This window comes from Pezoporus occidentalis, unplaced genomic scaffold, assembly GCF_034315485.1.
Source record: "Pezoporus occidentalis ecotype Australia unplaced genomic scaffold, CSIRO_AGI_Poc_V1 ctg197, whole genome shotgun sequence".
NCBI classification, from domain to species: domain Eukaryota; kingdom Metazoa; phylum Chordata; class Aves; order Psittaciformes; family Psittacidae; genus Pezoporus; species Pezoporus occidentalis.
Window position 1 is genome coordinate 1,111,825 of NW_026913822.1, and position 67,695 is coordinate 1,179,519.

The 67,695-nt window shown below is 41.0% G+C and overlaps 1 long non-coding RNA gene across 3 annotated transcripts; it reads left to right on the forward strand.

Moving 5' to 3' along the window:
- Nucleotides 1–6,739: 6,739 nt before the first annotated feature.
- On the forward strand, nt 6,740–57,483 carry LOC134163009 (uncharacterized). 3 transcript variants are annotated; one of them, XR_009964524.1, is made up of 5 exons: nt 6,740–6,851; nt 46,803–46,881; nt 49,386–49,509; nt 55,612–55,786; nt 56,510–57,483. It is a non-coding gene; the product is annotated as an uncharacterized LOC134163009 (long non-coding RNA). The 3 variants fall into 3 exon arrangements; XR_009964523.1 differs by having other exon boundaries at nt 6,742–6,851; nt 54,601–55,786; XR_009964522.1 differs by lacking the exons at nt 6,740–6,851; nt 46,803–46,881; nt 49,386–49,509 and having other exon boundaries at nt 52,422–55,786.
- The last annotated feature ends 10,212 nt before the right edge of the window (nt 57,484–67,695 follow it).

Here is a 67,695-nt window from a genome sequence, read left to right on the forward strand (position 1 = left end):
TCTGTGGAAGAAAACCTCACATTCAGCTGTTACATCGGGTGGTCACTCCATTTGTGTATTCATTATAAACATTAAACAGTCAAATATATTACTTCCAGTAAATATGAATAGTTTAATTTGTTCTGCTGAGAGAGAGACAACTATCAGAAATTGCAATAAAAGTCACGTAATGAAATAAGAATACTAGAAAATCTGAGGATTTTAGTATGGTCCATTATTCATTCAATTCCTGGCAGCCTTTATGATTACAAATCACTTGATTGACTTACTAGACATTCTCAAAGTGAATTATGAATCAGGTTCATTTTTCCTGGTTGAGAGTTGGTATATGTTGTAACTCTTCCACTTTGTGATATATCAAGTTCTTGTAACAGTAATAAGAGATATAATCAACTCTTTATTTCAGGACAAATAAATTGCCTTTTCAAAAATGAAATGTGGTTGCTAACATTTTAACAGTGTGCATTGTAATTCCTTTCTGCTATTCTCAAAGTGCAATCTGCTGTGATGACTTACCTTCTGAGTATTTGACTTTGCTGAAATGCTATTAAGAGGCTCGCACCCTTAGTCTGTGCATGCTGACCTCAGTGAGAATTTGGTGCTGTGGCTGAGAGCAGTGAGGGGTCCCTTTCCATGCTGAAAAAGAGCCTCAGACACCTAAACCCTGGGCCACAATTTGCCCTTTTGTGCCTGGCTCTGATCTCAGCTTGGGAACGCCAAACAGTTTAAAAGCTGTTTAAGTTTACTTTGAAAAAAAAAAAAAAAAAAGAGAAGAATCTCTTCTAGTGTGCTTGACCCTCGAGTCCTCTTGCATGAAAAACTCCTTTAGGCTTTTGTGGAAATTATGCAAAAAGAATGACTGGTAGGCTGGGGTGGAATTTATTTGTAGAACAAATGCACAATCAGATCCCAAATACTCCTAGCATAGGTTTAGTGTGAGGTGCATTTCACCTTCAAACGGTCTATCGGGAAACAAAATATACAATAAAGAAAATAAAAAAGAGCAGGCTGAGGCTGCTTGAAATCTCTGCTAGTGTCCAAGCTGAAAACTACCATGAACAACATTTACGCTTTGCATCTGCATGTCAGATGTGGCCAGGACTGCTGGTTTGGCTTCCTTGAGTGGCTTTGGGTCCCAGTCAGCTGAGCCAGCTTCTGTACAGGGTGACACGGGATGTGAGTACCCAACATACCATTGGGTGTGAAGTACAGGGCACCCCAAGTCCTCTGGCACGTGTGCCAGAGCACTGCATCTTCCCACATGAAGTTCTCTGCAACAGCCTCAATGCAGTTCCCAATTTTGCAGGGAGGAGAGGATTTTTCTTCTAGCTAGGGAGTCAGTCCTGGTGTTTGAGTGCTTATTTTAGCTCTGTTGAAGGGACAGGCTGATACTCAGTAGGTTCACTTTATTTATAGAACAATTTCAAAGACTTTAATCGCCTCCCAAGCACAAAAGCATGTTTCTGAAGCAGGATCTTGTGGGAGAAAAGACGTATTACCATTTTGGTTTTCGGAAAACCTTAATATGGTCATTCATTTTAGAAACAATGGTTATAGACTTCAGATTTATTCCTTATTCTTCTATCTCATTTCTAATCTTCTAATAACCCTAATTAAACGCTGAGTAGCTTAGAATATTATTAAATAGTTTTCATAGGATTTTTTTTAAATTTTATTTCTGATTACATCATGAATACAGATTATTGAATATTCCATTCATTTAAAAATTATAATTAAGAGGATAATCCCCCCCAAAAGATGTTTGCAACAATTTCACTAAGCTGTGTTAATTGAGTTAGGGGATAAGAAATGAGATTTAAAGGGTGTGCAAGGGGTAAAATCAGGTTTATAAATCAAGTGGATTATGAAATTGGTCAGAATGGAGGAGGTGGTGGGTCAAAAACTGAATGCATGGTCTGAATAGAAAATTCACTTACCTTTAGGCCACGTGCCTGTCTTTCACAGAAATGGTGTTGCAGTGGCACCCAATGTAATGCGGTTAAACACTAAAGGTAAAAAACACTAGTTAAGATCGCATGTTGCTCATCATCAGGCAAATGTGTGCAACAGGAAATGACATGGAAAAGACTGCTTTTTTTTTTACTGCATTTTGTCCCCTGATGTGCTGAAGTGCGCCAGAACAGCTTCCAGCATACATGTGTCCCAGGGGTTGGGATCATTGTCCAAAGCAATGCATTGAGCAGCGCTCAGACAGTAATGTTTTTGATGCATTTGGTTCAAGGTGTTGAGCGCGGACCTTTCCAGCATTGTTCCCCTGTACTTACACTTGTTTATAACTCACTAGTTGCCACCATAGCATGAATTTTGTTAGGTTATGTTCAGTAATTCTCTGAAATGTTGATTGGGAGTTGATTATTGCAGCTTTTCTGGTGACCACTTTTTTTCTTCGTGGCTATCTACCTCTTCCTCACCATAAAATTACAGACCAGTTCGGGTTGGAAGGGACCTTAAAGCTCATCCAGTTCCAACCCCCTGCCACAGGCAGGGACACCTTCCACTAGAGCAGGTTGCTCCAAGCCCCACCCAACCCGGCCTTGAACACTGCCAGGGATGGGGCAGCCACAGCTTCTATGGGCACCCTGTGCCAGGGCCTCAGCACCCTCACGGGGAAGAACTTCTGCCTAAGAGCTCATCTCAATCTCTCCTCTGTCAGGTTAAAGCCATTCCCCCTTGTTCTTGTGCTACAGGCCCTTGTCCAAAGCCCCTCTTCAGTTTTCTTGTAACCCCTTTAGGCATTGGCAGCTGCTGTAAGGTCTTCTTGGAACCTTCTCTTCTCCAGGCTGAACAAGAACAAACCATGCTCACCAGCTCTTGTAGCAAAACCTTAGCACTAACATGTCTGGAATCCAACTAAGATATTTTTAATTGTGTTCCTTAAACTCTGCATGAGTAACTGGAGACACTGGCATACTAATGGAATTTCTGGAGTCATCATTACATGGAAATTACAGCACCCTTTGCTGTTCCCTACTGGGGCCATGAGAGGAAACCAGTGCCAGTGAAATTGAGACCGGGAAGAAAAAAGACAGGAAAGCAAATGAAGAACTTAAGCTACTGGGAAGGGATGATGAAGGCTGGATGCCTTTGTTTAAAGCACAGACAAAGGCAGCCTAGTAAAAGAGGCTAATCCACACAAGCAACATCAGAGAGGTTATCACATGCATATCACTGGCACATGAGTTTCTTACACTTACACTAGCGTCACTTGGGAATTAAAGGAATCTTTGGAAGAGCAGGATAAATCCCTGCATATGAACTACGGACACTGGAAGGATGGTACATGCTGCCTCTTTCTATTGTATGTCTACTAGTTTCACAAGGTTTGTACTGATTCAGGGCAGAAGGGATGATCTAAAACCATCATACCTCCCCATGAAGCTAGGGAGAGGTTGACAGCGAAGAAAGAGCTCTTAAACCCCAGAAATAAAAGTACAAAATTAATCTGAATTTGATCAAGAAGAATCAAATACTGTAATGGCTGATGGAAACATTAGTTTTATAGTCTCAGATATGTAGGTTGGGATTTAATCTGTTTAGATTTTTTTCTTCCAATCTTAAGAGCTTTAATTATTTTTACAAAGAGAAAAAAAATCAATACATTGTTACATACTATTAATAAAAAAAATCCAGTATCATTGATATTTGAAAACAGAAATCATAAAGAACATATTGCATTCACACCAACTACATACCAAGTAGAATGTTAATAACATTAACCTTTATCAGATATTTTCAAGAAATACCACTATATTTTTTTGCAACGGCTTATATCTGTCATTTAACTGACATGATCTTTGCTAAGTTTGCCAAATCACTGAGGCCTGAATACCATTCAGCAATGTTAATTTTGTTTTCCTATTCCAGCCTTTACACAATTATTCTCATGGCAATCATTCTAGCCTTGAGTATAAATAATACTTCAAGTGGTTTGTTGATATCCAGAAAATGATGTGTATCTACATTAAAAGATTCTGGAATCTAATGGGAGAACCATGCATATTATTAAGCTGAAATGCCTATTTCTTTCCTCCCAGATGGGAAGTAGTACAGGGTAGTGCCATGGCATATGCATTAATTTTATTCCTTCCGCAAATTTTAGAACATATTATTTTTGCAGATTTTGAATCTTTGCCTCCTATCAAATATCCAGGAGATTTAAATAGGATTTTGCTGCAGTGTAGACCTCAATCTTAACACTTAGGACCCTGGATAATTCCCACGTGAGCTGAGGAAGAAGAGCATAGGAGCAGGAGAAGAGTAAAAGGAGAAATGATAGTTTGGTAGGAGAAATCCTTGAGGATTAACAGGGGCAAAAAGAGAGACAGAGAGTAATTTGCCTGGCTCCCATATTTCAGTAGTACTGATTGAATATGCTGGCTTTGAAGGTTCTAACAATAAATAAAGAACACATTTAGAATGAGGGGCATTACAACCAAAGAATAACGAAAAACATAAATCACAGTACCTGCCCATCAGTCTTGTTACCCGATTAATACACACAAATAGTCTTCTATTAAAAAATTAGTCTGTACCAGATTTCTTCTTAACCCTGTGGAATTTTTTAGGACATTATCCTCCACAATTTTTATTTCATATTACTTGTTTTTTTTCTAATTCCAGGCCTCTTCTTCCTTTTTCTTTCCTTTCGGTCCAGTGGGGATTTTTTTTTTCCTCAGGACCTGAAAAAGAGGAAGGAGCACACTGCATCACACACTGAATGTTTATGTTGGAGTGAGCTGTGTGGGAGCATTTCCTCTGTCATTTTATATATACTCTAAAGGCCAAGTTTAAAATCAGTATTGTTGATGTTTGCAGATGTACAAGCCCAGCGGAACCTCAGCTGGAAAGGCTGGTAGTTCAAGGAGGCACAAGATAGTACGAAATGAGGGTTGGACTTACATGATCACAGTTTGTCTCTGTATTGCTTTACATTCTGGGTTCCTGTTACTTGGTCTTTGTATACATTTGGACTTCACAGGCTGTGTCCATTACTTGTAAGGAGTTTTAAGTCAACATCGTTTAACAGCTGTGTCCTTGAAGACCGGAGTCTGGAGTTGTTGTTGAGTCTTGAAGAGAGCCCTAGGAGAAACTGGCTCTGGGAACAGCTGCAGGTTCAAAATCTGATTGTCATTTCATCCTGGCTCAGCCAAAGGCTGCAATGAAATATTCCCCGTGGTTCTGTAAAAGCAAAGTTGCTCATTGAGCTCCGAAGTGGAAAAGCGGTATCCACAGGTGAAGATGTGGACAAGGTATATGGTGTTCTCCACAATGCACTGCCCAAGGCAGCTCGCTGGAGAAGTGCTGCCCATCACACATGCATGATGCCTACAGCCATGCCTCTCCCTTCTAGAAAGCAGAAGCTCTGGAGGACTTTGCTGGGGGCTGTGGTCCTTCCCGCTGCCTGAAGGCTTTCTGAACAGAGAAATACATCTGTCTCCAGAGCAAAAAAAAACATTATGGCATACAGACACACACGGCTTGACTTGAGCAGGATGAACCTGAGCCAGGTCAGGTCCAGCTATGTAATGCATTTCAAAAGCACATGTTGGATGGACAAACACAACATGTTTGAATATGCAACAGTGCATATTCAGCTGCGGACCTACATATAAACTGATGTTTTTATTATCTACCCAATCTATCTTGGTTTTAATTCAACCCACCTACCCTTAAGAAATACCTCTAGATCTGCTGTCTCCCCACTTAGTAGCTATGGTCAAAATATCCTTAGTTTAGACATCACAAGCACCCCAAGCTTAGGCATCTCAGCTAAGTACTTTAGCCAGCCTTTATTTCAGCAGCTCTTTTTCTGCTTTTTCTTTTTTTTTTTTTTCTGTCAAGATAAATTCTGTTGTGTCTGAATCCCTCTTTGTGCTCTTCCCAGCATATCAGGCAGTGATGCACTGCAGTATCACACCCCTCTCTGGAATGCTATTCCCTCAAAGACTCCCATGGCACAGAGAGATTGGTAATGTTTTCTGAGCTTCTTCCACTATTACCACATTTTCTGTAGAGGATCAAAATGGATTATTTTCATCTTGACATGCAAATGCTTCGGCTGTGCCCTTGGCTGAGATCTTAGCATTGACTACAGAAGTAAAAGATACAGGGGTAGTAGCTTTCTAATATCACATATGGAAGTGGCAATCTTATTTCTTAAGGAAAAAAAGGAAGAAAAAAAAAAGGAAAAGCAACTGTAATCTGTTGTGCCTAGCAAAAAACCAGCCTAATAAAAATATTGCCTCATGCACATACTGATTACTGTATTCACATGCAGTCACTGGTCTGTGCAGGGGCAGATGAACATTGTGTGTAACTCAGGTTCTTACTGCTGTACTCTGATCTGCCCGTTTGCCTTACCAAAGTATCAATGGGAAGAAAAGGCACATGAATAATTTTATCAGGTCAGATTACAAACCCAAATATGAACACTTAATGAGCACTGGAATTAGAACAGAAGTAGCAAGGATTTCCAAGTCTCCTTATGAAATGCTTAAAGAGCTAAAAAGGTCAAATTCCTCATGAATTTTCACTCTGCACAACAGCAGTCGAGTAAATGAAATAACACGACCTGCAGAGTGGTGCAGGACATGACCAGCAGAGTACGTCAATATACCATGAACATATGACATAAAAGTCATTGTGTTGTATTAACAGGAAAGAAATGATATCTGACCGTGAGAAGACTCCCACTGACTCACTGTTTCTAATTATTATTATATTCTTTTTCTGAAGAAACAACAGTGACAAAACACCATCAAGCAATTGCCTCTTGGCTAGCATCCTCAGCAAACCCTCATGACTGTTGACTCAAAGGAGCAGCCCAGCAAGTAAGTTGTTAGCTCGAATGAAAATTAAAGCAGAGACAAAAATGTCAGCCTGGGAACTGAACTAATGAGGGAAAGAATGTGCATGAAGCTGCCAGTGCAGTTTTAAATCTCAGAAAGAATAAAGGAAAGGAGAGCTACCAAAATTAACATGTGAGGCTGAGGTAAACAGGAAAAATCCACATCCATCGTTACATTGCACAAAGCCGATGAGTGTACAGCTCCCACCAGCAGTGGTTTAAGTACTCCTTTCCAGGCTAGAACTCCAGATAGGGCTTATGGTAGATGGTGAATTAAGTGTGGGCTGACAGGTCAGCAACTCAGTGCCACTGCCAGCCCGTACGATGTTCCTGCTTTCTGGCTTGCAATCAGGAAAAGTGACAAGACAGGGTTAAGCAACCTGAGTGTGTCCTTTGAAGCAGCTCCTGAGGAATAAAATCTCTGTTGTAAGTCAGGGGGAGTGCTTTGGCACAAGATCTCAAGTGGACTGAGTGGGGCAAGGAGTTGGAGGGGAAAGGTGATAAAGTCACACTGGGTTTGCTCTGCAGAGCCCCTGGCTGCCGCTTAGGCTGAGGTCTTGGATACCGTCCACCCACAGGCCTCTTGCCAGGGGATTTGCTACTGTAAGAGCTTGGCTTAGGCAGGATTTTATTATCAAAATTGTCTCAATTCTTCTGTTTTATTAAAATCTATCCCAGCCTTCCCTTCTACCCCAGGAGAAGGAATATTTTATATATATCTGGATGAAACACACAAACAAATTCATTTCCCATGGATAATATATTCAGAGTAATTTGCTTTTCAGAGTCAGGAACTCAAAATGATGAATTTATTATGCAAAGTAATAATTGCAAATTATATTGGCAAACTCCATTCCAGAAAAAAAATGGAGTACTGATGTAACTAAAAAAATTAAAAAATGCTGGCTGCTAAATTGGGGCCACTGCAGATATTTTAGGGGGTTATATATCTCTGTTCCACCTAAACTACCAGAGGCAGTAGCTTTCATTTTAAAGGTCTAGTGAGATACTGTAATTAATGGGCCCACCTAACATCATATGTCACACTTGTATTGAGTAGTAGGACATGGTGCACATTATGAATGAAAGTGAAGGAAATGGTTAGCATCATAAAAAATTTGCATCTCTTTCTTGTTCATTTGTTTAGTGCAAAGAAATACAGTTGGATTATGAGAGAATTTGACTCCAGCTTTTGGGTCAAGCTAGCTTGTGCCTTTAGTGAATGGCAAATTTTGACTTTATGGGTCCCTACAGCATCTAAAATGCCTCATTAGTAATTCCTTGGAGATATATAGCATGGTACAAGGATAACTGGAGCCCACCTCCTCCAGGTGAAGCCAAGGCTTGTGGCTATTCCTCCTTCCTGTTGACCACTGGTTCCTTGCCTGACTTGGTCCTTCATGGTCATCAGCAGAAAGCTAACATTTGTCATTGGATTAGGTTGAGGTCTCTAATGCAGGGCTTGTCAGCTACCTGAGATTTATTTGCTTTGCTGGATCTCTATATTGTGCTAGGGGTACTCAAAGGATTAATTTGTAACCAAGGTGTTCTTCACAGGAAAGTACAGCTCTCTGATGCTACAGAAGCATTTTCCTCTATGGCACACATGTCCCATTAGGAAGTACTCCGCAGTAGGTTATGTTCTGCAATATAGTTGAGATTTGTGGGTAATTATAAGAAAAATAAAGATAATGGACTTGTAAACAGAACAAGTAGTAGGTGCAGTAGTAATGCTGTAAGACAGAAATAGACATGCCACATTAGAAAGCGATGAAGCTTGTTAAATAAAAATGCTAGTGATATCTTTAACATGCTTTTCCTGAACACATTACTATCTGAGTGTAAAGATGGGATGCATATGCTCCACAAGTTACACTTCTGGCTCTGGCACATGTGCTGGTTGCTCTCTTGAGATGGTCCATAGCACTTCAATCCCCATGAGGGAGATGCTTGAGAATCACCCTCTCCAGAGCTTGTGCTGTGACTGCCTTAGCACAGCTGGGCTTCCAGACCATGCCATCAGGCATTTAAACCATGCCTACTTGTAGATAAAGCCTTAAGTGGTGTGTCTTCATGAGGTGGGGATAAGGGTGATAGTTATTTAGCATTTTCACGGGACTTTCAAGACATGGGAGCTGTGGGAGTTTACACATCACTGCAAGCCGAGAAGAAACTGTCTAACACTTATTTCCTCACATCTCTTCTTGTAACGTGCCTTATTGACAGTCACTGCTATGGAAGTAGTTCGACCTTGTGGAAAAAAGTAACTGGAAAAAAAGAGGGGCCACTGAGACGTTTAGGGTATGAACACTGAATTTACCATCAACAACTTCACTGAACACCAAACCTCTATTTTGCTTTTCAAGCAGAGCAACAGAGACTACAATTCACAGATTTTTACACAGATCCCAAGACCAACATGCCTTAGGACTGACAAAAAGGAGAAGTCTGCACCCTCCAGTGGTGCCCACTTGCCCAGCCTGCAGCATCAATATCAGCCATAAAGGTAAACCTACTTCCCAAGTCTCATAAGGCAGTTCCTTCAGCTGAACATCAAACTGTGCTTTGCTTTTCCCAGTTAGGTGAGGTCACAGACCAGTTAAATCCTCTAAACACACACTAAATCCAACTAAAAGCATAAATACAATCAGAAAAGGGATATGGAATTAGGTAAAACTCAACAAAGCTGAATACTCAGCTAAAGCAATTTCCTTGGTATACATAGGATTATGCTTGTGAGGAGGATGTTTTGGAAACAGCTTTGGGTCATCCAAAACACTGGTTGATAGCCACTGTCAGAGATGTGTTACCTTGCTTGATGTGGCAGTGTTTTGATATAGTTTGAGAACTTCCTGTTGCTTTTGTTGTATGTTCTCAGTGAAACTGCTATCATGGCTGATATCATCAGGAGCACAGAATGAGGTAATAGGACCTCTATCACTGAGAAGCTCCAACAAAACATATGTCATAATATTTAGCTTTAAAGTATTTTGAATAATTACACCTGGACTGTGCACGCCAAATAAATGAAACAAGAATGTCTTATTTCTTGCTAAAGTGCAATACGGTCAAGCAAAGCTAATTGAAGAGGGTCTACTGTGAGCAGAAAATGCTCAGATTGAAAGCATGTTGGTAGCACCCAAACTGCATTAAAACAATTGTATAAAAATGGAAAGTCAGGTCTATTTCCTTGCTAAGATCTCAAATGTGATTTTGAGGCTTTGGTTACCTCTACTGTCTTGAAACCTGCAGAACTGTGGGATTTTACTTAATTTCATCCTTTTATAAGTTTGGCAGTTTAAACTGGTGAAGGATGTCCAGGAGTCAGTTCAGTCCATCAGGTGTGTAAAAGAGGCAAGGTCTGGGTCAGAGGCTTCTGAAGATACCAAGGTGATCCTGCACTGAAGTGCCTCCAAGGCTGATATTGCTGGAGGTGGCTCCCAGCATGCAACCCAAAATGCCTGTATTTATTACCTGGCACCTCATAGGTTCAAACCAGCTGACAGAAGCATCTATTCAATTAGTAGCCAAACAACCTCATGAGTGCAGGTCTTAGATTCCTTTTCTCTTTTGTTTCTTAGTGTGCTGAGAAGGGAATCACTCTTTTCTGTTAAAATGCTCTGGGAAGAGGAGGTAGAAAGCAATGGTGCCTGCCCCCTTCTCATCATGCAATAGCCTCATTGTCAGAGCAGTTGCAAAGGAAGAGGGACATGTGGGTCCCATTTCCCCTTCTACCTTGGGTGGCTCAAACCCACGTTTTCCACCCCTTAGGGAAATGGCTGTGGTCAACAGGTGGATTCAGAGGAATCCTGTGGAGGGCCAGTGAGCAAAGATGAAAGGGAGCATCTTCTGAGCATCCTTTTGGTTCCACTCTCTGCTCCCAGGATCATATCTGCTCTTATTTAAAGACTGTTTCATATAAGCATGCACAGTCCTGGGACTAGGGTGGCACAGTGTCATGGTTTTGCTGTTTTCTGCTGACCCACAAAATGTAGACCGTGCCTTGCAAAAGAGTATGAAATGCATGCAGTTTTGTATGGTTTGAAACTGGAGAGACTGTGACTAGTCAGTTGACAAAAATGAGTAAAAAGGAATGTAATAGCACTATCTGAGATAATGAAGTGTACCAAAAAGGTAAACCAGGTTCTTCTGTTTATCCATTCAGGAAACAAAGTTTAATGAAGCAAAAAGGGGGATAAAATGTTATCAAAGAAAGCTTTTTTTTTTTCTTTTTTTCTTTTTTTTTAACAAAAGCTGTAATTAAGCAGTTGAACTCATTGCTACTAGGTATAACTTAGGCCAAGAGATCAGTAGGATTCAAGAAGGATTAGACATCTATATACAAAATGAAAATATCCATAAGCTACGGTAGGTAGAATATTATCTCAAACTCTTTTATAGAATAGCTTGCCTCTTAAAAGCCAGTGAATCCTGTGTTCTTCTGTTTAGTCAAGGACCTTGTGAAGCACCTTTCTTTTTATCTGGAATCTTTAGTCAGCATCTCTAGAGACATCATAATAATAATAATAATAAAAGAGACAGCTAAAATATAATACATTCTTCTACATTACTGCTGTTTCAGGGAAGAAGCTATTATTTTGCTTATGTGGAATAGTGATTTTACAAACTTATGATATTTGTATAATTCTTAAATTGGCATTTTTACACTGCAATTAAAATTTTTCCCTGGTAAATAAAGAGAGTGAGAAGCACAATCTGACCACCCAGCTAGGAACGAAATGTTGTAGCCGTTTCCATAAGAGGCAATCCACAACAGTCAGGGTCTGATTTCTCACTGTCAGTGTACTTCTACCTGCAATAGAAGTGAGCTGACAGAAATGGTCTTTACAGAATAGATGTACACCAAGAACACACAGAAAGAAAAGGATGGCTACCAAATTCTCTGTGTGTGCATTTTATGCAGGCTGAGGTTAAACCTTTTCCCACCTAGTGAGTACAGGTGCACACTGATGTCTGGAAAATCAGAAGCTGGGCTCTGCTTCTTCTTTTCCTTAGACTCAGTTTTTAAGAAATAGATAAGGACATGCAGGTCTTAAAATGTCAAGCTTGTATAATTAGTTTTAGCCTCTGGGATGGCATGGAAGTTAAGAGGAAACTAACTCTTAGATTACATCAAGTCAAACATTATTTACTCTCTGTAGTAAATGTATAATCAGAACTGCATTTGAATTGGCATAGTCTTTTCTCTTCTGATCTTGTATTTGGTACCTCTGGTGACCTACACCTTCCCATTTCTAAGGAAGGCTGTCCTTCTAACCCCTTAATTTGACCCTAGGAGTGAGGAAACCACCTGGTTTTCTGGTTTGTGCTGAATATACTGTTTTACTGCTGTGAAAGTGTAGAAAGGTCTCACCTTGCTGCCAGAACCACTCAAATTCAGAGAAAAAATTCCACCACCTTTATACCCATGAGTTAAACATCGACTAGGCTCCTGAATATCCTTGTGCCCTCAGGTACCACTAAAGTTTTAGCAATCCAAAGATGTGACCAGGACTAGATAAAGTATTTCCTAGTTAAAGCTCTTTCTACCAGTACCAAGTTACCAGCTAAATGTAGTTGTGAATGACATCTAATAACTCCAGAGTCCCTTTGCTCTTGATTTGTAATTTGTCAGCATTACTTTATTATTGTTTGCAAAAGTAACAAAAGGTTTTGCAATGGGGATTCATTTGGGCAAATTAAACCTGCAGTGGGATTTCAAATACAAGCATTTATCCTCTGGGATTAGACATCAGCAGCCTGTGGAATTATTTCTGACACATCATCCATCATACACTCAGAATAACTAAACAAACTGGTGCTGCTCTCTCCCTGCTCAAAGAACAATTTTCACAGGTCCTTCCCACAGAAATTTCTTCACCTGTTAGCGTCAGGAAATTGTGCTTGGAAAGTTAAGAGAGAAAAGAAAAATCTTCAGCAGGTGAAAGGCAGAGATGTTATAGCATGTCAATAAAGCGCATTGGGAGGTCTGCCTGTAAACAGTTCTTAGGCTGGTGTTAATGGGAATGACATAACCAGCGTAGGTATATTGATTTTGTTCAGTCCAGGAATTTTCACCATAGGAGTACCTAGATCTATAGTCACGAGAATCTGGGCTTACTCTTCTTATAGGAAGCTGCCAAATTGGTATTAGGTGAAATGGGAGGAGGGCTGGACCCTGCAAAGACTTCTTCTTTCCCTCTTTGTTTGAAAAAGTAAATTTTAAGTCACAGAAGTTTTCAACCTAGCCTCTTAAACCCTTGATTTTTCAGCCTTTTCTTGAAATGCTGAGTGCACACTTTGGTGGCCAGAGTGTTTATTTCAACCAGTTCAGACCTGGCTAAATATGATCAAAGATTAGCTGTAATATTTAAATATCATAGCATCAGTGAATAAAAGCTGTGGACTAGCTCATTATTGGAGGATAATACCTTTTTAATCTATATATGTAAAAAAATAGAAGTTGTCTAATAGACCACAAATTGGTTTCCCATTCTGGAGAGACCTCCAAGGACATATTGCAATTACAGAAGGTTTTCCTCCCCACCCTCTGTAATAACTGATATAATGTGCTTTGAGGTGATGTAGTCTGACACTGAAATCTACAATCAAACACCTAAACTAACAGAAAAGGTAAAACTACCACAAGGGAGAATTTAGCAACTGAAGTGCATAATCAGATAAATGAGAAGAAAGTTTTGAAAAGGATTGCAGAGGAGTAAGAGGAGATATTGCTCATGTGCTCCTTACTTCATTGTTGTTTTCCTTCAGTAAAAGTTCTACCAGCTGGGGAGGGTTGCTCACTTCTTTGAAGTTGGGTCTTGTTTCTCTGAAATCAGATTCCTTATTCCCAGGGCTCCACTCTGCAATGCCAGCACAAACATACATCAGCAGCTGCACAGCACTTTAAAGAGTTAGCAAGAAGCTATCAAGCAATTACTTATTCCATTTTAGATCTTCATCTATTATTTTCACTGAGCAAGTTTGAAATTGGGGGAATAAAACTCAGAAAAAGCAAATAAACATTTTGGAATTCTGAGCATCTCACCTAAGGAGTGAAGCTCACCAACTGCTACCTAAAGAGATGAGGCGGGAAGTGCCGACAGGAAAAATAATCCCATTTCCATGAACAAAGTGTTAGAAAGTACTTGGGTCTTCACGCTGATGAATGCAGTGAATTTTGCTACACTGAGCTGGTGTCAGTCTTACTTCTGTCAGGGGCAGGTGAAGTTCTAGCTATTACTATGCTTGGGCAGCATGCTGTGTGGGCTGGTTTCACCTATGGCAGAGTTAACTTGGAGTTAAGTAGGGCTGTGCTGCAGATGAGTTGGGTAGAATGAAGCAAATGAAAAAACTAAGCTTGAAAATCTTGGCTTAGTTCCAAAACTAGCTTTCTTTTTTTTTAAAATTGTTTTGGTGGTGCTGGTGTTACTGAGCCTAGATCTGTGCTGTTTTATGTGTGACTATGTGTCTCTCTCTGTGTGAAATATAAACTATTGCAGACAGAGATTGACTTTTCTTACAAACAAGTGCACATTTATCCTGTGGCCTGAAGTACAGGATGAATAAAAACATTAACAAGCTTTTCATAAAATAAGCAGTAGTGGAATCACTCTGCCTTTGGTTTAGAAATGTCTGTTTGACTAGGGGTCATTAATAATACTCCAGGATCCTTCACTGGACATCAACAACGCCAAAAGCCATCCCAACAAGAAGGCAGCAAAATCTCAAGAAGTCCCATGCTAGCTTATGGTAAAAGATAGGCTTTGCTGCTTACCCTGCACCTTCTCTATTGACTCACACAGCATTTTGTTAATTTTGTCTAAGAAAGTGCTACACTGAATAATCTGAGCAAAAGGAAAAATGTACAAATATGACTTACCGTGGTGAGGAAGACAGAAAGATTCAAGTCTCCCTGATAAGCTCCTAATGCTTTACAGTTTTCTGTATCTTTGACTACTTAAATCCCACTCTCCCTTTCATTTTCCTCACATTTCCACCCTCCCCTTTCCATTTTCCATGAAGGGAGGGAGGGAAAACTTCTCACATGTACAGTTAGACATGCCTGGCTGCTGTGGATGTAGGACTTGGGTATTTTAACAGGACATTTTTGAAAGTTTCCCAGAGTTGCCTCCCCAGACAAAGCTGTGGGACTATGGAGAAAGGACCTTTCCTTTCTGCTTTCCTCTTTTCATCCCAAAGCAGTGAGATTTACTTCTAGATGAGCACTGAGGGCAAATCTCCCTGCTTGCATCCCACTGGCAAAGGGTGGCCAATTTTCCTGTGAGAAAGGTTACTCAAACTCTGCCATTGGTTTACAGCCTAGCTCTTAATTTATCCTCCTTTACTCACCTATGTACAAGTGCATGCAACTGATTAAATGTTTCCAATACTAGAATTTCAGAAAATTGTGTTGTAGATAGAGCAAATCCTCACTCACTGAGGAAATCTGCTGCAAGAGTAAGGGGTGCGAGCAGGTCCTGCAGTCCTGGGAGTCAAGCTTGCAATCATCTTTCTGGGTGGCTTTTCCATCTTTGTCCCACACTGGTTTAATTTCTCTGAGAGTATATTTTTATGAGGCAGGACAGAAAATGAGAGGGAAGGAGGCAGGGTGGGATGGCTTGGGAATACAGCCAGGCTTTTCATAAACCTGTTCAGTCATTCACCCAAAACATCAGAGGATCTGTCCTAATCCCCGAGTCAGTTATGAAACAGCATCAGCATGGAAGACAGCACTGCACATTTTTTGAGACACGGGGTTGGATGTCAGCTTCAGGGAGATATGTACAGATCTGAGTTGCAGCAGAGCAGAGACAGGCATCAACTCAGAGCTAAGGGTTTCCCCAGACACTGTAAAATTAGGTTACTTTATATATTTTTTATCCCCTAGACTTTTTTGAAAATCTGGTTCTGCTTCTAAAACCTTTGCAAGTAAAGGAAGATATTGTGGATGATATCTGTATCTAAGAAACGTGTAGCAGATAACTTCTTTTAATGAATGATGTATTTTTTCTTTTTCCCATCCAGAAAGAGTAAAATTATTTTTTCAGCCTAGACGTTGAGAATGGAGGATACAATTTAGGTGCAGTCCCTGTCTGGTGGCAACAACTTTTTTGTCTGCACAAACAGATATGAATGGTTTGGGATAAATAGCTCTCAAATGTCAGACTAGATGAAACTTGAACACTTTGGTTTCCAAAGTGGTCCTGAAGATGCTGAGGGGTTAAAGCAAAAGTTGTCCTTATTTCACTCTCCTATATTGATCAGTTAGATGTGAACCTGTATGCCAGACTTAATCGTTCCTTCTCACACAAGAGTGAAAGTCCAAAGAGGATCTGCGCTCCACGATGACCCTCGGTGCCTCCATCCCCTTCTTGAAGCAAAACGCAGTGTAGAAGTTAGATCATCCTTTGTCTTATATTCCCCAAACTGCTCTCTAAGTTTTCTGCACCTGAAACCTTTGAAAAATATTAGCAATTCAGAATGGCAATGAGAGAAGGTGAGACATCTATAATACATTGTGATAGTCCTGCCCAGCTGGAGAAAACTTTTTCAGACAAAGAGGAGTTGGTTGGGTACCCAACCTGAAATCAAGACATCAGCTCTACTGTATTGCTCTTTGTTTCCTGCCCTTTTAGATCTGTGTAAGAAAATAAATACTTCTAGATAGGAGGAACTTCATTTTAGACAGTTAAAGGTGAGTGAGTCCCACACATTTTTTTTAGCTTGATATTTCTATAAGCAGTATAAAACAAAGTCCCTGTCAAATAAAGATAGATTTTGTAACATTTTATGGTAGTACCTATGCATCTCCCAAAAGACATGAAAAAGTTTCAAAAGGTTTTGGTATCATTTCATTTATGACAGTAGCTGAGAGAGACAGCACAAGGCCCTAGGCTGCAGACAACAGCTTGATCTTGTATTCTTGAAAATCCTTAGAAATTCTGTCAAAGGACTGGACTAGATGTACCAAGAATGCTAAGGTTAGATACTAGGCTGGGCTTGGTGTACTAAAATTAGGTTCAGGAGAGATGCTAGACTAGCTGGGATCCTTTCTAACTTCATTTAGGTTCCAGGCTTGTGCTTGAATGTTAATAAATGCATGTAAGTAACGTTCAAACTGTGTTTTGCCTTGTGCACATGCATTCTGGGGAGAAATCCCGACTTTAACTGCTTCTACACTTCAAGGTTATACAACACTGTATGGGGGTCAATAAAGACAATTCCATGGAAAATGTTGGTGCTAAGTGCAAATTTTGCTTTGGCGCAAGTAGGGGGAAGCTTTCCAAGTAAAATATACAGATTTCTCCATTGAACATCATGTCATTTGTCTGCAGCAGCTAAGGTCACAAATGCCTCAAATCAATATGGCCACAAGAGGTATATAAAAGGAAAGTGCTCAACCATTGTTGCTAAAGCTATGGTTTCCTTACAGGAAAGGTTAGCCTTGACTAGAAAATCTGTTGTGTGACAACATCACAAAAATCAACTGATCACTCAAACAAGCAACACCATACAGGGAACTTGGAGTAAAATGCTTATTTATGGAGCTTACTTATTGGAGTAAAATGCTTATTTATGACATGCCCTGTGGATCCCCTGGTGGTTTGCAGTTACTTTATACATCTGTTGACATCAACAAGGTTGACAAAAAGGTATGTGTCAGGGTGACCCTAACTTCTGCTTTGATTAATTGACTTTAGAATTTGTCACTTTGGAGGGGGAAAAAAGGGAATATGCTATTAACCTCTTTTGAAAGAACTGTACCTCAATTAAGTTTAATTATTTTTCTAGATTAAACTGTTATGACCTCTTCCTATGGTATCAGATATTATCGTAGCTCAAATCTGTAAAAAGCTACTTAATATATTGACCTAAAATAAATTGTGCTAAGGCTTTTTTGTGTGTGGTACCTCTGGAAAAGTCTGTGCCTCCTCTGTATGAATAACTTTCAACAAAGGCTGTACACTATGAAGAACTGAGTAAGAGTGAATTGGTTTTGTAAGAGTCAATTTACTGTAAATTATGAGTAATAAGTCACTGAAAATTTAGAATGAGTCCTGAGCAATTTACAAATATATATATTTTAAAATTTAACTTTTTTAAACGAACAAACAAAAAGAGAACAGGAAAATTTTAAGAAGATGTATAACCTTAAGCTATGTGAAGTGTTAGAATACATTTTATACATGTCAGCTCAGTGGTTTTGCTTTATTCTTATCTGGGGATCTTTTTATCCAATCAGAACTGTAATGTTCTTTTCTTATTCTGGGTGTAAGACCACGCTATTCACACTGGTTTCCAAGTATGACAAATTCCAGCCCAATCTGACACCGCAGTGACTGTTCATTTCCCACTGGTTATCACCCCCTCATCTTATGGCTGCAAAGAGAAACACAGAGAAGGATTACAAGACTTTCTGTAATAATAATGTACAGTTCACATGCATCCATATTTTAACACTGAAGTTCAAACATTGTGCTCTTCTGCCTCCTTACTTTGCCATTTTGTTTGGTGCAAATCTTAAAAAAATTAATTGGAGATCTCTATTATTTCTTGAGCTTGTTTCCCTTCTTTTATTATTTTTTTTTGGTATCTTTCTTGCCAAGATAATTTATGCAGATCATTCCATGCCAAATAACAGGTACATAAAATAAATAGAGATATTTGTAGACAACACATTGGCAAAGGGTTGAAAATGCTATTCAAAACCCTGAGTACTTTCGTCAGGTACAATTAGGACTGTAGTAATTCAATTCCCCTTGCATGTACATTGTATATAGGCTTTTAGGACATTTTCATTTCTTAGGCTATAGCTCTGTTGCTGTACATTTCTGTCTGCCACTTTTCACTACTCTTTAAAAGATTTTGGCTCTAGTTCTGGTTGCAATGCACGAGTTTAATTAAAATCTGCAGATATTTTCCATACACTACATAGAGTTGGATTTACTTTTCTTCAATGAATGCACATTGGCTCTCGTTCGAATATATTCATGTACCCTTCACATACAAGGGCAATGAATAGATCCTTTATCAAGAAAAAAACCCAAAACATTCAAGTGTGTACTCTCTACAGCAGTGTGAAACAAGACTTTGACACCTGGGCTACCCCAGGTCAGGGAGCGGTCATTTGTGCAATATGTGCAGAGGTAAGAAGAAAGTTCTAATATAAATACAGAGAAAAGACTTGGTTTTCATTCCAGTTTAATTTGCCAGAGTATGATCTTTCGCCCACATGGATGCATCCTCTCTCAACCTACAAACCTGCTAGCTGACAGATTGGCAGCTGCCAGCAGAAAAGGCACACTTGCACTTCATCCCAGGCAGGTGATGTTTTAATAACAGCCTCTGTGATGAAAGGGCTGGGAAGGCTCACTTTTCACGCACCAACCTAAGCAAACACAACAGAGCACCTCTGCTTGCAACCCAAGCCAGACCCTGCTTTGGCATTCCCAACACACACTCGGCTCACTGCGAGCTCACAAACATGACTCGTCTACACGCTCCTGTGTCATTTTACATAGCTGAGCCTGACCTTTTAGAAACCACAGGATAATGCTTCCTCACCATCCCTGCAAACTGAAAATTTATGTTTACTGAAAAACAAGAAAAGGAATGCGATGAATTTCAAAACCGCTCTTAATTATTGATAAGTATAAAAATTGTCCTCTTGTGTTCTGAAAACTCATGTAAAATGTCATAGCTAGAGAGTTTCTTTCCAGTAAGTTATTCTCAGTAAATTTGGTCTGCTTGTTGCGTGCATACACATATAGATATCTCAGATCTGTCTTTATATATGCTTTCTTCTCATGAAAAGTATTCTGACTACTTAACAGGCATGTGGTATCCTGCATAAATTATGCTGATTCTATATGATTCAAACTATAAAATTACATTTCATTTTCAATAAGCATATACACAAACCATGTGAAACCTGAAAGGTCAGACTGGGAATTCCTCATTATCATTTGTGAGCACCCTTTTTTTTCCCATCCAGCAGCCCCACTGATTTCAAGTGGGCTGAGTAAGAGATCTCATGTAAGACTATCATCTGGCCTTGTTTTAAGAGCACTTCAGGGCTCCAGTCTTGCAATCTGATCTCTGCATAGGCAGACATACTTAACTGACATCAGTGGGCTGCTTTTTTGTCTTGGGAAGGCATTTCATGAATCAAGACCATAATAGTTAACTACCCAAACAAGAACATGCTAAAGCTCAACTGCAATGTTTAATCCTATGTCTTTGTGATTATATTAACTTTTAGCTTCCAAGATGTGTGGTGTTTTTCCACCATAAAAGTATAATGTTAGAATCACAGAATAGTTAGGATAGGAAAGGACCTTAAGATATCTAGTTTCAAGTGCCCTGCCATGGGCAGGGACACCTTGCACTAAACCATGTCACCCAAGGTTCTGTCCAACCTGGCCTTGAACACAGCTGGGGATGGAGCATTCACAGCTTCCGCAGGCAACCCCTTCCAGTGCCTTACCATCTTCACAGTAAAGAACTTCTTTCTTATATTCAATCTAACCTTCCCCTGTTTAAGTTTTAACCTGTGGTCACTTGTCCTGTCACTAGAGTCCCTAATGAAGAGTCCCTCTCCAGCATCCCTATAGGGCCCCTTCAGATACTGGAAGGCTACTATGAGGTCTCCACGCAACCTTCTCTTCTCCAGGCTGAACAGCCCCAACTTTCTCACCCTATCTTCATACGGGAGGTGCTCCAGTCCCTGATCATCCTCGTGGCCCTTCTCTGGACTTGTTCCAACAGTTCCATGTCCTTTTCATGTTGAGGACACCAGAATTACACACAATACGCCAGGTGAGGCCTCACAAGAGCAGAGTAGAGGGGCAGGATCGCCTCCTTTGACCTGCTTGTCACGCTCCTTTTGATACAGCCCAGGATACAGTTGGCTTTCTGGGCTGCAAGCGCACACTGCCGGCTCATGTTCATTTTCTCATCAACCAACACCCCCAAGTCCTTCTCTGCAGGGCTGCTCCGAATCTCTTCTCTGCCCAACCCGTAGCTGTGCCTGGGATTGCTCCCACCCAGGTGTAGGACCTTGCACTTGGCATGGTTAAACTTCATTGAATTGCTAAGGTGAGCAGCTCGAGAGAGGACGCCTCCAACACCGGAGCGGGGGGGGGAGATCAGCGTCCAGGAGCCTCAACTCAGAGCGACCACAGCCACCGAGGGAGCCTCAAGTCCTCGACAGGACCCGAGCAGGAGCCGGCAGCTCAGCTGACGCCAGCAGCTGACTCACAGGGGGCGGAGCCAGGAGGAGCGGCACCAGCCCTGACTGGGTAAAAAAATGCCCCAGGGAGCGGGAGCGGCCCGCAGAGTAGGTGGAGCCAGTTTGTGTGGACAAGCGAGCGGGATGGTGAGCACTTGCTGTAGGAGCAGGGCCCAGTCTGGGAGCTCTGCTCTGGCAGCTCCGGCGGTGGCCAGCGTAGGCACCCAGACAGAGTTGATGAGGAGGGAGGCTGCAGTGCAGAGCTCAGGGTGTAGAGAGTGCCTGCACTGGTCTGGTGAGGGGAGGGTGCACAATAGGCAGGGCTGCACTCGGTGCTCCCTGGTGGAGGTCCTCCTGCAGCAGGTGGCTGAGCTGTGGGGTGCCGTTAATAGGCTGCAAGATGTCAGGGAAGCTGAGAGGAAGCAGGAATGCTTGCTCCTGGCACAAACTGTGCAGAGGCCTCGAGCTTCACCTCTACCTCATGAAGGAAAGAAGGAGGCCGTTAACCCGGGAACCTGGGAATTAGAGACAAAAAAAAAACAAATAGAGGAAAAGGACAATTAAAAGCAAGGGGCTTCCCCCTAAATCCCCTGTCTCCACGCAGAACCGCTTTGCTGTCCTGCAGGGGGCTAATGAGGAAGCCCACTCGAACCAGAAACAGCTGGCTGATGCACTGCTAAAGATCTCTACTGGTGCTGCCAGGAAAAAGCAGCGGGTTGTAGTAGTAGGGGACTCTACACTGAAAGGGACAGAAGCACTTGTCTGCCGGCCAGACCCTGTCTCAAGGGAGGTGTGTTGCCTAACAGGGGCATGGATCAGGGATGTGGCAGAGAGGCTGCCTGCTCTAGTAAGTCCCACAGACTATTACCCACTCCTGGTGATACATGTGGGTGCTAGGGATATAGATAGTAGTAGCCTGGGGAACATAAAGGAGGACTACAGGGCCCTGGGGGAGGTGGTTAGGGGCTTGGGAGTTCAGATAGTCTTTTCGTCAGTTCTCCAGGGTACAGGGGAGGACATAAAAAGAGCTAGGAGGATTAGCCAGGTTAATAACTGGTTAAAAGGGTGGTGTCATAGTCAGGGGTTTGGGTGTCTTGAACATGGACCCAAGTTTGTAGGCCAGGTCTAGTGGGGGCTGGTGGAGCTGGTCTGATAAAGAAGGAAAGAGCAGTTTTGGTAGGAGGCTTGCCAGACTGGTCAAGGAGGCTTTAAACTTGATGTGTTGGGGGAGGGGGCATCATTCCATTCCAACACACCCAGTCAGTTCCCAGAACCTATAATAAATGCTTGGAGCAATGTAGAGATATTCCAGCTGCTCCAGCCAATGAGCCGGCGTCAGTTGGAGCTCGGCTCAGATGCCTCTATACAAATGCCCGTAGCATGGGGAACAAACAAGAGGAATTAGAGATGTGTGCACGTCTACGGGAGTATGATATAATAAGCATTGCAGAAACATGGTGGGATGGCTCCTATGACTGGAGTGTTGGAATGGAAGGTTACAGGCTCTTTAGAAAAGACAGGTCTGGCAGGCGGGGAGGGGGAGTTGACCTTTATGTGAGGGATAGGCTGGAGAGTATGGAACTCTGTCTGGGGACAGGTGAGCAGTCCACAGAGAGTTTGTGGGTCAGGGTTAAAGGGAATATAGCTATGGGAGACATTACTGTGGGGATCTGTTACAGACCACCTGATTAAGGAGAACCTGCGGATGAAGCACTCCATAGACAGATAGGAAAAGCCTCACGCTCGCAGGCCCTTGGTCTCATGGGTGACTTCAACCACCCTGACATCTGTTGGAAGGACGGTACGGCCCAGCACAAGCAGTCCAGGAGGTTCCTTGATTGTGTGGAAGACAACTTCCTTCTGCAAGTAATAGAGGAGCCAACAAGGAGAGGTGCCATGCTTGACCTCGTGCTCACCAACAGGGAAGGGCTGGTTGGAAATGTGACTCTCCAGGGCAGCCTTGGATGCAGCAATCACAAGATGGTCGAATTTGAGATCCTCAGGACAGTGTGAAGAGCATGTAGCAAGCTCACTGCCCTGGACTTCAAAAGAGCAGACTTTGGCCTCTTCAGGAACCTGCTTTGTAAGGTTCCATGGGATACAGCCCTAGAGGGCAGAGGGGCCCAAGACTGTTGGTTGATATTCAAGTATCACCTGCTGCAAGCTCAGGAGTGTTGCATCCCAACCAGAAGGAAGTGCAGCAGGAGGGCCAGGAGACCTCCTTGGATGGATAAGGAGCTCCTGAGGAAAATTCAGTTGGAAAAAGAGGTTTATAATAAGTAGAAGCAAGGACAGGTGGCATGGGAAGAGTACAGGGATGTTGTCTGAGAAGCTAGGGACCAGGTTAGGAAAGCTAAGCTCAATTAGAATTAAACTTAGCTAGAGGTATTAAAGATAACAGGAAGGGATTCTACAAGTACATAGCAAATAAAAAACAGACTAGGGAGAATGTAGGCCCCCTCAGGAAGCTCTCAGGAGAACTGGCTACACAGGATTTGGAGAAGGCTGAGGTTCTGAATGACTTCTTTGCCTCGGTCTTCACTGCCAAAGGCTCTGACCACGCCACCCAAGTCTTGGAAGGCAGATGCAGGGACTGTGAGAACGAAGACCTTGCGACCACTGTAGGAGAGGAATTGGTTCGAGACCATCTTAAAAATCTGAACGTGCACAAGTCCATGGGTCCTGATGCGATCCATCCGCGGGTCCTGAAGGAGCTGGCAAATGAAGTTGCTCAGCCACTGGCCATCATATTTGAGAAATCATGGCAGACAGGTGAAGTTCCCGACGACTGGAAAAAGGGAAATATAACCCCCATTTTCAAGAAGGGGAAAATGGATGACCCGGGGAATTACAGACCAGTCAGTCTCACCTCTGTGCCTGGCAAAATCTTGGAGCAGATTCTCCTGGATGGCATGCTAAGGCACATGAAAAACAACAAGGTGCTTGGTGACAGCCAGCATGGCTTCATCAAGGGGAAATGCTGCCTGACCAATTTGGTGGCCTTCTATGATGGGGCTGTGGAACTGATGGACAGGGGTAGAGCAGTTGATGTTATCTACCTGAACTTGTGCAAAGGATTTGACACTGTCCCACACGACATCCTTGTCTCTAAATTGGAGAGACATCAATTTGATAGGTGGATGAACCACTCGGTGGATAAAGAACTGGCTGGATGGCCGCATGCAAAGAGTTGTGGTCAATGGCTCAATGTCTGGCTGGAGACCAGTAATGAGTGGTGTCCCTCAGGGATCGGTGTTGGGACCAGTCTTATTTAACATCTTCGTTACTGACATGGACAGTGGGATTGAGTGTGCCCTCAAGAAGGTTGCCGATGACACCAAGCTGTGTGGTTCGGTTGATACGCTGGAGGGAAGGAATGCCATCCAGAGGGACCTTGACACACTTGTGAGATGCCATCAGCTGCTCTACCCCTGGCCATCAGTTCTGTAGCCCCATCATAGAAGGCTACCAGATTGGTCAGGCAGGATTTCCCCTTAGTGAAGCCATGCTGGCTGTCACCAAGCACCTTGTTGTTTTTCATGTGCCTTAGCATGCCTTCCAGGAGAATCTGCTCCAAGATTTTGCCAGGCACAGAGGTGAGACTGACTAGTCTGTAATTCCCCGGGTCATCCATTTTCCCCTTCTTGAAAATGGGGGTTATATTTCCCTTTTCCCAGTCCTCGGGAACTTCACCTGACTGCCATGATTTTTCAAATATGATGGCCAGTGGCTTAGCAACTTCATTCACCAGCTCCTTCAGGACCTGTGGATGAACTTCATCAGGTTCCATGGACTTGTGCATGTTCAGGTTCCTAAGATGGAACCAATTCCTCTACTACAGTGATCACAAGGTCTTCATTCTCACAGTCCCTGCGTCTGCTTTCAAGACTTGGGTGGTGTGGTCAGAGCATTTGCCAGTGAAGGCTGAGGCAAAGAAGTCATTCAGAACATCAGTCTTCTTCAAATCCAGGGTAGCCTCTTCTCCCAATACTGTTCTTATAGTATTCCCATGGCTTTAAGGATACAGACACATGACACAAATGTTAGAGAATGACGAATGTTAGTATATCTGTGGTGGACTACAGCAGCAGAATGGCAATGCCTACAGAAAAGGTGATTCTTTAGGACACCTGTTCCTCCCTTTGAATTCTTTCAGGCTCATTTGTGTTTGCTGCCTTGCAGTAAAATTTCCAAACTTGCTTGTGTATGTGCTATCATAGGAGTTAGGTGAATGTTTTCAGAAATAATGAGTTTCTATGAATGCTGCTCAGTTCGCTCAAGGATGTGACCTCAGAAAACAGCCTTTGGTACTGGAGTCGAGATTCCTAGCTTTAGACTTAGAGGCTGGCTGTGGTTGCTCTTGTATTGCAGAGGGATCTGGTCTCACAATGTGGTAGTGAGCCAATGCCCTTTGAAGTCCATGGAAACTCTCCCACCATCTTCCAAAACAGACTCAGTTGTGCCTGAAACCTACAGCCTCTTTTTGACTTCTCAGTCACCCGCATGGTCTCCCTTCTGGGTATCATAGGTGTAGAAGGTAAAGTAGCCACCCAAAAATTTAACAGAGCATTAGACAGGGGTGCAATTACTATGACAGTGCATGACCTACACATTTTAGAGAACTTTACAGTGCCAGTCTGCTTTCACTGCATCTATTTTAATGTTACCTGTGATCAGAAGTATGAGTAGTCTCTACAGGGTACTTTTCATATGCTTTCACTGGACTCTGCCTGCTCATTCACTGATCTCTGCAGCACTTCAGCATATTCTCTTTTTGTAGATGTATCAGACATCTCACTCCTTTAATATTTGGCATACAGATAGGTGAAGGCACCTACATGAACCCTGTGGCATGAGTGTGCATTGGTATGGGAGTCAGGTATGCATTACAAGTAGGAATGTTCGGTCTTAGCATGAATAAAAGTGTCCTGTCATCATGGGATGATCTTTAGTGACTTCATCTGCCCATTTTTTTTCTAAAATAAAAACAGAGCAAGCTTTGCTGGTTGCCAACTGTTAAACACATTATTATGAAGTCCATAAACACCTAGAGTTTCAGTTCTTAAATATAACTTCTCTGAGTATAAGCAAAAATGGTGGAGGACCTAGAAGAAGAACTTTGCTTTGGGACTACAGTCTTTTTGCTCATAAAGTAACACTGGTACGCTACGTGTCTACAGCTGGTTGCCTGGATCCAAGTAGGAGTGGAGGGTCTCAGAATGAATCCATACAGATTTGGATGGTTTCTGCATTTCCTTGGCTCATGAAAAGCTGCCCCCAAAAGCCTGAATAAACCATAGTTTCAGGTAGTATGAATCCAATCCATTTCCCGATTTTGGATTGTCAATTTAAGATGAACCAGAAGCTACAGAACACTTTGAAGGGCATCCCAGTGGGGTTGCTCCTTGCTGGAGTTACAAGAAGCTGCTCTGATCCCTCAACACACTAAAGAGGATGCCCAAGACAGATACAGGTTTCCTTACCTGTTACCACATCTGTTAATTTCCATTTGGCAAGTCTCACCCATGCACATGTTAAGCACATCTTCCCTGGCTGTGCACTTAGTATGATCTGAATACAGCTGTCAAAGGCTGGACCAAGGCACAGATGGAATTGGATTTCTCTGTGAAAATAAAGATTCTTGGAAAGTTGCTTCATGGTATATTTCGGCTACCTATAGTTAGTTGTTTTGGATGAAACTTTTGTTATAGTTAAAAAAAAAAAAAAGCGTATCTTTCTCGTTAACTACATGCTTTTGCTTAAAAAAAAGACGTCTTGGAGCAAAGGTGAAGAGCTTTAGCCCAAAATCTTAAGGCATGAAAGTAAAGGTTAGAAAAATTTGAATACTTAAATATATACAGGAGCTCAAAGTAGAAACCGGTTCACCTCCTTAGCCATGGTTATTTTCTGTATTAAGCTACCTATCTGTAAGAAACGGGCGCATTACCAATTTTAACTCATTTTCACAGTCAATGAAGGGGATGACTTTAACAAAATAATTATTTGCATGATAATGCTAATAATAATAGCAGAAAAAATAATGCCACAAAACAATGTGTGAAACAAATAGGGGTCAGGATCAGGAACACTGAAATGTGAATATTCAATTAGCAGTAATAGAAAAGATGTGGGGCATGATATGTAAATGAAGGCTGCCTGAGGCCAAATGTTCTCAATAGTGAAGCCAACAAGATATTAAAAACACCCCATATGACTTTTCCAGCTTATGAGCAAATCCATGTTGAAAATATGTTTATCTGTTCTAACAGCAAACCCAAACACATTCCATAATGTATGTATTAAGAGGATGTATAACTAGCACGGCATTCAATGCTAGGAACATGTGACTACACATAATAAGTGCTGCAGAAGGGGAGGGGGCAAGAAGGAAAAGTGGTAAGAAGGACAGATGCTTCGGAAGAAAAAACTTGCTAACCAGAAGTTTTTACATGGACCACAGCATTCCATATCCCACATGCTGATTTCTTGAGCAGGCCGGTTACCAAGATAAATTTTTTCTTGGACTCTAAAATTTATAGGATATGCTTGGCTTGCATCAAGAACACATCAGTTCTTTCTCCACACAAACAGCTTTATCTAGCTAGGAGGCATATAAACAGAAAGACTACTTCACTAACTATTTATACAAAGAGAAAAATAGCTGCATTCTGGCAGGTTCGTAGGAACTGGTATTTTTATTTCTTTGGAGGGGTATATGTCTTACTATGTTTTTGAGATCCAGGGCTGTCTGACTCGGCACCAAGAACTGTCTAGACCTTCATCCACAGCAATATAATTCACAAGTTTACTGCTCTGATTCATGCAATGATACTCACACCCTGCACCTTGTCCCATCCCAAGAGTATTGGTACTGTTTATTTAATAGTGTTTATATAAAGAAGGATCTTTACCTGGGCAAACTCTCTTCCTACCTTCCTCTATGGCTTTTGTGATTACTTGTGTGAGCAAGGAGTACTGCAGAGCTACAAGCACCTGCCTCACTATAAGTGTTTTCACTGTGAAAAGATCCTTACATATGCACTTCACTTACCTGTTCCATCAAAAAGTGGCTTTTTCAAACCAGTATGGCTACTTTTATGAGTCAATTGAAACTCACTCATAGTGCTTTCAGATTCAAGCCAACTGTTTTTAAGCTTATACTCCACCTTTTTTCCCCTTCTTCTCCACTTTCAGACCCAGGAGTAGAAATAGGCTTAGCAAGAAAAGTAAAAGAGAAATAATTTCCCAAGTGTTTCACATACCATTATCCTCATCCTCTCACTTGTGCATGAAATGCAGCTAAAATATGGAATATATTAAATATATGAAATAAGTTCCTAGCATTTTACAGCAAAACTGTGTGGAAATGAGGTGAGAGAAGAAAGAACAATGCAGCCAGTGGAAAAAGAAACAGCATTTTTGACAGGCAGAATACTGCTGAGCTGCAGTCACCTAGGTCCATAAACTTAACCTTGCAAGTAGTCTTACTCTATTTTAAACACATATTAAGGGCCTGTGGTACTGGGTCTCATTTTAGGTTCTAGGATTAGCATTCCTCTTGTTCAAAGTACCATGGTATTTTAATGAATACAAGTAGTCAGAATTTCTGCTCTCTCCAAGAGGTTTGTTTATTTACTAATTTAGAGACCTGTTTAACATCTTACTTCAGTGGTGCATGTGTACCAGCACCATACCGTGGCAATGATTAGAAGTCTGATGCTGAGAAGAGTGGCATCTGTGAGTCATATACAGCTGTAGACACACATATAAATGATCACTGAAAATACTGTCCCCCACTTAGATAATGACATATTAAAAGATTACAATGGACACAAAGATATGACATCAAAAAGTCCAGTCCTGTTTGCTGTGGGAGATTTCTGTGTTAATAAAAAATAATAAAAAAAAGATACAATTTGAATTTCTGTTGTAAATGCATGAGTATTTTTCCTTAAGATATAGTTGTCTCTAGGACCTGATTAGCTTAAGACCTAGTGTGGTCAAATACAGTTTTTATATTGAGATAACACGCCAGTCCCTTTAGCCCAGGACCTTAAGGGGAGCTGGGTGTTTAACTCCATTTGGAGAGCCAAACAGCCGTTTTTCACATCCTGTATCTTAGCTGCTTCTTTTATTTATTTAAGGTTTTTTGAATTCTTTTTCCCCTTAAAAATCTTCCTTTAGGGTTGCAGGGACTCCCCCACTGCACAAGCAAGGAGAGCTGCATAAGAAACTGTCTCACCTGGTCTCATAAAGCCCGTGGTCTCATCAAGAGTAGCTAGCAATCTTTTTTTAGCCTGAGAATCAAGATGCTCAGCTGAAGTATCTTGCTAAGTCCAAAAGTCTGTGTAAGTGGTCTACGTGGTTTTAAGAGGGCTGATCAAGGAAGTTGTTATTTCTTTAAAATGAGGCATTGTGAGATGTGATGTAGATGCTTTGGGACAAAGTTTTAGAACTTTCATTGACATTTGCTTTTGCAAAATTCAAACAGCTGCCTATATGAAAACTGGAGATACAGTCCTGAAAATCTGGCTGTATCCTTTCTGTTAAACAGAACCAGACAAAAATATGCAATGTGGTCATTTTTGTTTCATAGTATGAAATATTTTGGATATTAGCTGCTTCTAAAATGAATATGAATTTCAACATATACCAGGAAATCCAACAACTTCAAACAAAAGTAAAAATTAATAACTTATCACAAATTCCAAATCTTCCCGTAGCATTTTATTATGGTTTCTGCTGCTTAGTCGCGCTCTTAACAACCCTCTGGTTCAGTTTCTGGAGTATGAAAGTCTATTCTCTGTCACTTAATTTGTCTCATTATGTCACAGGTAAAAGTAAATGATTAGTTGCTGAATTTTCATCTTAAAAAATATAGATGAGTTTGTCATGATTGGAAAGAGTCACTTGAAAAAAAAAGTTATAGTTCACTGGAACAAAGACAAACTTTGTTAAAATCTGGTTAGATAATGTATTCTCTTTATGATGAATTTAGCAGAGTGAATATTCATAGCTGAAGTTGCGTTGCCTAAAATCCAAAATTTATAATAGAAATGAGATTGTGTTCTTAACAGCCTATATGAGGCATTTTTTTTTCAAGCAGCTATCTAATTGCCTTTTAAGTCAACTACTTATTCCTTCAGTTTCTCTACTGTCTCCAGAATGTACTGGCTGGAGTTTTTCATTATTATTTCCCAAACAAGAAAATAAATACTTCTAAAAATCAAAGTTCACATGACCAGATGTTGATCTTCTGCAATTTGCTATACATTGAAGATAGTGATCTTATTGAGATGGGGCCTGATATTTTAATGAAGCTTTTTAAGTTAGTAAAGTCAGTAGCAGTAGAGCCTTGGAATTGGTAGCAAAAAGTCAACTGCACATTTGAATACTTAATTTTGTGGCTTTAAACAACCACGTCACATTTCCAGAAACAACAATGGGGTGGTTTTCAGCACCGCTCTACCAAGAAGGCATGTTTTCTATTTTCTTCTTGTATATACAATTAAAAGCATTACCACCAGAGAACTCTGCCCTGCATTTACTTCTGAAACAGATCATGAATGATGTCACTCAAAAGTCAAAAAATCCTGCCTTTCCTTGGGCTAAATAATGAACGTACAGCCCAGCAGTGTACCGTTACCTCTAAGATTTTTGCTAAAGGTTGGAATTGACTAATTGTTAATACCTGCCCCATCATGCTATCAGCAAGATCTCTAGATCTAAGAAAAGTCTCAAGTCCTTTTTTTTTTAAGTGTGGAAAGGTGAGTTTACCTTTTATCCAGCAAGAGATAAGGAATTGCATGAATGGAGTATAAGCAAGTTCTTGTCTTGCTCTAGGGGGATATCCACCAGTGTTTGAGTTCTTGTTGAGTAATAATGAGATACCATAACCAAACAGTAAAAGATGCATGTCAGATGGTTCTCCAATAACATTAGAAAAAAAGCAGCTGATGTATGGGATATTGAAGGCAGATTAAGTTGTTAATGTATATTAGTATATTCTTAATTTCCTTTTAATTGAAAAAGACATATTGACTTTAATTAGAACCATTTCACAGGAACTGTCAATTAGCACATGTCAAACTAGTTAATTCAGAATTCTTTTAATTAGGGTCTGCTTTCCTTTAACTGTGGGGCCAATGAAATCAGCCTTTCCTTATCAAGGTTTTAAATGTCTCTAAGACATACAATACAAATGTAGTCTCTTATTTATTATTAGAAGCCCATATGGATAACATTAAAATGATGATGCTGCCATTGTTCATGCAGCACAAATAACTTTCCTTTATGACTGAAAAAAAAAATAAATAGAACGATGGCTTTGAAGAAAGTCTATTTTAAATACACAGATTTATCCTACTTTAAAGAGACTACAAAATTTATGACACGCATGTTCACATTTAAAGTATTATTTAATACGTCTGCTTAAATAAATGGGCCTATTCAGACGTTTTGTGTGTTCTATCAGCCAAAGACACATAAAACATTTTCAAAGCATGCAGTAACATTCTTCCCTTAAATGAACTGTAATCAAACAGAGAAAACAGACTCAATGATTTGTTTTTGGGACATTATAAAACCAGCATTGTTAACTTTCATTGCATATGAAGATTTAACACTGATTGCCAGTCCAGTGGTTTTAAACACTAATGAGCTAATGTCACCTCAATTATCAAACAGCATATAGTCTTGGTCTTGACTTTCAGAGACATTTTCTGAACATGTCTTGAGTTTGCTGATGGATCTCAACTCTTGATAGACATACTGGTATAAAGACCTTCCCTGTGGTTTCTGGGAGCTGTCATGTGTAACATTTGTAATGCTGGTCATGTCCCTTTTGGATGTAAGAACAGCTGAGAAACATGTAATAACAAATGTAAAAGGAATGATTGCAAAATCTAGACTTAGGTCTATCATATGTGGTTTAGCCACTTTTTTTACAGACCTATATCAACAGAGTATTACAGAGATTAGTGAAAGGAATACTTAATAACTTAACTGTGGATTCTAAAGAGGATTATCTGGTAAGATATTTCATGTATCCTGATGCTTTGTTGAACATATTAGAAATCTGATTATGGGCCTGAGTAACTCAACAGTAAAAGAAGCATAATTTCCTGAAGTGAAGTGCACTGGAATGCATTAAAATTTAATGTGTCCTAGAAGAACACTTTGCCTAGGATGCTAACCACACCATTTTTCACCCTCAGGGCAACTCTTTGGTATGTGATGGGTAGGAGAGTTGTAAGAGTGTCATATACTAAAACATGTGTTAAGGTTTCCACAAAACTTGGAAAATTGGACGAGCTTTAACTGAATGATCAGCAAAATTGAAAAATTGTGTCCCAGGAATACTTTAGCTGAAGCAAGAGAGTCTGTAGAAACACCACTTCAATTCCTACTATCCAGTATGAAGTGTGCCCTGACTGTAACTAAGAGCTATAATTCTACATTTAAATGTGATTGTTAACAGGTAACATAAGACCCTGATATTTATTCATTAATCCTATTGTAGCCCATATTAAATCTCTGCTTATCAGTTTAAATACTTACCATAATTTAGAACACTTTAAGCAGATCTAAGTCACTTTGGCTCTGAATTTCATAATCCAACTTCTTTTATAACACAGCAGAAACAATGCCTTGGATTTTGATCATATTGCTCAACTGGCAATATATTGTTTGTTTCAAAAGTCAGCAATAAATCTTTTTTTAAAGTCATCCCCACATTGCCTGTGCATAGGAAGTATGGTTACATTTCCCACCAGGATTATAAAACCTCAGGTGACTGCCTTTATGCTCACATATCATGCACTATGATCAGCTTTAAACTGTAGGAATATTTGATCAGTTTAAACTATAGGAAATTTTCAGATTATGATGAAATTTTAGTTGTTACACTATAACAGTCAGGTGGGTAATAATTCTTCCAATCCATATCTTACATCTGGGACAACAGAGAAACAGTTGTTTGGAGAGAAAGTATCTTACCCAAGCCCCAGATGGAGTTAGTAGGAAATGGAATTAAAAGCAGAAGCTTCTGATTCCTGAAATTGCATTATCCTCCCTGCAAATACATCTCTCAGCACAGCCCACTGTGTACCCTGCCCTTAAAGCAACGCAAAGCCTTTTTTTTTCTAATTAATTCTAAGGAGATTTATTGCTTAGCAGCAGCACGAATATTTACACATGGATCTCATGATTAAGTTGCAATCTTTGACTTCAATTAATCCTAACAGATTCTGATAGCAAAAAGTCATTATGGAACTTCAAAAGCACTTGAACTGTAGCAAGATCTTTACAATTATCTACATAATATCTTTCAGCCTCTGTTGGCTCCTTGATCTTCAGAGGCAGGCCCAACTTCAGTCAACTTTGGCTTATGAGAAGTTGAACCTTAATGCATGCTATTAAAAAAAAATAGAGGAAAATGTTGCTACATACAATGGATTTCACACATCTAATGTGAAACATTTAACATTTGTCTCTAAAAAAAAAATGGATTTCACCTGGTCTGACATTATTTTTGGAATAAGCGCTTAATAAAAATTGCCCGTGTGAATCATGTACTGTTCCTGAATCAAACCTAGAGCCATTTAAAAATGACTAGCATTAGGGAAACATAATAGCTTTTTAACAGATTATTTATATGACTGTAGCTCTGATTTCCCGTCATTTTATCTGAACAGCTATGGCAGAACTGTCCGTGAAAAATGAGTAACTTTCTGCTTAAAATCTTTTGTTGTTGGATTTAAGAAATATTTTAGAAGATAATTTGTCAGTTATGTATTCATCTTTCAGAACCTTTGGCATGAAGGATGTAGCAATTTGATCAAACCCAGCTGAAAGCAGTTATGGTTTGAAGGATTCATTCAGTTTTTACAATCACGGTGAAGAAAGCCCTTAAATACATTCAGAGCAGGATGGACAGTTAGTTCAGATTGGTGTGTAAACCACTTCCTTGGCAGTTTCTGGGCTCTGCAACTTGGCTTGCCTGGTATTTCCGTAGTGTGATGTGACAGTGCTAGTGCATTTGTGTATTTCTGCGGCCAGAATATCAACCCATCTGATTCCTTGATTTTTATTTTGTTGGCTGGATTCAATCGAATGTAATTAAAACCAGCAGAAACCCCTCATCTGCTCATGTGCTTCTGGCTTCTTCTTGGACCAGTGTTGCCAGTGGCTGAGCTCTCTATCCTTTCCTCCTTTTCCAAGGAGATTTTCAGCCATGGTAGTTGTGTTCATGCTAAACCATTACAGCAGTTTGCAAAATCCAAAGACAGCTCCCTCCCATTAAACTGTGAGAGTTCCTTACTTTTAGTCCTCCAGACCGATGCCTTTCATTTACAGTTGTTTTGAAGCATAGCCCAGATTTTCTCAAAAAACGTGGTCCTTTGGAGAACTCCACATTCCACTGGCCATTTTCAATAAAACCTGTGCATATCCATCTTAATGATGAAAACGGCTTAGTGGAATGATAATGCTAAAGCATCTAATACATGCCTAATTATTTGTAATGTCAGCGGCTATACTGTTGTGGGTGTCTGTTACAGACCACCAGATCAGGGTGAGGAAGTTGACGAGGCCTTCTACAGGCAGCTGAGAGCGGCCTCACAGTCACAGGCCGTGGTCGTCGTGGGGGATTTTAACTTCCCTGATGTTTGCTGGAAGGACCACTCAGCAACCCAGCCACAGTCCAGGAGGTTCCTCCAGTGTATGGATGATAACTTCCTCCTGCAAATGGTGGATGAGCCAACCAGGAGAGGAGCGCTGCTGGATCTCATCCTCACTAACAAGGAGGGTCTGGTGGAAGCAGTAAGGGTTGAGGGCTGCCTTGGTTGCAGCGACCACGAGATGGTGGAATTCAGGATCTTGTGTGGTAGGACCAGTAGAATAGCAAGTAGAATTGCAACCCTGGACTTTAGCAGGGCAAACTTTGGCCTTTTCAAGCAATTGCTAGGGGAAATCCCATGGGCAAGGCTGCTTGAAGGTAAAGGGGCCCAAGATAGTTGGTTGGCATTCAAGAATTGCTTTTTCTGAGCTCAAGATCGGAGGATCCCGACGCGTAGGAAGTCAAGGAAGAGGGCCAGGAGACCTGTGTGGCTAAATAGGGAATTGCTGGGTATGCTCAAGTGGAAGAGGAGAGTTTACAGGTCATGGAAGGAGGGGCTGTCCCCTTGGGAGGAATATAAGGCTGCTGCTAGAGGATGTAGGAAGGCAGCTAGGATGACTAAGGCCTCCTTAGAATTAAACCTGTCGAGAAGGGTCAAGGACAGCAAAAAGAGCTTTTTCAAATACATGGCAGACAAAACTAACACCAGAGGTAATGTAGGCCCACTGATGAACGGGATGGGTGCCCTGGTGACAGAAGATACAGAGATGGCAGAGTTACTGAATGCCTTCTTTGTCTCTGTCTACTCTGCTGCAGGCAGTCCTGAAGAGCCCTGTACCCCTGAGACCTTAGATGAAGTCAGGTCAACGGAGCGGTTTGCCTTAGTCGATGAGGAATGCGTTAGAGACCAGTTGAGCAATCTGGACGTCCATAAATCCATGGGTCCAGATGGGATGCACCCGCGGGTGCTGAGGGAACTGGCGGAAGTCATTGCTAGACCACTCTCCATCATCTTTACCAAGTCTTGGGAAACGGGAGAGGTGCCTGAGGACTGGAGGAAAGCAAATGTCACTCCAGTCTTCAAAAAGGGCAAGAAGGAGGACCCGGGTAACTATAGACCAGTCAGCCTCACCTCCATCCCTGGGAAAGTGATGGAACACCTTATCCTTGGTGCCATCTTAAGGCATATCAAGGATAAGAGGGTTATGAGGGGCAGTCAACGTGGCTTCACCAAGGGGAAATCATGTTTGACCAATCTCTTAGCCTTTTATGAGGAAATAACACGGTGGATGGATGATGGCAGAGCGGTGGATGTGGTCTACCTTGACTTCAGCAAAGCATTTGACACAGTCTCCCACAGCATCCTCACAGCTAAATTGAGGAAGTGTGGTCTGGATGATCAGGTAGTGAGGTGGACTGTGAACTGGCTGAAGGAGAGAAGCCAGAGAGTTGTAGTCTATGGGGCGGAGTCTAGTTGGAGGCCTGTAACTAGTGGAGTGCCTCAAGGGTCAGTACTGGGACCAGTATTATTTAATATATTCATCGACGATTTAGATGAGGGAATTGAGTGTACTATCAGCAAGTTTGCTGATGACACTAAGCTGGGAGGAGTGGCTGACACGCCAGAAGGCTGTGCTGCCATCCAGCGAGACCTGGACAGGCTGGAGAATTGGGCAGGGAATAACTTGATGAACTATAACAAGGAAAAGTGTAGAGTCCTGCATCTGGGCAGGAACAACCCCAGGTTCCAGTATAGGTTGGGAAACGACCTGTTAGAGAGCAGTGTATGGGAGAGGGACCTGGGGGTCCTAGTGGATGACAGGATGACCATGAGCCAACACTGTGCCCATGTGGCCAAGAAGGCCAATGTCATCCTGGGGTGTATTAGAAGGGGGGTGGTTAGTAGGTCGAGAGAGGTCCTCCTTCCCCTCTACTCTGCCCTGGTGAGACCCCATCTGGAATATTGTGTCCACTTCTGGGCCCCTCCGTTCAAGAAGTACAAGGACCTGCTGGAGAGAGTCCAGCGCAGGGCAACTAAGATGATTAAGGGAGTGGAGCATCTCCCTTATGAGGAAAGACTGAGGGAGCTGGGTCTCTATAGTTTGGAGAAGAGGAGACTGAGGGGTGACCTTATTAGTGTCTATAAATATATAAAGGGGGAGTATCACGAGGATGGAGCCAGGCTCTACTCAGTGGCAAACAATGATAGGACAAGGGGTAATGGGTGCAAACTGGAACACAAGAGGTTCCACTTAAACTTGAGAAGAAACTTCTTCTCAGTGAGGGTGACGGAACACTGGAACAGGCTGCCCAGGGAGGTTCTGGAGTCTCCTTCCCTGGAGACATTAAAAACCTGCCTGGACACATTCCTGTGTAACATTATCTAGGTGTTCCTGCTTCGGCGGGGGGATTGGACTAGATGATCTTTTGAGGTCCCTTCCACTATCTAGCATACTGTGATACTGTGTAATGTGGTTTAGTAACACCAAAGAGCAACAGTTATCCAGCTGCGCTGTCATCTTGAAGAAGGGACATGCCAACCATCAGCAGTTCACTGATCTCAAATGAGGAGATGCTCCTCCTGTTCCCACAGTGCTGTGGGCATATTTCTCCAGGTCACATCACCTCGCACTACACCAGTGTTAACTACTCTTTTATTAAACAATTCTCCAAGCATAACTAAAGCATTTGGGTTGTTAACATGCCCAGGAAGTTGTATTTAAGACGTTTTCAAATAAGCACATTGTATTTTGCAGCAAAGTCATAAAAACAAGCTATCATGATAACATCTAATGAGGGAAATGTTGCATGCAGATGTCTGTTTGCCTATTTTCCCATAAAATGACTGTATATTTTTATTTATATGAGTAATGTTAGACACAAACATGTTACCAAAAAAGCATTCATTTAGGAAATATATAAACACAATGAGTCTAATAAAAGAAACTGTTTTAAAATACGTTTTTTAGTGTTTATAAAATGTAGAGAAATTTAAAAAAATGTTCCAAAGTAAATCTGTTTTCATCCCTTATGATGAGAAAGAAATATAGGTTTTCAGTTGGCATATTATTTGTGATGTGGCAGCAAACTGAAATTTGTGCCTCATGTCATGTACCCTTTACATGATGCAAAAAAGTGCAATTTTATTTTAGTTTTATTTCAAGTCTCTGTCTGGGCACATTGGTCAGCAATTTAATTTTTATTACAGTGCATGGATAGCAAAGTCACATATCTTTACATTAGTGCAAAGGTCACAGGAAAGGAAAAGGAAAGTATAATTTTTGTTGTTGCTGTTGTCGGTTCAAATTTCCATAGTGTCTGTGCACATTGGGTACCATTTCATTTTTATTGCATTGCATTGATAGCAGTGTCACATATCATTAAGTAACAGCAAGTTAGAAAAAAACCAACTCAACAGATTTCTTTCCCAACCCCCTCACTATTACCATTGTTTGAATTGTTCTGTACTTCTGAATGGTGGTAGAAGTACTGAAAAATTTAATATCCAATGTAGAAAAGGTATGCAACTTATGTTTTCGTATTGCTCCATGTGACAGCTGATAGAAATTGCAACGGCACTCACATTTCTGATCAGTGGGATAGATGTTTGTTAAATATCTAGAAATGGTTAACATGGAAATAGCCATTTTACAGGAAATCTGGAATAATACCAGAGTTTAATTTCCTCAAATCAGTATATTTTGTGAAAACACCTGTCTCATGCATACTAAAATATATTCCATGTCTACCTCATTGTCTTTTAAACACTGACTAGAAAGCATGGCCCCAGCTTTGGGCTGATCTTTGATTGTGGTGGATGCATTCCTTATTACTAACATGTGAATAACTGCTGCCAGGAGCTTTGGAGACCCTGTAAATTGAGGTGGAATAAAACAGCTTCCAGGTTCTTCCAAGCTACAAGGAGGAGGACAAGGAAGTATCTGGTCATCTAAATGACTGCTACTGCTGAACCCAGGACACTAGTCTACATGTGTGGTTTACATGAACCAAGATGAATCTGGAAGGAGAGGAGAACCTTGGCCAATGCGTGTTTAATGAAAGCTGTATGACATTAAACAAGCACAGATGTATGTAATAGATTTTGCAGTGTCACAATGGGCTACATCCCAATAAGCCACCTGAATGCATGAATATGTGACAGCTAGACATAGTTTACATTTTTAATGCATTTCCTTGTGTGAGGCTTGGAAAAGCCTCCTCCTGCCCATTGCTGCAGGCTACTTACATGCAACACCATCAGCACTCCATATTCAAAACATCTTCATGTACCATAAATAAGAAAATCCTGAAAGAAAGGCAGGCCAGAGGAATCTCAAGTCTGCCTGTTTACACCAAATTTGAGGTGTCAGCACCTGCACTGCTGCTGCTGTTCCTTGGATGGTGTCCATGGAACAAATACTCTTCTGCAAGTAACACAATGTGGGTGGGGATGGCTCATTCTGGAAGTATCAGGTGCACTGCTGGGCACAGTATTTGATGGTGCCAATGTCCTTTCCCCCCTATACCTTGAGCGAGACAGAACAACTGTGAAATATTTTGCAGCAGGTGTTAGAGAAAGCAGGATAACGTGGCAGTTTTGGAAGAAGTGCTGGAATGGGAATAAGCTGCTGAGCTCTCCATCTGGAGAGGAAACCCAGAACCACCCTTTGCTCACGAGCTGCAAGAAGAACAAGGGAGTGTGTGTGTGTAAGTTTGTGTAAGACAAATTTTAGCTTGTTTCTAAATGTCTCCATATGTTTTGTTTATGTTGTATACTTGCCCCTTGGCTGTACTGGAACTCCTTTTTTCTAAATTCTAAAAGACTTATATCAGGGCTCCACAAATTAATTATGACTTTTTCCACTCCCTGGGTTTTTATGAAGCTTGGTGGAACTAATTCCCTACTGTTCAGCACCTTGTGTAGGTCTTTAAACTGATGCCAAATGGGTGTAAAATGCTGGCTAAAAGTAGGTAACATGTCTCTGACTGATCGAGCTTGAGGCCTGGGATCACACACGAGGAATTTGTGTTCAAACCTTACATTTCTAGTGTGTATTGTGTCTCTCCAGATGGCATGTGATACCTTAGGTGTTAATAAGTCACTTTCTCTCCCACTTCTGTCTCTGCAGCAAAATGCTGATAAGTCTTTCTTATAGTCTTTTTAAATAGGAGAGGTCATACACAGACACACACACAAGTATGTATATATAAAATTTCTTACTTTTTAAGTCAAAGACACTATACATGCATAGGATCTCTTCTATATATGCATATATATATAAGGTATTTTAAAATTACAAGCTATTTGGAAAAGAAAATAATAGTCCGAAGTACTGCTTTAGAACATGAACTTCGTTTTTGTGAAAACTCTGCTATCCAAAAGCAGTTTAGTTTGCTGGGGAAGAAGGGGCAGGAGAGATGCACTGTGTCAGCAGTTTAATGGTCTGCCTGTGCCATGATCTTGGGTACCAGGGGAGGGCTGTTTGCAAACAATTCACGTTTGTCCAGATGGAATGGCAAACACCATAGAATCATAGAATAGAATCATAGAATATTTAGGGTTGGAAAGGACCTTAAGATCATCCAGTTCCAACCCCCCTGCTGTGAGCAGGGACACCTTATGCTAAATCATATCATCCAAGGCCTCGTCCAGGTCTTGAACACTGCCAGGGATGGAGGATTCACAACCTCCCTGGGCAACCTATTCCAGTGCCTCACCACCCTAACAGGAAAGAATTTCCTTCTTATATCCAACCTAAACTTCCCCTGTTTAAGTTTTAACCTGTTACCCCTTGTCCTACCACTATAGTGTTTAATGAAGAGTCCCTCTCCAGCATCCCTATAGGCCCCCTTCAGATACTGGAATGCTGCTATGTGGTCTCCACGCAGCCTTCTCTTCTCCAGGCTAAACAGCCCCAACTTCCTCAGCCTGTCTTTATACGGGAGGTGCTCCAGTCCCCTGATCATCCTCGTGGCCCTTCTCTGGACTTGTTCCAACAGCCCCATGTCCTTTTTATGTTGAGGACACCAGAACTGCACACAATACTCCAGGTGAGGTCTCACAAGAGCAGAGTAGAGGGGCAGGATCACCTCCTTCGACCTGCTGGTAACGTTCCTTTTGATGCAGCCCATGATACGGTTGGCTTTCTGGGCTGCAAGCGCACACTGAAGCCTGCTCATGTTCATTTTCTCATCAACCAACACCCCCAAGTCCTTCTCCGCAGGGCTGCTCTGAATCTCTTTGCCCAACCTGTAGCTGTGCCTGGGATTGCTCCCACCCAGGTGTAGGGCCTTGCACTTGGCATGGTTAAACTTCATGAGCTTGGCATCAGCCCACCTCACAAGTGTGTCGAGGTCCCTCTGGATGGCATTCCTTCCCTCCAGTGTATCAATGGAACCACACAGCTTGGTGTCATTGGCAAACTTGCTGAGGGTGCACTCAATCCCACTGTCCGTGTAACCGACAAAGATGTTGAATAAGACTGGTCCCAACACCGATCCCTGAGGTTCACCACTCATTACTGGTCTCCAGCCAGACATTGAGCCATTGACCACAACTCTTTGCATGCGGCCATCCAGCCAGTTCTTTATCCACTGAGTGGTCCATCCATCAAATTGATATTGCTCCAATTTAGAGACAAGGGTGTCGTGTGGGACAGTGTTGAACACTTTACACAAGTCCAGGTAGATGACGTCAGCTCCTCTACCCCTGTCCGTTGGTTGTGTAGCCCCATCATAGAAGGCCACCAAATTGGTCAGGCAGCATTTCCCCTTAGTGAAGCCATGCTGGCTGTCACCAAGCACCTTGTTGCTTTTCATGTGCCTTAGCATGCCTTCTAGGAGAATCTGCTCCAAGATTTTGCCAGGCACAGAGGTGAGACTGACTGGTCTGTAATTCCCCGGGTCATCCATTTTCCCCTTCTTGAAAATGGGGGTTATATTTCCCTTTTTCCAGTCCTCGGGAACTTCACCTGACTGCCGCGATTTCTCAAATATGATGGCCAGCGGCTTAGCAACTTCATTCACCAGCTCCTTCAGGACCTGCGGATGGATCTCATCAGGACCCATTGTGCACGTTCAGATTTTTAAGATGGTCTCGAACCAATTCCTCTCCTACAGTGGTCGCAAGGTCTGCATTCTCACAGTCCCTGCATCTGCCTTCCAAGACTTGGGTGGCGTGGTCAGAGCCTTTGGCAGTGAAGACCGAGGCAAAGAAGTCATTCAGAACCTCAGCCTTCTCCAAATCCTGCGTAGCCAGTTCTCCTGAGAGCTTCCTGAGGGGGCCTACATTCTCGCTAGTCTGTTTTTTATTTGCTATGTACCTGTAGAATCCCTTCCTGTTATCTTTAATACCTCTAGCTAAGTTTAATTCTAATTGAGCCTTAGCTTTCCTAACCTGGTCCCTAGCTTCTCGGACAACATCCGTGTACTCTTCCCATGCCACCTGTCCTTGCTTCCACAGCTCCTTATCCATCCAAGGAGGTCTCCTGACCCTCCTGCTGCACTTCCTTCTGGTTGGGATGCAACACTCCTGAGCTTGCAGCAGGTGATACTTGAATATCAACCAACAGTCTTGGGCCCCTCTGCCCTCTAGGGCTGTATCCCATGGAACCTTACAAAGCAGGTTCCTGAAGAGGCCAAAGTCTGCTCTTTTGAAGTCCAGGGCAGTGAGCTTGCTGCATGCTCTTCTCACTGTCCTGAGGATCTCAAATTCGACCATCTTGTGATTGCTGCATCCAAGGCTGCCCTGGAGAGTCACATTTCCAACCAGCCCTTCCCTGTTGGTGAGCACGAAGTCAAGCATGGCACCTCTCCTTGTCGGCTGCTCTATTACTTGCAGAAGGAGTTGTCTTCCACACAATCAAGGAACCTCCTGGACTGCTTGTGCTGGGCTGTACCGTCCTTCCAACAGATGTCAGGGTGGTTGAAGTCACCCATGAGACCAAGGGCCTGCGAGCGTGAGGCTTTTCCTATCTGTCTATGGAGTGCTTCATCCGCAGGTTCTCCTTAATCAGGCAGTCTGTAACTGATCCCCACAGTAATGTCTCCCATAGCTATATTCCCTTTAACCCTGACCCACAAACTCTCTGTGGACTGCTCACCTGTCCATCAGTTTCACATTTTTAAGTGTACCAAAAGCCACCTATGTGGGTTACAAGCAGTTTAGGGTTGAAGTGTGGAATAAGCTCCCCATGTTGACATAACCATTACTCATTGTAACCATGTTGACATAGAAATTACCAAGTTCAGCTTCTTTAATTTCAAATCCTCATTGCAGAGGCTATGTAATGGGAGGAAAAAGAGAACTGGACTCAGTGTACAATGTGTTTTAAAGAAATGCGTCATATCGTTTGATTTCTAAAGGGTCTCTCACAGCTTATTCCCTGCATTTTTGTGACAGTCACCACAAACATTGGCATGAGACTGACTTAGGATAAAAATATGAAGAAGAGAAATGAGTTTTCTCAGAAAGCTGAGTGCCCTGTCAAAATCCCTTTGCAATCCACCTGCAGTCTGAAGGCTTGCTTGTTAAAGTAACTGTAGTTAAATAGCTGAGTATGGACTTTATCTCCTCCTCCTTTATAGGCCAAAATATCCCCTATCTAAAAGGATGAGGAAATAATTTTTTAATCACAGTCAAACTCTTATTCATAATATAAATCAGTAACGACTTCCTGTGGCAAAATTTTTCCATGTAAAGCTCTGGGATAACTGTAATGGATGGTGATAGATGTTGGTCCTCAAATAAAGACTTCTGTTAGGACATTTATCCTTGGGACCTTCTGTTTAGCAACTCTTTTGATCTGTTATCAACCCACAGCTCTCATCTCAGAGACTCTTCAATGGGGTATGTCTGCTCTTGAGCACTTCTTGAATAATAATTTATCTCATAAATTTCAGAGTAAAAAAAACCCTACTTTTCCTAATTTGGCCATTTATGCATCTGGCAGCAGAGATAAAAATAGCATGATGTCATAATATTTGGAAAATAAAAGAAAAAATAAAAAAGAAGGTGACTTTTAGTAACCAAGAATTGTTTTTGCCCCATTCTTTACAAACAGGACAAATTGGGTACTGATAAATTATAAAAATTAGCATCCTCTGGCAAAGCCAACTTAGTATGAAGCACAATGTTGAATAGTAACTGTCTTGATAGTAACAGAAGGAAAACACCTTATTTTTCTGAGTACTATATTTACCACAGTCAAATCTCTATTCGTCCATTACTCAAGAAAGACTACATTGAAAAGGAATTTTCTCTGAATTGCAGAAATAAAGATTTGGCCATATGTAGAAAGATAATTTTCCACCTTTATGAACTCAAGTTCTGATTAAAAAAAATTAATTCTAAATTTTCAGCAAATGGAGTTTATTAAAAGCATTCAGTCTCATAATCTATATTGTCAGTTAATACATGTTATGAGATTAAATCACTAGAATATCTCTAGTTTGAGGAAATATCTTCAAACTTCAGTCATAAAAGAGCTGTATTAATGCAAATATTTGGATTAATTGATGATGGGGTCGTTTAGTGTCTAACAGCAAAGAAGAAACCTCAGGCTAAATCTGTTAACACTGGGTGAAATCTTGAAGTCATCACCTGCTCTTTGCAGCCACTCCCCCAAATGTTTATACACATAAGTACTGACCAATAACTTCAAGATTTAATCTGATGTTATTAAAGTTTTTGCTGATTGTTTATCGTGTCTAACCAGCTTATGTAAATGCTCTAAGCTTTTACATCGTCTGTAATCGCCATGCACTAGATGAATTTATAGGTTACCTACAGGCATGCGTCTTGATTATAAAATGAAATAATCATCTAACTTCAAAATTTTTTGTAAAAATAAATGTATCAATGTATTTTAAAGCATCCAAATTTTTAGACACAAATGTTAAAATAATGTTAAAATCTTAAATATATAGTTATTAAAAATATTTTTTCAAATACTTTTCTTCTATGTTTTCATACATTTAATAACTTAAATCTGTAGTAAAAACCCAAAAGTTTTCTTGACATGTCCTACAGAATACTTGTTAATGTGTAGTGAGAAAAATACAGAGAAAACATGCTGGTACTTTTAATGTGAAAACCATATTAAGACATTTCACCTGTCACAAGGGGTAGTAGAATATGATTTGTTGTAAATACAAAATTATTGGAATGGGCCAGAAATTAAATAGAAAAGGCTTTGATAAAGGTTGTCTTTACAGACATTTAGTACAAGTACAGTTATTGGTAACGTTTGTATTTCCTTTCATTGGTGAGTATCAGAGTTATTAAAATGGTGTTTGGTAGTCTGCTGAGGTTCTGTTATTTTCCTGGCGTACCAAAAGATTGGAAAGAAAACTATTTGGGAAAAATATTATTACTTCTCTGCCCTAGATCGATGATTATATTCATCGTAGGCATCGGTGTCGTATTGTGCCATCAAGTGACTTTGTATACCACCCAACAGCTCTTCCACGTGGCTCAAGAATGTGCACCAGGGATTATGCCAGGAGAAAAATGCCTATTGAACCAAATACTTCTCCCTTTCCTGCAACACATGAGCATCAGAGCATTTATTGTAGGACACTACATCCAGTGATAGAGAACTCCTTGCAAAATGAGAGGATAAGGAGAGAGATTTCCAGGTGATTGTCTCCTCTAAGTGGAAATACTGCTTATGCATGGTGGTCTGCAAGTGGAAATTATTTTGCATTAATAATTGACGTTGCAACATCTAGTCTGTTTTACTGCCAGATAACCTTGCTTAGTTTGAAGAACCACTGCCAGCAGCTTAAGAGCCATTGTTAGGTGAGCACCAAACAAGCTGACTGATCTCTATTTTTTTTTTATAAACGTGAAAAACAACTACTGACATGATCACAAGGGAATAGGAATTCCTCTCCATAAATTCAATTTGTTCATAAGCTTTTGACACAGACCATAAATATCCTTCATATAGTTCACACACATGGACACATGTAATAAATTATGTGAACAATGTATATAAATGTTTACTTTAAAAACTACAAACTAAATATAAAGTGCCATATGAACAACCCATCTATTAGGAAATGGCTAATTTCCTGTGCCAATCAATAACTGCATTGCATGTCTACGTACTGTCTTTGCTATGTCACTGTGCTGGTTACAGTTACAAAGTGATAACAAAGAAAATATTAATCAATTGGTAGTGGGCTTGTTTCAGCAAAGGTTATGCCAGAAACAAAGGGAAGGGGAGGCTGAGATCTGGCTCCAGGAAAAGGTTTTCCTTGTGTGATACACAAGTCTGAAGTCTGGAAAAGGAGGAAAAACAAAAAAAAGAAAAAAAGAGAAAAGTAGCCATTTTTTGTAGTTTTTTTTTTTTTTTAGTGTTTTCATTTAAGATTAGAATGATAATAATAGCAAAAAAAAACAACTATAAAAGAATGCAGCAGAATGTTAAAGTCCTAATTCAGAAAATGTTTACGGCAGAGAATAATTGTTCTTCCTCAGTTTTATACCTAAAAACACAGGTATCCTCCAGGAATTAAAACTCAAATACCACCTTGGCTTTGTAAGTTTTTTGCAAATTCCTCTTTGTGCTATAAAACCTGGAAAATATATCCTATCTGATGAATCGGATGCTTGATTTTTTAAAATAATATCATAAAAAATGTTGATGATATTTAGGATAGAAAAATAACTGAAAGTATTATATTTAAGAAAGTAATGGAATTTATTACTTGCTTCAATGTTTGCACAATTTCTTGCTGAAGATTCAGGGAAAGAAAAATGATTAAATTCATAGACTATTCAATTTTGATTTATGTTAAAATAAAAAAAAATATTTGTACCTTTCAAATATAATGATGCTGATTTGCATTTACAAAGAAAAGAAAAAGAATTGTTAAACAATGGGTATCAGAGAACCACTTCCACTGCTGGAAATGTCCATAGTGCTTTTTTTCATCTTTGTTGAACATACAGCTTCTTTTACAAGAAACTGTCAGTTTGTCCTATTGCCATGAGATAACACAGAGCCAGACAATGGCTAGATATGTCACAAAAAATGCAATATGAGGGTCAAAGAAACTTTCTGCTTTTTCTTTAGGTGACCAGGATGGTGATCTTAGAAAATGCAAGAACAAAATTGGCAGAGAACAAGCAGGCTCCTCCTTTTGACGCATGAGGTAAGAAAACCTGATGGATAAAGGATGTTGCAATCTCAAACATATCCTTCTGAAACAATGTCTGAAGCCATCCATTCATTTCGACTAGAAGAGACCAAACTTTTTGGTGACACATAGAATCATAGAATGATAGAGTAATTAGGGTTGGAAAGGACCTGAAGATCATCCAGTTCCAACCACCCTGCCAACTTCGCACTAAACCATGTCACCCAAGGCTCTGTCCAACCTGGCCTTGAACACCAGCAGGGATGGAGCATTCACAGCTTCCGCGGGCAACCCACTCCAGTGCCTCACCACCCTAACAGTAAAGAACTTTTTCCTTATATCCAAGCTAACCTTCCCCTGTTTAAGTTTTAACCTGCTACCCCTTGTCCTATCACTACAGTCCCTAACGAGTAGTCCATCCCCAGCATCCCTATAGGCCCCCTTCAGATACTGGAAGGCTGCTATGAGATCTCCATGAAGCCTTCTCTTCTCCAGGCTGAACAGCCCCAACTTTCTCACCCTATCTTCATACGGGAGGTGCTCCAGTCCCCTGATCATCCTTGTGGCCCTCCTCTGGACTTGTTCCAACAGTTCCATGTCCTTTTTATGTTGAGGACACCAGAACTGCGCACAATACTCCAGGTGAGGCCTCACAAGAGCAGAGTAGAGGGGCAGGATCACCTCCTTCGACCTGCTGGTCACATTCCTTTTGATACAGCCCATGATACGGTTGGCTTTCTGGGTTGCGAGCTCACACTGCCGGCTCATTGACCAACACCCCCAAGTCCTTCTCCGCAGGGCTGCTCTGAATCTCTTCTCTGCCCAACCTGTAGCTGTGCCTGGGATTGCTCCCACCCAGGTGTAGGATCTTGCACTTGGCATGGTTAAACTTCATGAGGTTGGCATCAGCCCACCTCACAAGCATGTCAAGGTCCCTCTGGATGGCATTCCTTCCCTTCAATGTATCAATGGAACCACACAGCTTGGTGTCATTGGCAAACTTGCTGAGGGTGCACTCAGTCCCACTGCTCATCTCTCCGACATGCAGCACAAAAGCTGGTTATAACTCTCATGCTTTCATTTTTGCCCCAAAGCAGTTAGAAGCAATCAAGATTCAGATTAACTTGTTTTAATTTGAGTTTAGGAAAGCATAAAGTTAAGGCAGAACTTCAAGAACTCAAAGACATTTTGGAGTTGAAACTCTACTGTGTAACATAAATAGATTAGAGCATACACTGACAGGCCAGGAGCAGTACACAATAAAAGATCAGAGAAGGTATGAGAAATAAATCTAGCCAGAGATCTCTAGAAGAGATATCATATTATTAAATTAATTACTAGTGTGAGTGGTATATGTGTAGTCAGTACAATATGCTAAAGAGAGGGGATAACCAGGTTGGATATTAAATTTCCTTGTTCCTTCATTTCTTCTTTTCTCCACTTCATTAGTCTCCATGTCAATGGGGGACTGTTTCTGACCGTACATTTCACTGTAGTTTTATCCAGTTAATGGGCATTCTCAAATTATTCCAGGATGCTGCAGCATAATTCAGTGGATTATGATTTCAAATAAAATTTACAGATTTATCACTCTATTTTCCTTTTCATATTTTCAGCTCATTATCTGAATTGACTATCTACAGTGATTGTGATTAAAGATTTAAAATTAACACCAGTTACCATGTCTGAAATACTGAGCTCACACATCAGGATAAATATTTTAATGACAAAACAGTAATTTTTTTTTTTATTCATGATACTGTTAAAAGCTCAAATATTTATAGATTTATATTAGATCTGCTCATTGTTAGGACATCCAATACTCAAAACTTAACCTTTTTGTAGTGAATCAGCTTCTCTCTTCTTTTATGGTATTTTTGTTTCTAAATTCTATTTCAAGGTCTTTTTTTCACAGGAAATAAAAATGTGACTTTAACAGACTGATGTATGTCATGAAAATGATGGATCAATTTGAGGGATTCAGTAATAGCAAATTAATAGGACTGAATGATCTCCCTCCAGAATTCTCAGGCTAGAAAATTATTAAGTACAGTACGTATAGATGGGAATATACATTGTCTTTTAAAGATAGTAATAATAATATTTAACACCCTATATAGTAATAATAATATTTAACACCCTATCCCTCTTCTTAGTGATTGAAAGGCACTAATACTGTTAACTTCATGGTTTTGGGTTTCTTTAAAAAAAAGTGGTGTGAAAATCCCGGTTCATTTTGGTGCTGGGAAAAATGTTGAGCTCTTCCAAAGAATATGATAATGCAGGACTCAGAAGACAATAGCCTGAATTGGCTAAACCAACACCTCTGCTGCAAAAAGGGGCTGAATTAGAGCAAAACAGGTAAAAGTGAGCAAGGAATAAAAAAACCTCCAAACCCTGGACTTTCAAAAATCTTATGATAAGGATAATTTAGAAGAGCGTTTAAGGAAATAAATTGCTATGTAGGAAGGAGTGACTCCTACGTTGGATTAATCCAGGTGTTATTTTATTATTTGTAGTGCATGAATTGTCTTCTCTCAGCAAGATGCTGAATTAAAATTGTCCTAGCAGATGGTTAGGATTGATAATCACCTCTATTGTGTTACTCTGGACGTGTCCATACATCTGACTGGGAAATAGAAGGTAAGAGCTAGCTACTGTCAGTAAGTTGAGGAACTATAAAAAACTAATTTGGTTAGTGGAAAACTGTTAGGGCAACCAAGATGGCTGTTGAGCTTTGACTGTCTCTGCCAGCACCTTCCAGGGTCCCACACTGCACAGCAACCTGCCTGTCTGGCCATAACCAGGCTGGGGCTGTGTCTGCTCCTGAAACTGATCTTGACTATGGGGTTGCTCTTTATGTGCGGGAGGAACTACAATGCACCGAGTTCTGTCTGGGGACAGATGATGACAGTTGAGAGTCTGTGGGTGAGAATTAAGGGGCAGGCTGGCAGGGGGGATACTGTTGTAGGTGTCTGTTACAGGCCACCAGATCAGGGTGAGGAAGTTGACGAGGCCTTCTACAGGCAGCTAAGAGAGGCCTCACAGTCACAGGCCGTGGTCGTCATGGGGGATTTTAACTTCCCTGATGTTTGCTGGAAGGACCACTCAGCAACCCAGCCGCAGTCCAGGAGGTTCCTCCAGTGTGTGGATGATAACTTCCTCCTGCAAATGGTGGATGAGCCGACCAGGAGAGGAGCGCTGCTGGATCTCATCCTCACTAACAAGGAGGGTCTGGTGGAAGCAGTAAGGGTAGAGGGCTGCCTTGGTTGCAGCGACCACGAGATGGTGGAATTCAGGATCTTGTGTGGTAGGACTAGTAGAATACCAAGTAGAATTGCAACCCTGGACTTTAGCAGGGCAAACTTTGGCCTTTTCAAGCAATTGCTAGGGGAAATCCCATGGGCAAGGCTGCTTGAAGGAAAAGGGGCCCAAGATAGTTGGTTGACATTCAAGGACTGCTTTTTCCGTGCTCAAGATCGGAGCATCCCGACACGTAGGAAGTCAAGGAAGAGGGCCAAGAGACCTGTGTGGCTAAATAGGGAATTGCTGGGTATGCTCAAGTGGAAGAGGAGAGTTTACAGGTCATGGAAGGAGGGGCTGGCCACTTGGGAGGAATATAAGGCTGCTGCTAGGGGATGTAGGAAGGCAGCTAGGAGGACTAAGGCTTCCTTAGAATTAAACCTGGCAAGAAGGGTCAAGGACAGCAAAAAGAGCTTTTTCAAGTACATGGCAGACAAAACTAACACCAGAGGCAATGTAGGCCCACTGATGAATGGGATGGGTGCCCTGGTGACAGAAGATGCAGAGATGGCAGAGTTACTGAATGCCTTCTTTGTCTCTGTCTACTCTGCTGCAGGCAGTCCTGAAGAGCCCTATACCCCTGAGACTTTAGATGAAGTCAGGTCGACGGAGCGACTTGCCTTAGTCGATGAGGAATGGGTTAGAGATCAGTTGAGCAATCTGGACGTCCATAAATCCATGGGTCCAGATGGGATGCACCCGCGGGTGCTGAGGGAACTGGCGGAAGTCATTGCTAGACCACTCTCCATCATCTTTACCAAGTCCTGGGAAACGGGAGAGGTGCCTGAGGACTGGAGGAAGGCAAATGTCACTCCGGTCTTCAAAAAGGGCAAGAAGGAGGACCCGGGTAACTATAGACCAGTCAGCCTCACCTCCATCCCTGGGAAAGTGATGGAACACCTTATCCTTGGTGCCATCTTAAGGCATATCAAGGATAAGAGGGTTATGAGGGGCAGTCAACATGGCTTCACCAGGGGGAAATCATGTTTGACCAATCTCTTAGCCTTTTATGAGGAAATAACACGGTGGATGGATGATGGCAGAGCGGTGGATGTGGTCTACCTTGACTTCAGCAAAGCCTTTGACACAGTCTCCCACAGCATCCTCACGGCTAAATTGAGGAAGTGTGGACTGGATGACCAGGTAGTGAGGTGGACTGCGAACTGGCTGAAGGAGAGAAGCCAGAGAGTTGTAGTCTATGGGGCTGAGTCTAGTTGGAGGCCTGTAACTAGTGGAGTGCCTCAAGGGTCAGTACTGGGACCGGTATTATTTAATATATTCATCAATGATTTAGATGAGGGAATTGAGTGTACTATCAGCAAGTTTGCTGATGACACTAAGCTGGGAGGAGTGGCTGACACGCCAGAAGGCTGTGCTGCCATCCAGCGAGACCTGGACAGGCTGGAGAGTTGGGCAGGGAATAACGGGATGAAATATAACAAGGGAAAGTGTAGAGTCCTGCATCTGGGCAGGAACAACCCCAGGTTCCAGTATAGGTTGGGGAACGACCTGCTAGAGAGCAGTGTAGGGGAGAGGGACCTGGGGGTCCTAGTGGACGACAGGATGACCATGAGCCAACTCTGTGCCCTTGTGGCTAAGAAGGCCAATGGCATCCTGGGATGTATTAGAAGGGCGGTGGTTAGTAGGTCGAGAGAGGTCCTCCTTCCCCTCTACTCTGCCCTGGTGAGACCCCATCTGGAATATTGTGTCCAGTTCTGGGCCCCTCAGTTCAAGAAGGACAGGGAGCTGCTGGAGAGAGTCCAGCGCAGGGCAACCAAGATGATTAAGGGAGTGGAGCATCTCCCTTATGAGGAAAGACTGAGGGAGCTGGGTCTTTATAGTTTAGAGAAGAGGAGACTGAGGGGTGACCTTATAAGTGTCTATAAATATATAAAGGGGGAGTGTCACGAGGATGGAGCCAGGCTCTACTCAGTGGCAAACAATGATAGGACAAGGGGTTATGGGTACAAACTGGAACACAAGAGGTTCCACTTAAACTTGAGAAGGAACTTCTTCTCAGTGAGGGTGACGGAACACTGGAACAGGCTGCCCAGGGAGGTTGTGGAGTCTCCTTCCCTGGAGACATTCAAAGCCCGCCTGGACGCATTCCTGTGTAACATTATCTAGGTGTTCCTGCTCCAGCAGGGGGATTGGACTAGATGATCTTTTGAGGTCCCTTCCAATCTCCAGCATACTGTGATACTGTGATACTGTGACTGTCCTGATTTGTCCTGTGGGAGAAGACTACTGAGCCTACAAAGGTATCAATAGTGCCAGTGGACACCCATGCAAGACCTGCTTGTGAGGAGGAGTGAGCTAGCTTGTGTTCAAACAATCCCATATTTGAAAGAATAGCAGTAACTCAGTTGCAACTAAATAAGTTTTTTTGGTGGTCTAAACCTGTAAATAAGTCAGACATGGGTGACATATTGTCATGCTAACCACATCTTGTTGGGTATAATAACGCATTCAGGTTTGTTCACCCCACTTTGGGAAGGACACTTTTGTCCTTGGGTGACACACCTTGGACACAGGTTTTACTTAACATGTCAGATTGTAGTGCAAGCAGTTAGACCTCAGTCTGAGACTGACTTACCTTGAATTCACCCAAAGTTTATAAAACAGAATACCAGTTGAGTGGAGGATGACAAAGGACATCTCCTCTGCTGTATGCAGACCCACAGACCAAAAATAAAAGGGCTCATGGATGGATGGAAATCAAGATTAATTCCTCTACCTAGCATGAATTCAAACTGGAATCCAGTGCCATTCAGTCAAATATTTTGACTGGATTTTTTAAAAGTGATGGATTAGTTAAAAGTTATTATTCACTGTAACTCACATAAAAACAGGTAAATATGTGACTATTTAAGCTGAATGCTCCTTCCTGGCTTCAAAATTGTACAACTTAGGGCAAAGTTTGGCTATCTAAAAGTAATCAAACCTAATGCTTCATGCTGTACAGTAACCTTCTTGCCTGAAGAGGTCAGGAATGAAATATTTCCCCACACTAATGGGTAAACTCAGTTTTATTTTTCAGCAGTTGACATGTTCTTGAGCTACTTGCTTATTAATGCTGGAGACACAATGTGCCACTGTCTAATTCTTTGTGGCAGAGGTGTTGCTACTCCAGTTAGGAGAATATGATTAACACCCCAGTAAGGAGGGAATAGTTGGTCCCTTTGCATCTCAAGGCGTGGCTCAACCGTTCCTCTGTGGTCCTCCAACTTTCAGTCAGCTTTTCATTTCCTTACACTTTCAGTCAACCCAATGCAATTATTAAGGTACTCTGCAATTCTCTGTGCCCAGGATTTACCCATTAAACCACATCAGGCATGAAAGTGACGCAGGCACTGGGTAACGGCGGATCTTGTGCACCTGTAGGTACAAAATTCATTGAGTACACCTCTGTCTAATGAGAAAGCACAGGTGCTCTGACAAGAAAGAACAACAAATAAAGAAAAAAGTCTCAATCCTGTCAAATACTATGTGTGTATCAAGGATCTGGAATATAAAGCAGACTTAACAGCAATCACATTTAGAGTAGAATTCACTTGAATGTAACACCTTCTCCTTCTAAGGTTTTGAGTGTGGTATCTTAAAGAAGATCACACAAATTACTCATCGCAGGAACAAAGGCTCTTTATGAAAGCTGTCAGGTTGCTGACAGTTATGATTAGCACTTACTTCAGGCTTGTAAAACATATTAATCAAACTTGTTCCTATAGCTTTAGTCCAAGGAGGGTTACTGTTTCTTTTAGATAAATTTTTAACATAAATGAAGAGCTCTGACTATGTATACACCTTGAATGTGAACCATTGTCTATGCCATTCATTTATTTGTAATGAATAAATACTGGTCTATGCCAGGCTTAAGGAAGATTGAAGCAGCATATGGAAATCTGTTTATGACAAGACTATTTGCCAAAGACCTATGCACCATTCACTGAACCTTGAAAAACATTTGAAAATATGGGTTGCATTTGCAAACTTCAATGTATGACATGGAGAGCTGGCAAGCTGCCTGGTTTCTACTTAAAGGATTGTCATTCTGGGAAAAATAAATTTCTCTAACTAGACAAAAGTCAATGTTTTCATGTTTTACTGCAATCAAACTGATATGGCTGACAATTTAATGTCTCAACACTTAAAATAACTGGATAATCAGTTACCTCAATCAATCATAACTACAAGATTTTTCTATTTTCAAAGCTTGTATACACATGACTGAGATATTTAATAATTTAGAGAAACCTCCCCATCTTTAATCCTTCATGATTTCTCTTGAGCTGTGAAGTTCTTTTTTTTTCCCGAATGCATGATTTTATAATTGCTGTGGGGAAAAAAAAAATTCCAACCCTGCGCTGTAATTATATTTTGAAACCTTTGTGTTAATGTCCTGTTTTATTTAATTTTATGTATATTTTATAGTCTGCTTGCCTGTCAAAAAGATGTGGAAATGTGCTGGCATTACAGCTGAAGACATCCTTATGAGTGAGAAAATGCTCAAGGCTTTTTCAAAGTGGGTGCTGAAACACACGTTTCTCATCTTTGGCTCCAGGGGATGCTAACAGCTGGCCCACCAGACAGGTATTTCAGGGTCAAAGGCTAGCAGAGCTGTGCACATTCAGGATTTGGCTGCCAGTAAAGGAAATGGGTATTTTCTCAAAACTAATAAAAATAGCAACAATGATGAGAAGAAGGAGCTGACAACAAAAATGAAAAGGAACCTGCAAGAAGTGAATTCTGGGTAGCACAACACTTGCAGAGCTGATTTTAATATCTGACAGGCTGAGTTCACTAATCTTTGGTATTCATATTGACGTGAAACTTCATACTGTTTTAGAGATTTTATTTATTAAGACATGCAGCAGTGTTCCTACAACATGGGAACAAGTTTGCTAGCATTTGCCATTCTTCTTCCTCTGTGATAAAAATTGGTATGAACTTTTTAAAATGCCTAACAGACAATTACTCAACACTCAATAATGAAAGCTACATCTTTAGAGCCTCCTTTATCTTTAAAAAATAACAAAAAAACCCAAGCCCAAAACTCACTAACAAGACAAAACCTTTCCCCCCTCATTTTCCTGCCTCTCTTTTGTTTCTTTGATTACTTGGTGCCTTGTAATCAAACTAAGCTTAGTTTTGGGACCCTTGGGGCTGTATCTCTTAGCTCCCTGTCAGACTGAGTTGCAAAACAATCAATCTTGCTCTTGCACTGGCTTGGTGGATGTGTCAGGACACGAGGAGTGCAATGCTTTACTCTTGCTGTGAAGCTTCGATGACAAAAGTTTTTATCAGAAGCTGACTGTATTTAAGATTATGAATATGCAATGACTCTCATTAGTATTGAAGCACAGGAACACGGGCTGACATCCCCCGCCACTTTTAGCTGCTGCAGAGTTGTCTAATGAATTTTCTTCTCTTTCACTTGAACAGACTTTGCTGTTATAGTTCCCAGCTCTAAGGGGAGTTGCCTGGTTTGAGAATACTATTGATGGCAGAAATCAATTGCCAAGAGCTGCTCTTGATTTTGTTGAAACAGTGTTGAAGCGGTGTGTAAATTTTCAAAACAGAAAACCATTAAACTCTACAGGAGACAAAGTCATCACAGGTGAGAGGACAAGCATACAGTTGTGGTGAAGGTACACGTACGGTCTTGTAATCATACCTATAGGAATAAACATATCCATGTCTAGCAGTGATGGGTCTCAGAAACCTGATGTCCTGCTGATTTATCTATTATTCTTCCAAGTAGAGCAAATGGGGATAACCAGGGCTCTAATACATTGTTATTGGATCAACCCAGCAATACTCTTTCTTTTCCCTTTGGGACCCTGCCAAACATTTTTCAGCTCACCCATCTGTAATGTTTATAAATAAGTTACTGATAAGGATCTTTCCAACAAATGATTAAGATATCTGGCTTGATTTGTCATATTTGAGATGTATAAACTTTCAGAAACAAATGGAAATGACCCTTTTTTTCCCCCCCATATGGTTCAATTAAGTATTTTTTCCCTGATTTATTTGAAAATTTTTCTGACATAAAAGGAGCTTTTGTGGCTCTCTGCAGAGTGTGAAGGATAGAGTGAATTGAAATGGATAATTTATTCTAAGAAATGTAAGTAGTATTCTGAAAGGTGTATGTGTACTGCAAATAATAAAAGATATGAGGTTCATCCAAGAAGATGTCGGGCCTGCATGGCTTTTTATCCATTTAATCAGTAATGGAAATGGTCCCAGTGCAAGGAAGGAAGATCTGTTTAATTTTAATTGTGATTTTTGGCACTGTTGCTCTAACATGAGCTTGGCTTACCTCTTGACCCAACCCCAGGATTGTCTGTTCTCATCAACTGGAGAAAAAATAAAGAACATCTACATGTTGGGAGTATCAAATACAAGAGCAGTTTAAAATAGATGCAGTTGTGACAAAAGTGGCTCAAGTATCATACATCAAACACTTGTTACCTCTCTTTGCCTTAGTGATTGCATGTGACTAAGAAAGAGTGAGTGATAAAATCTGAAGAAAGATGAAACCAATCTGGGGCTTTTTAAAGATCATCAATCATTCTGTGCAGCCATGATATTATTAGTTCCAGTAAGCCTTGTTCTCCCATTTTATGAACATCATAAACCCCCCACCCCTAGACCAATGTTATCATGGGGAATCATTTTTATGGGCAGCATCTTAGTGTAGGCCAATCAGATCTAATCACATAACAAGCTACTGAATTATTCAACGTTCTCCCTAATTTTGCATTCTTCCTGCACTTTGCTGTCACTGCAGGGTTTTAAAAGTATGTGTTTTTACAATATTTATTAAGAATATAACCATAAGCAGGAATTTTGCTTTCTCTATGTCTTCCAATAAACATTTGTTCCCTTGGATTGTTGCAGTATATACATTACTATATAAAGAATACAAAAAAAAAAAAAAAAAAAGAAACCCACAGTGTGGCACTCGGCTTTAAATTCTTTCAGCTTTTAAAAGACTGAATGTAAAGACAACAGTAGCAAAACAATTGTGTTCAAACATAAAATATTCAGATTTACTGAGCAAACTGTAACCAGCATGTCCCTTAGCTGTTGCTATGAATACAGGGCTTACATTGTATATAAAAATATTTCAGTTTTAATTGCAAATCTGTGCAGAGATGATTTGGGGTGTGTAATTAGCACATAAATTCCAGACTTTGTGACTGCTGTGAAAACACACATTATTTATGGAACTATTATCTAAATATAATTCAGCGTTTTTTGCTTTCAGCAACTACTGTAAAAGTCTGATTTAATAAAATGTGAAAAATTTCCCATCTCTTGCACTTCTGTTTACATTATGAAGCCTTCATTCCTCTGCACTGCCATTTCCCACTCGACCTGCAATGGACTTTGTTTTCAGTGGCTCCATACTTCACTTACACCTCAGGGAGGTTTCTTCACAACCATAAAGTGCCAGGCACTTAATTTTTTTAAAATGAAAATTTGGATTATGCAAATAGCTCTAAACTGCAAAGAACAATGAGTTTATGTTACCTCCATCCTCATGCTTTTCATCCAGGCTAGAAGTGGGAATAGATAGGGGCCCTGTTTAAGCGGGTTTTAAGCTACCATATGAAGATTTCCAGTTATCTGGACAGGGTTACTGGAAGGACGAAGTGGTCTCTTGCTCCCACACACTTGTAAATTGCAGGCTCAGCCACTTCAAGCTCCCATCAGTGTAAGGTACAACCAGGAAGAAACTTGTCTTCTTCCTCACCAGCAATCCCATGCATTTTCAAAGCTGCTTACTTGCACCACCTGGTTTACAGCAATATTTTGAGACCCTCTTCCATTCCAGAGTTTAAAAGCGTATTTTCAGATTATATAGAACTGAACATTTCCCTTGCCAGCTTCATGTTTTTTCTTAAGGTTAAGGGCTGGAGCTGATGGTGATGGGGCTGGGCACCAGCTATGCACTAGTACTGCAATGGCAGGTTAAATAATGAAACACAGCTTGCAGTAAAACCAACAAAAATCTGTAATACGGACTTAATTTATATCAGAATGCGACATGCCAGAAACTTTCTGCTTTCTTCCTTTTTTTCCCATCCTCATGGGCCACTCTCTGTATAGTTTTGCTGTCTTTGAAGGAAAACTCTTTCCCTCACTCCTTCTGCATCCCAGCTGTGAGACACCTACGACTGCTTTGCTGTCCCTGGCTGCTCAGCAGCTCTGTGCAATGGCAACCTCAACAGCCACCGCAGTAATAATTGCAATAATCACTAGCAGAGTTTCCTTGCATTTCCCAGGGCTGCCTCCCTTTGCATGAAAAGCTTGACTGAAAAAGCATCCCCATGGATGCTTCCATGGGGTGGGCTGGACACTGTTTCATTGCCAGAAATGTGCATTATTTTTTGCTCATGAGGCTACTAGGATTTGGTAGTGACACCTCCATGCACGTCTGACCAGTTGCCTGTGATAGAGCCAGGCAGGATCTGTGCTCAGTGTACCTCGTAGCCTGGTGTAAATTCTGATTTGAACAGTGATATCAATGTCATGGCACACATGCTCGGGGAAGGGTGTTACGAAGAGTAATTGAGAGATTCAGCATGAATTCACCGAAAGCTGTAATTTAAAGTTCCAGTACTACTATTACCATTAAAATGTAAAGTGACAGAGGCCCAATTATGAACTGTTATTTTCTTAAATAAAATTGCTTTTTTTTCTTATCCTCTGAGAAGCACTCATTTCTGCCTAGCTGTTGCTGTCACCAGGACCTGTCTTTGTGGCTTCTGCTGTCAGTGAGATGCTGATCCTCCCGCCCCTGACGAGAAACAGATGGACAGGGCAGCAAGGCTGGGAGCTGTGCAGGGGGTGTCAGAGCAAACAGCTTTGCAAGGAGGTCTGCAGCCTGCTTTCCTAGCAAAATTAGGCACAACTTCAGTATTTGAAGGAGACCCCAGCCCTGCCCTCGTAAACTATGAATGGTATCCATGGGCAGAGGAGATACTGAGTATGTTTTTAGCAGGGAAAATGTGTGGGTAATACTGGAGGTCTTTTCTGACAGACAGGTGGGTTAGTAATTGCTAGCATTGCTTCCTGCATAATTTTAATGAAAAAATTTGCTGGTTGTTTGCATGACAAACGTTAGCATGCAGTACAGATTATTAGACTGTCTCCTCAAAGAATAATGAAAATTCTCCTGGATATCCCTTCGGCTGATGTTACACTTAGACTTCAGATGAATAGCTTATACTGTCTTTAAAGTGTTAGTGGGACATATGGCATGAAAACTAGGACCCAAGTTCTTTAAGTGGTCTCTTGATATTGGTGTGTTTTCTTAATACTTGGCATGGGGAATCACAGAACATAGAGATGCCACAAGGACTTGACCTTTCATATGAGAAAGAAGGTACTTCTTTCTGGGAACACAGAGAGTTTTAATGTAGATAGTTTGAAAAGTGGCGGAGTTCCATTTTCTTTCACATGCAGACTTCCAAAAGTGAGAGCAGCATTTGGCTCACAGGTAGCAGAATTGTAGTCTAAGAGGTAGAGCTGTCCTAGAAATATCAGCCTGACCATCTGTACATCTGGTGGATGCACACACAAAATTCAGATCAACCAGTTTGACTTTTTTCACTCTCTTGTCAATATAAATCCATTTTAATTCCAGATGCAAAACAAGGAATCCAGTATTTTCAGGTGAGATCAGTCACATACAAATAACCTAGGCAGTCACTAATGAATACCCAGGAAGAAATGGAAGCAGAGGACTTTTTGCAAATCTGACAGAATCAATTACTTCTCCTTACAAGTGGTATCAGAATACTAGGTTATTTTCCCAGCTGCCTGTCAAACAGCTGAACGCAAGAACATGACATAACATTCTCACCTTCAGTCATGCTGCCAAACAGAATAATATGATGTTTTCCATACATTGGTCATCATCAGCCTGAGCAGTTTTCATTTCTAATCCATTTAACTAAAATGGATGTTTGTCAGAAGAAAATATCTGAGAAATCCCTCAGACCATACTAGAGAGCATTCACAAAGAGGGGCGTAATTTGGAAGCAGAAGGATTTTCTCTTCAAGGCACCTCTGGGGAAGCAGAAAATGACTGCAGGAGCAGAAGACAGGAACACATCCAACAGCTCACAGAATAAACTCTATTTGATAGTCAGGTGTATCTGTGTTACAGAAGAAAGCTACAGAACAGAGCAGGAGACAATCTGGTGACCACAGGCTCAGAACCATAGAATGGTTTGGGTTGGAAGGTATGTTAAAGATCATTTGATTCCAAGCCCTCTGCCATGGATGGGAACATCTTCCACTAGACTAGGTTGTCCCTGGCTACTCCCTATGACAGAAGTTGAGACAATCAGTGCAACAGGTTTTTAATTATGGACTGTAGATCATTGTCGATGGTTGCTTTCTGCAGTACTGGCAAACTTAAGTGTTGGTGGTTCATTCTTTAAGTATATGAAATGGAACACTCTGTCGCAGCCAGGGCCAGCATCCCTCTGTGCTAGGTGTTGTAGAAGCACAGGACCAACACCTCTCTTCTCCATGTCTAGGAGTTTAAGTTAATCTGAGACATATCACTGTCCTGTTAAGGCCATGCTGGCAGTGACATTGAACCCTACAGGTAAGAATACACCCCTTATGTCACTCCAGCAGCATCCACCCACTCATATCATCATGTATTTGGTTCTGAGTTTGACCTGACCAGGGCTGGCTCCGCACCTGAAGTAAGGCTTCTCTGTGTAACATCACCAAAGCATCTCCTCCCAGCACCATACTTGCAGCTGGCTGAATACTGGGGCCAAGTGACTTAGACGATTCAGCTAGAGCTTTCCTGCAAAAACCAGTAAAGACCAGTCCCAAAGAAGGCTAATTAGTGTTGGCCGAGTGAATGCTGGTGAAATCATTCAAGGGGGACACATGCTGTATGAGGATGGCCGAAGCTGTGATCTGCTGCTGGATTGAAAAAAATTAATAAATTTTATGCTATGCATTGTAAATACTCCTTACATGTTTTAATTTTTAATAAAAATGCTCCTTTGTAAGTTTTAGGAGCAATACAAGTTTAATGTGAGCTCAGAGAACCATGCAACACAAGGATAATTGACTTGCTGCCATCACTTGCTAGATATATTTTCTTTTCCTTTCTTATGTCTTCATGTTTCCTAAGTTCTTAATGGAAACAGAACATGCTTGAGAGCCAGAATTTGTCACAGAGCTTACTACCTAGTAGTCAATATTGAAATTGGATTTGAATTACTGTGTAAGTAATTACCAATAAGAAAACCAGAGTAAAAGGGCCGTGGAAAGACATAATGCACCTGCAGGTCATAGGCAATGGGAAGAAGAAATAATAGTGCTTACAGAGGTCAAAAGTTTAAATTTTCAATTATCATTGTATCAGGGAATAGAGGCTACTTTTTATGTGTATGGTTTCCTGTGTAAAATTTGAGTTTGTCTTACATGGATGTTTGGTATCTTTCCACTAACCAGTGTCACAACTGAAAAGCCAAACAGATGAACAATATTTACACTGAACCTTTGAACTGTTGGCCTGATATTATCACTCTTTTTAATTACAAAGTAGTTCAGTGTTTAACTAACTTTACTTTCATCTTCTCTGTCTCTGCTTGTACCGCATTACCCATCTGCAATAAACAATGAAGAAAGTTGTAACATCCTGAGTAGTGACTATAACCTGTCCTCCCCTTAATGATGGGTTTAAGCAGTTTGTCAAAACCCATCATCTGAAGAAGATTGAATTCAATGACTGCCAAATTGGACATACTCTGAGCTGAAATAAAAGCAGAGAGGTGTCTGTGCTTAGGGGCTTCCTAACAGAAGTCTTGGTGTCACTGTAAGGCATCTTTATGCATCATCTGTGGTGTTTTGTGGAAGCTGGAACTGTAAAAGCAAATTGGAAGCAATATTTGCTCTATTCACAAGGCAAAACCTCATAACCTGGGAAAGAACTTCACTACTTAAAAAAACCCTCTGGAGCCCCCAGTTTTAGGGAGCAGGTTAGGGGAGATGAAGTCATCACATCCTCATCCAGAACTACTAACAGTGCTACGTATTACACACAAAAGCTCCTGACCAGACTGATGTTTCTGTTAAAAAGTTCACCAGTGTCAGCTGGGACGTAACCTGAAGCTCCCAGTTAGGTTTCAGAGTAGATAACATGCTAGGCAGAGCCAGAGCTCCTCCTCTAAGAACTTTTTGATTCTTTTTCTTACCCAATTTCTTACTGCAAAGAAAGCCAGAACAGATTTAATATTTTTTACATACTTTTGCAGAGAAAGATAGCTTCACGGCTGTTTCTTGATCCTACAAACAGGTCTGATTAAATGCAAACAAACAGTATAATTCAGTGAGTTTTGGGTATTACTTCCTATCCATAACAGCATGAAACACAGGAGGATCTACCGAGTTGCAGTCTGGACATGTGGGTCTATTTTCAGCTTTAATAACAACTTTTTGTTATTCTTGATAACCCTAACCATTCTATGATTCTGTGATGGATAATGTCATTTAGGTTTTTTCCTGCAGTATATTCACCTGAAAAAAAGTATACTAAGACTTTTCCATTGGACAGTGAGGCAGAGTATTTTGAGATCCTCACAGGAAAGGAGGTATGGAAAAGGAAAGCTGTAATTGAAGATAAGCTGGCAAGTAACAACAGTTTACAGTACCACCACCTTAGGGTAATGTCATCACCTCACAGTACACCCTTTTCTGCTTTCCATTGACAGACCTTAGCTCGAACTTTATAAAGATTTTACTTGCACAGAGGCAGAGATGAACTGTCTCTGAGACAAAGGAAAATGTTTTTTTTTTTTTGTGGAGAAAGTTCATTAATAGTCTAAACAAAGATGGAATCAGCACTTAGGGTTACTCCAAAACCACCTGCTCAAACTGGCGAGGACGAGGGTTAGAGACAGATTCTGTGGCAGGATTAATATGTCCCCTGGCTTGGTTCTTGTGATTTATGTTCGCAGCTATTGAAAGCAGAAGAAAGAGAGGTTTCAAAGCTGTGTTTGTATTCCCCAGAAGAGTTGTTTGTGATTTCCATTTTGTAGGAGATTTTTGTTCCTCTTTTATCCATTACCAGACTGACAAAAATGAAAGACTTGTATTAATTCTTATTTTCCTCTCTTGACATCACAACTAGACATAAATTTGAGAAAGCTGCTTGCAGAATTCAGTTCAATTAATGTGCCGGTGCTGTCCCTTGACTGAAGAATGTGTGTAAATGTGTGTGTTTGTTACTCACTGGCCCTTCATCAAAGGAACTGGAGAGAAGAAGGGAAGAAGGAAAGGAAATTTTTAACCTGATCATCTGCATTCTTCTAATTGTGCAGTCTTTTCTGCCAGAAAATTGAAACCTAGGATGCATGTGGGTTAACACCTTCAGGAGCAGTAAAATTCCTGTATATATGAAATAAACAAGTAGACACTACTCTGAGGTTTTATGTTGTATTTATCACATAATCATAAAATGGTTTGGGTTGAAAGAGACCTTAAAGCTCTCACAGTTCCAGTCCCCTGCCATGGGCAGGGACATCTTCCACTAGACCTGGCTGCTCCAAGCCTCACCCAGCCTGGCCTTGAACACTGCCAGGGATGGGGCAGCCACAGCTTCTCTGGGCAACCTGTGCCAGGGCCTCATCACCCTCATCAAGATGAACTTATGCTTCGTCTTGGTCTTATTCCTACCTTCATTCTTTAGTTTGTATAAGCATGTAACACATGGAGGGCATTCATGCAGCCAGCCTCCCAGTGCACTGTGTGTGGAAGAGAACAAAGAAGCTGTCATTAAAATACCTTTCATTTAACCGTGTCTGCATTAGGAGTACCTTATTAGGCATGCTGACGACAACATTGTCAGGAGCAAAAGGAGCTTAGAAGAACTGATTTCAATTTGGCCCCAGTTCCAGAAAATTAAGCATATATTTAGGACTGTCTTTGTTCAAGAAAACCCTCACTTAAACTTATTTGAGCAAGGATGTAAGACACCCTTTAACATATAAACATACGCTGCTCCTCATAAACAGACTTTGCAGTTTGTAAAATTTAATTTGAGTCAACAGTGAAAAAGAAGTGCACATTGATGTAGGACTTTAATGTTAGCCTCAATATCATACCCTCCACTTCCCCAGGTATAAAAGGTAATTTAGACTGCTTTTGTAAAGACAGTTGGGCAGTATCTGCACTGATATTTTGCTTCATGATGAAGATGCTCTAATGAGCCTGAAATACATGGATTACAGTTCCTGACTACTGTGACTACTGGGGTACAGCTCCCCATGCCAGCTCTACCCATGCATGGCTCTCACTGGAGGCAACAAGAAGCATCCCAGGGTCTCTGAGCAGAGGGTAGGGAATGAGACTGTTCTCACAAAATGTGGTTAAGGGGTCTGAAGCAGCATGAGCTTAACTTTCAGTGCAGAACTAGACATAATGCTTTGTAGGATCAGACCCAAGATCAGGAGACCTTGAGGTAACTTAAATTGTCAGGTGCAGACAAACAGTCCATGGATGTCCAGCTGACATCCATATGCATGCATATCTTCAGAAACACTGGGGACTGTAATCATACACAGCAAAATGGATGCATAATGGGGGAAAGAAAATTAAAACTTTCCTTCATCCCTCACTTTCTCAACCCAACACCCTGCATAACCTTTTGTAGCTCGAAGCAAGACAAGAAAGTCAGCATTTCGCACCCTCCAACAGCTTTGACATGACAGGTATGGTATTTTCTTCCCCACAGAATTGGCAAGGAAATCCACCCTAGCAAAAGTGCAAAAGTTTTCAGTGTAAGGAGGTGAGGTGCAAAAACTGGCTTATAGGCAAAGGTTGAAATGACTCAATCTGAAATAAAATGTAAAGCAATTATTGCTAGGAAAAAAAGATCATGCTGACATTTAAAAGCTGCAGTGATAGTAACTGTCCCTCCCCAGGCTGACATAAGCAGCCTTGATTTGATCCCCAAATGCTTTTTTTTTTATATATGTAAGATATCCTTTATTCAGAGGCAGAATGCAGTGGGATAGATTGCCTTAACCTCAGCTGTTGATGCAGTGAAATAATTGCCACCTCAGAAAGGTAATTACATATGCCATTGTTTATACACATAATAGGCCTGGAAAAGCATGTTCTGCAGATATATAAAAAAGAAAATCCTGCTTTTGCATCAGGGCAGAACACTATGTAAAGTGATTGCCACAAATAACATTCAAACCGTTGCACATTAGTGGTTGATTTTTCTTCTGGGGAAGAGGGGGAAGGGATGAAGGCTGTGGAATAGGGTGGAGAGAAAAAAAGAGGACAGTTTTTTTCAATGGCCATAATAACATATCCAGTAGTTTTTACTTTCCTGATTACTGCTAAATGAACCTGATCTTTAAGAAGTTGTTTTTAAAGTCACTGCTTGAAAGACACATTTTCTGTTGTTGTCATCTTGTGCAAATACCACTTCTCCTAAAGTGGCCTTAATTTTAATTGCTTTGAAAGCAGACCCAATAATCTGGTAGAATATTTTATAGCATCATGCATCTCCTCTGTGTGCCATTAGTACCATGTAAAAGGTGAATTTATGTAACAAAAGGACGGCTAAAGTCTCTTTTCCTCCCTTCCATTATGATATATCTAACATCAAGGAATAAATCAGAGTGGTGTGATGTCAACCACTTTAAAAAAAAAAACAACAATGCAGAATATATATTTTTTCAGAATACTGAAAGTATTAGGGCCGAACAAAAGAAAAAAATATACATATGTATTTCAATATTGAAAGGAGCATTGTTAGGTGCTGAAGCAATTCATAGCAGGGCTATTCTCTGCTGTAGTGTCCAGCAAATTGCATGACCTGCTTGTTAGGCTTGACAACAGTGTTTCACCTAACAAAGGCCTCAACAGCTCAGAGCAGCAGAGGAATGTCAAAATGAGCACATTTCACACACAGATGTGTGACCATAATAGTCTATAAGAAGATGCATGGGGTGGAGGGAAGGGGCTAGGGGCTGGGAAGGCTAACAGTTAGCAGTAGGGACATGGCCCTACTGACCACATTTAATCAACCCTTCTGTAAACAATTCAACATTTTCATTGTTCTCTAAAAACTAATAAAGAGAAACAAGCACTTTTCATTCATCTTGAAGTAATTTTCTGTCAGGTTTGAGCCCCTTGTGGCCTACAGCTTGTGCATTGCTAGCTGTGTGATACAACAACTATTTCAATTTATTTTACAAACTCTGGCCATTCACATGTCAGTTAGTGTTCACCAAGCCGGCATCTGAAATTGTGCAGTTAACGAGTTTTACAACATTTCTATCAAGAGAAACTGTTTAGCATAACTGACTCTTAAGGAGTTATTATACCTCTAAAAATCCATTTTAAGGGGCATTATTTAAATAAAATAGAAAAACGGTTCACTGCCTTTTAAAGGGCCTACAAAAAAAGTCCATCAGATCCAGTGCAGTAATCCTCAGCTTAAAGCACTCTTGAGAGCACTTCTGGGAATTATCAGCATAATGAAATGTTTTGTGAAATGTCCAGATAGATTCCTCCACTCAACAATTTTACTGCACCATATTTATTTTCCTCTTAGTTTTTAAAGAAGTGAATTACTTTTTTTTGAGGGGATGACTCTACATTGTGCGGATTAACTGAACACATTATTACCAAGTCTGTAGAATAAGTGAGGGGTTCAGTCTGTGTGCAGTCTATATACATTTGCAGGGGAAGAAAAGAAAAAAAAAGTCAAGCTCTTTATGCTATACTCAGCTCTAAAAGGGTTAAATCACAATGAGGCTTATGCAGATTTGCATTTCTCTTGTACTGCATTTTTCCCATACTCTTGAACAACTTTGTTATATAATAGCACCTGCAAAATGCTATATTGAAACCAATTATTAAGTTAATTAAACAAACAAAAAAGCTTATAAAACTGGAATTTGGTTTAAAGTGCCCCGAAAAGCAGACATTTCTGAATTTTAACTGGGAGAGTAGATATTAACTGCAGGGACAAATGATCTGAAACTGCTCATGCTAAGAGTCCATAATGGTAGAAAAATGGCATCATATGAGTAAGTCAATCTCAACATATTAAACCACCTAATGGAGTAAAACCCACATCTGCCATGTAAATTAGTGAGTGTTTCCACCTAAAATGAACACTGGTAGGAGAAAAATTATATTACAGTGCACTTACAGATACAGTAGGTACAATATCCAGCGGCACATATGCAGCATGAACAAAAATAGTGGCAACATGTATGCACTGACCAATCTGATGTTATTTGTTCACTATCATTTCTACTTAATTCCAATGAAAACCTCAGGAGAAAGTGCCAGCAAAAAAAGATTTGTCCCAGGTCACGAGAGACTTTTTGCACTAATTCTAACACAGAGTGCTGTCAGTCCTGGAGATTGATGGACAGTCAGTAACTTTGATCCACAAGACACTTGGACAGTAATTCATGGACTGAATATCTTCCCAGAGCAAAGGTATAACCT